At 39.8% G+C, this 72,089-nt stretch overlaps 1 long non-coding RNA gene across 1 annotated transcript; it reads right to left on the reverse strand.

Moving 5' to 3' along the window:
- Positions 1–19,434: 19,434 nt before the first annotated feature.
- Positions 19,435–33,137, reverse strand: LOC122458946. Its single transcript, XR_006279312.1, has 3 exons — positions 33,125–33,137; positions 23,967–23,971; positions 19,435–19,745 (listed from the first exon to the last, which is right to left on the reverse strand). It is a non-coding gene; the product is annotated as an uncharacterized LOC122458946 (long non-coding RNA).
- Positions 33,138–72,089: the final 38,952 nt, after the last annotated feature.

The raw sequence follows: 72,089 nt of genomic DNA on the forward strand, positions 1-72,089 counted from the left end.
TTTGAAGCTTAATGTTTCTTTGCCAGCTTTATTGACTCCCACTCAGACTAGTTACCTCCATGTCTGAGTGGGCGATACAGACTGCTCTCCTGCAGCATGCTCTCTGTGTCCCTCTGAGTCTCTCTTTTTCCCATATGCCAGGGACCCACCTTTTATCCAGTTCAAACATTTGTTCCTTATTTCCAAGACTCCACTCTCCAAGTCCCGTGGTTTGCTTTTGGTCTGGGCAGAACTGGTTTATTCCTCTGCCTTAGAGGGATTTTCCATGACCCCTGGGGTTGTCTGCCAGACTTCAGCTGGAGGTGAACTTCAAAAGAATTCACATGTGTATTGTATTTACAATATAATGATTGGTCTTATCTAAGCTCATTGTCTGCACTTCCTGCATATGGCGAGACCCAGTTCGGGTCTGATTTAACCCTTTAAGTGTGGATAGATAGCTGTACAAAATTGAGCAGGTAAACTGAGGCACATATAATAGCTATAATATTTTATATTATTAACTCCCTCATTCTCCATATAGGGCAAAGAAGGAAGTGTTTTACTTGCTATAGTATTGTGCAATCAGGTGTCTTAAGCATTCATTATTAGCTAATGTCAGAAATACACTATTTGTTGACAGGTTTCATAGTAGCAGCCGTGTTAGTCTGTATTCACAAAAAGAAAAGGAGTACTTGTGGCACCTTAGAGACTAACAAATTTATTATAAATTTGTTAGTCTCTAAGGTGCCACAAATACTCCTTTTCTTTTTACTATTTGTTGACTTGTTCTGACATAGCCAATTCTATGGTTTTATGTTCTTAAGTTGTCTTCTCAATGCAAATATCTTTTCCATGATTCATCTGCCATATAAAAATCTTTGCATCCAGTGTATTGGTTTTGAACATCCATCTCCATTTAAATAATGTCCTTTCCCAATAAACAAATGAGACAAAATTGCCTAATTTAAATAAATATCATATAGCCTTAATTCCTTTTTTCCCTTTCTTTCTAAGGAAACCTCTCCTTCAGGAATTCATTTTAATTTAATTTTATCCAAACTTGACCTGTTCACATTAAACTTTTTGAAATCTGAACAGCTCTGCTCTCTAGAATGCTTTTCCTTTCTTATGATTGAGGTTTTTGTTAATTTATGGTGCATTCTTTTTGTTGTTGTGGTTGACAGCTTTAAAAACATCCTTGATTTTTGGTTTATGCTGAAAAGCATTTAATAAATATATATTTGATGTAACTAATACAGTGTAAAGTACATGTTTTCTTCAACAATAGAAGCCACAAACTTCTAAATCTGAGAGTTTTTCTATGCAAATGGATTACATAATGTTTTTGCATAAACTGAAGCAAACAGTTCTATAAATGAGCAGAGACCACAGGAAGATAGCTGACTGTGTTACAGAGATAAATCTACGTGAGGTTTAGCCACCTTAGACTTTGCATGTGAAACAGCACACACACACTGAAAAATCAGCCCACATTTCAGAAGTATGGAACTGCTCATCTTGAGGATGCATAAAATCAGTGGGTTGACTGGGTTTATGGTATGAAGAGCAGGGAATGATGAACCTATGTAGATAACATGTCTGAAATCCTTGCCCAAAATGAAAAGTGAACCTGAACCAAAAAATTTTGAGGTTCAAAAAATATATGCCAATCTTTTAAAATTAAACTTTTAATTTCATATAGCTTTTCTTAGATGTGGTCAGGATTGGAAGTGGAAGCAAGGCTGTTCTTGTAATATGTCTGACTTGAACAGAAGCAGGAACTACTTGCAGTCTAGTTAGAATGCCTGTTCCCATACAGATTTCAATCCAGTTTTGTAGATCCAAGAGGTTTATGCAGATTGAATGAAGTTTACAGAAACGCCTTAGCTCCTGAGTGTTTAACTGAACAGCAGAATTTTCTGAGAAGCATCTGTCACTATTATTTCCTAATTTTGGATAGCATCATAAAAATTAGAAATGTAAACACAAAATAAATAATCTGGTCCATTCCATATCTGTGCAAGATTCTCCCTACAGTATATATTTGAGAAGATTATAAAATATGGGGAAAATTCACCTCTGATTTAATTCCACTCAGTTCAATTTAAACACTGAACTCAGTGACTTTACTGAAGGCATGAATTTGGTCCACAATCTTCAGTCTCATCTTTCAATATGTGGAAGTTGCATATACTTGTTGGTTGCATTCAAAATATTTTTAATGCATTTAATTATAGTGACACTAGTAGTCAAATATTCTTTAAACATTTGACAGAAAAAGTTAAGAATTTCTGAAATCTAGACCGCGATTAGTAAGAAGACAGGATCTGTGTAAAATTGTTTAAACCTATTTAGTTCAAGTATCTGACAAATATTTGTTAGAAAAGTGCTGCCAAAGTACCAAACACCCTTCAGTTGATGGCAGAGAATTCTCCCCCTGCCCGTGCTCTCGTCCTCCAATCAGTCCTTCAGCAAAAAGAGGATGGCAAGATTGAGTAAGGTAAATAAAAAAGCCAGAAAAATGTAAAAACAAATAAACAAACTTCCATAATGAATAAAACATCAGCAAAGGAAGGAACAAAAGTATTTTTCTTCCTTTGTAATTCACCATTAAAGCAACTCTCTGAGCCATCTCCGCTTGAGATACATGTTCTCTCCATAGAAGCTGCAGGTGTGCTGTAAAAACGTATAGGTTTTAGGATCCTTCAGGACCTCCAATATTTTCTGGATGTTTATCTTCATTTAAAATTAAATAACAAAGAAAATATAAAAGTTAAACATTTTACCTACTATTTTTTGCCAAAAATTAACATTAGAGGGAGTAATGATATGAGGAAGTGAAACTCTGTTGTTGAAATAATACATAGCTTAGTGCCATCTCTGCCAGTTTTCCAGTCTGTCTTGTAAATATCCATATTTATACACACATCAGTTAATACTGTTAATATTTTCTTTCATAGCAGCTGTTCATAAAGTCTTTTACGTCAAGAAAAATACCAGTATCAGAAATCATTCAAAATATTCTTTAATTAAAATTGTTAGCTATTACTATTTTGGAATTATTTAACAATTGTATAAAGTATTTCTCTCCCTTAGATGTAGAATTTCCTCCATCCCCATTTACATTTATGTGGCTACTGTGAGACTCAGATTCTTTCAAAAACAATTTTAAAAGCAGATATGCAAGTTATCTGACCCAGGCTGTACAACATATGGCTGAAGTGAAGAACATCTCCTTTGTTCAACAGATGATTTCTCTCCCCCTCCCCCCAAGTCTTCTACTTTCCTAGTCCTCAAATAAGGCTAATTACAAAAGAAAAAAAAAGTTGGAACTGCTGGAGAGAGATCCTTTAAAGCCATTCCTTTTGCAGAATGGAACAAAGGAAAGTACCAAGGGCATGGATAGGCCTTGAAAAAAAGAAAAGAGAAAAACCATCTAATGAGGATGTTGAGATAAGTGCTTGTGAAGAAAACTGGCAAAAAAGAGCTTTTAGTCTAAAATCCATAAATAAGTAGGCATCAGAGGGGTACTAGAACATTTTAACAAGAGAGCCACCAAACTGTATCCTCCTATTCAAGCGCTAAAACCCTAAAAAAAAATTTTTTTCTTAGCAGGATTCTTTTTCAAAATTAATATCTGAAAGAAAAAAGTAATACTTGAAAATTAAGGAGTTTTATTCATGTGTCTGAATCCTTTATAGAAGGGGACATCATCAGACCTGCTTTAGATGTAATTATGAATGCTGCAGACTTTCTAAAGGTCAAAGATCTCAAGCAGTATGAAGAAATTGTGTGCTAGCTCAGACAGGATTTGTCCTTTGATCTCTCATTGGATCTTAAAAGCTGGGGGAAAGAAGCAGCATGTACAGCATCAGGCAGATAGGAGTTCAAGAGTCAAATCATTTGCTCCTCCTCCAACCCTTCCCCTGAATACTCCTGAGTAATTGGGTACTTTGGTCTGGTTGGTACCCAGAGATGTGCAGGGCAGGTGTTTGAGACTCAGTCTAATTATCTGAGAATGACTGTCAGCTAAGCATTGTCTGATTCAGCAGTCACTACTGCTCTTGTAAGAAATAAAGGAGGAAAAAAAGCAAATCTGAAAGGGAGAGAAGATAAAAGGATAGAAGAAAAATATAGGGCCTGATCCAAAGCCTATAGAAATCAATGAAAATAGTCTTGTTAACTTTCATAGAATCATAGATGATTAGGGTTGGAAGAGACCTCAGGAAGTCATCTAGTCCAATCCCCTGCTCAAAGCAGGACCAACCCCAACTAAATCATCCCAGCCAGGGCTTTGTCAAGCCGGGCCTTAAAAACCTCTAAGGATGGAAAGTCCACCACCTCCCTAGGTAATCCATTCTAGTGCTTCACCACTTTCCTAATGAAATAGTTTTTTCTAATAGCCAATCTAGACCTCCCCCACGGCAACTTGAAATTATTGCTTCTTGTTCTGTCAAACTTTGATAAGCTTGAATCAAGTTTCTAGTTCTTAACCATGTGAATTTTCTCTCCTACCATATTTTGGATCCCCTACCTCACCCACTATTTGTCAAGAAATTGGTATGTAGTACAGATGACTCTGCTATGGGACTTATGTGCAGATAGCTTAGTTCACATGTCTAATATGTGATGCCTAGACTCTAGTTCAACTTCTTCTGTGACAGAGAAATTGAGTTTCGTAAAGTTTACTCAAAAAGAAAAGGAGTACTTGTGGCACCTTAGAGACTAACAAATTTATTTGAGCATAAGCTTTCGTGAGCTACAGCTCATTTCATCAGATGCATTCAGTGGAAAATACAGAGGGGAGATTTATATACACAGAGAACATGAAACAATGGGTGTTACCATACACACTGTAACGAGAGTGATCAGGTAAGGTGAGCTATTACAGCAGGAGAGCGGGGGCCGGGTGGGAGAACCTTTTGTAGTGATAATCAAGGTGGGCCATTTTCCAGAAATTGACAAGAACGTCTGAGGAACAGTGGGCGGGGGGGAATAAACATGGGGAAATAGTTTTACTTTGTGTAATGACCCATCCACTCCCAGTCTTTATTCAAGCCTAAGTTAATTGTATCCAGTTTGCAAATTAATTCCAATTTAGCAGTCTCTCGTTGGAGTCTGTTTTTGAAGTTTTTTTGTTGAAGGATAGCTACTCTCAGGTCTGTAATCGTGTGACCGGAGAAATTGAAGTGTTCTCCAATTGGTTTTTGAATGTTATAATTCTTGATGTCTGATTTGTGTTCATTTATTCTTTTATGTAGAGACTGTCCAGTTTGGCCAATGTACATGGCAGAGGGGCATTGCTGGCACATGATGGCATATATCACATTGGTAGATGTGCAGGTGAACGAGCCTCTGATAGTGTGGCTGATGTGATTAGGCCCTATGATGGTGTCCCCTGAATAGATATGTGGACACAGTTGGCAATGGGCTTTGTTGCAAGGATAGGTTCCTGGGTTAGTGGTTCTGTTGTGTGGTGTGTGGTTGCTGGTGAGTATTTGCTTCAGGTTGGGGGGCTGTCTGTAAGCAAGGACTGGCCTGTCTCCCAAGATCTGTGAGAGTGATGGGTCATCCTTCAGGATAGGCTGTAGATCCTTGATGATGCATTGGAGAGATTTTAGTTGGGGGCTGAAGGTGATGGCTAGTGGCGTTCTATTATTTTCTTTGTTGGGCCTGCCCTAATGCCCCTACTCACACTACATTGACGACATCTTCATCATCTGGACCCATGGAAAAGAAGCCCTTGAGGAATTCCACCATGACTTCAACAATTTCCATCCCATCATCAACCTCAGCGTGGACCAATCCACACAAGAGATCCACTTCCTGGACACTACGGTGCTAATAAGCGATGGTCACATAAACACCACCCTATACCAGAAACCTACTTACCTCTATGCCTACTTACATGCCTCCAGCTTTCATCCAGACCACACCACATGATGCATTGTCTATAGCCAAGCTCTACGATACAACCGCATTTGCTCCAACCCCTCAGACAGAGACAAACACCTACAAGATCTCTATTAAGTGTTCTTACAACTACAATGCCCACCAGCTGAAGTGAAGAAACAGATTGACAGAGTCAGAAGAATACCCAGAAGTTACCTATTACTGGATAGGCCCAACAAAGAAAATAACAGAATGCCACTAGCCATCACCTTCAGCCTCCAACTAAAACCTCTCCAATACATCATCAAGGATCTACAGCCTATCTTGATGGACAACCCATCACAAGGTGCCACAAGTACTCCTTTTCTATCAGAGGCTCATTCACCTGCACATCTACCAACGTGATATATGCCATCATGTGCCAGCAATGCCCCTCTGCCATGTACATTGGCCAAATTGGACAGTCTCTACGTAAAAGAATAAATGTACACAAATCAGACGTCAAGAATTATAACATTCAAAAACCAGTCGGAGAACTTCAGTCTGTTTGGTCACTCGATTACAGACCTAAAAGTGGCAATTCTTCAACAAAAAAACTTCAAAAACAGACTCTGGAGAGATGACAAAATGCAATATATGTAGCTATGTTATGGCTATGAAGATTTTTTGCATACAGTGCTTTTAAATTTCTAGGAGTCTGCTAGAGGCAGCTGCCATTTTGTGTTCTGTTTGGATACACTCTGTTATAGAGTGTTATCTCATTACCTTTGTTTGTTTTCGGCTTGTTTCCTCTGAATCTAAAAGAAATCATTCAGACTGAAAGTTTGTGGTGTCCTCCTTGCATATGAATCAACATTTTAGCCTACATAATTGCACATTGTTACATATTGTTATGCTTTCATTCAACACCAGTGTCTTGTTCTGATTCTGATGTCGCCCTTCTGTGAGTAGTTTGACAGATGTCTGGGGCTTTTCAAGTCAGCTTCCCAGTCAGGGTTGCCATGTGTCCGGTTTTCGACTGGAACACTCGGTTGAAAAGGGATCCGGGTGGCTCTGGTCAGCCCCACTGATCAGGCCATTAAAAGTCTGGTTGGCGCGGGCCTGGTAGGCTCCCTACCAGGCTCCACACAGCTCCCCGGAAGCAGTGACATGTCCCTTGGCTCCTAGGCATAGGTGCAGCCAGGGGGCTCCACGTGCTATCCCCGCCCTGAGCACCAGCTCCGCAGCTCCCATTGGCCAGGAACTGTGGCCAGTGGGAGCTGTGGGGGCACCACCTTTGGGTGGAGGCAGTGCACAAAGTTGCCTGGCTGCCCCTATGCCTATGTCTAGGAGCCGAGGGACCTGTTGCCGCTTCCAGGGAGCTGCCCGAGGTAAGTGCCATCCAGAGCCTGCAACCCAAATCCCCTCCTGCACCCCAACCCTCTGCCCCAATCCTGAGCCCTCTCCCACACCGAAAGTCCCTCCTGGAGCCTACACCCCAAACACCCTCCAGAACCCCAAAGCCCTGCCCCAGCCCTGAGCCCCCTCCTACACTCTGAACTCCTCATCCCTGGCCCCGCCCCAGAGCCCACACCTGCAGCCAGAGCCTTCACCTTCTCTCCTCACACCTCAATCCCCTGCCCATCCTTGTGCCCCCTCACACACTTTGAACCCCTCATTTCTGGACCCACCTGAAGCCCACACCCCCAGCCAGAGCCCTCTCCGCTTCCCTCACCTCAACCCTGCCCCAGCCTGATGAAAATGAGCAAGCAAGTGAGAGTTGGCGAGAGTAAGCACAGAGGGAAGGGGGATGCAGTGAGTGGGGGAGTGAAGCCTTGGGGAAGAGGCAGGGCAAGGGTGTTCGGTTTTGTGCCATTAGAAAATTGGCAACCCAGTGGAGGAGAAATCAAAGTTTTGGCATTTGGGTATATTCTAAATATAACTTGCTTTATTTACACATGTACACCAATCCTGGAACAAGGTGTTCAAACAGCATGGAAAGCAGTCCCTTCTTTCAGGAATCTCAGCTCAACACCAGTGTTGGATTCCCACAGAAAAACTCTGCCTCAGGAACTAATGAGAGACCAAGGCAGAGAACAAACTCTCCTGCTCCTCACCCAGCTTCTCCTACATAATAACTAATATCAACAGTATATCTTCCAAGTATAAAAATATGTTCACATGCTAAGAACTTGAAATGCTGGGTGTAACATCAGGACTTGGTGCCACTTGCCTAACAATATTTTTGTTGCTTGTAATGCTCTTGCTAGAGGTGTGGTGGCTGAGTGGTTAAGGTGTTTGATTATAATAACCAAGGTTGTGGGTTTGAGTGTTGTGTGATCTCACATTAAAAATCACCTCTAGTTTACTCCACTGCACAATGGGTACCTAATCCATTGGGTTAGGGCAGTCAAAGGTGGTCAGACTTGATGCTGGGCACAGCACTCCCTTGTATACTATTGGCTATGAAACTGATGTCCTTAACTGTGTCACCCAGATGACCCACTAGCTTTGGGGAACTTTGATGCTATTACTGCTTCTTTTGCTGTTGTAGCTGCAATTGATTGCAGGCAACCAACAATAAAATAACATCAAAGACCTATGAGAAATATATAATGCTTTATGCATTTGTCTGACCTGCTCTGTGGAGCTGGAAAAAAGAAGGCAGTGAATGGTATTAACAACTACATTGTCACGACCCACAGGTCTCAAACATGGAGCTTTAGGGTTTCTAGAAGCAGCCATACTCCAGCCCTCTATTTGGCTCACCTAGTAACCATGAAGCCCAGCCTCAATTTGAGGCTCTGCCCCTCCAGTCTAATTGGTGGTCTCCTGACTCTGACCCCCTGGTATCCTGACCTGGCCTGACTCGTGGTTATTAGCCATAGTTTGTCTCCTGCTTCTGTCTTGCTAGTATGTTGTCTCCTGACAGGGGCTCTGACTACTAGGTCTGGCTGCCCACAACCTGGTCATGACATACATGAGCTACATCATTTCACTAATGAAGAGTCTTTGTAGTGCTACTGTGTATGTCCAGAATTAGCCATATTCAGTGAATTTTCAGTATCCCTGCTCTCTTGAGTTATGTCACATCTAAATTAATTTAATCAGTGTATCATCAGCGCTGTGTATAATAATGGTGCTTTTTCTCTCTATGTATGATATATTGGCATCATTGTCTTATTAAAATAAAACAGAGGACTCAGAGAAATGGCTCTAAGCCACTCTCCACTGTAACTGTTTCCACATCAAATGGAGATCCTTTTCCACAGAGTACTGTATGTATCCTGATTTTAGAGCTAGGCATGGTAGGAATATCAAACTGGCAGATAATCCAGCAGGCTGTAATGGACATGTAATTTACTACTAACTGCTAATTCATTATGTATGGTAATTTGAAGACCTCTTCTTCCCTTACATGAGACTGTATGATCTTTCATAGATTTTTAAATCTCTGTGCCATAATTTGACTCTATCTAAAGACCAGTTCATTTTGGCTGGAATAAGACAGGTAACAAAATGCTCGATACATCTCTTTGAAAACATGTTTCCTAAATGTAGTGTACACTTAGTTTCTTTTCTATTCACCTTAAGTAAAGAAGCTGGCATATGATGCATACTGCAGATGGACCAGCAAAATACACATATCTAGTGCTCAGATGTTTTAACTTGACTTCCAACTAGCCAGCAGCTTTCATTGTGTTTGAAGATTCGTCCACAGGTGTCCCACAGACAGGAGAGTATTCTCTTGGCACTAATTTTTCATAACTGTCTCCATGCTTGGTCTGCAGCCACTACTCTAGTTTCCTTGGCCCTTTTATCTCACTGACTACAAGATTTTTTACCTTTATTGTCACTAAGATGACCCAATATGGTACCACAACACTGAATAGCTTAATGTAGCTCCTCCAAGTAATTAAGTTGGTTGTTCTCTATGTGACAGGGTGCACTCACTGCTTGCAGCACCTTCTGCCAGTCATCCTGGGGATTAATACTGCCAGCTTTTATACCTAGACAGCTTTTTACACAGCTTTTTACCTAGACATCCTCTGGTGATGTCTTTCCCCAACCTTTCTCAGTCTGCAGCCCTGCTCACTCCCAGATCTGCAGTCTCCCCATCATGGCTTGGCTCTCCAGACAGGTGACTAAAGTCGTCCCTTTCCAGGGACTGCTGTATGTCTGGTGTTTCCAACGCCTTTTGTCATTCTCCAGTGGCTGGTAGGGGAACGCAGGCCCGTCTTTACACGCCAGCTTAGAGACCCTATAACAAGCAGCCATAGTCCCTGTGCAGACCTATACCTTGCTGCTGTTTCCGTGGGCTTCTTCCTGTATCACTGACTCCCAACTTCTCTGGGTTTGCCAGCCTCCAAGTCCCTCCACTCAGGAAATGACTGCAACCTACCTCCTTGCAGCCTTTCCCAGCAGCAGCCCTTAAACACTCCTCTCTCTTCCCAGGAAGCGACTTTCCTATTTCAGCAACAGCCACCCCATCTGTAACCAGCTACCTGACTTTATATAGGCCCCCATCAGTTTCTGTACAGGTGACCCTGTGCCTCTAAGTAGGCCTTTCTTTCTAGCCTCCTATCTGCTAAGTTAATTGGCCCATCTGGCCTCCATTTACCTCTTCTAGTCCTGTGTGTAGTGGACACTCCTTCACACTATACTATAATTTTTTGTTCTTTAACTGTACAATCAGTTTTCAGAGTAGCAGCCGTGTTAGTCTGTATTCGCAAAAAGAAAAGGAGTACTTGTGGCACCTTAGAGACTAACAAATTTATTAGAGCATAAGCTTTCGTGAGAAATGCATCCAATGAAGTGAGCTGTAGCTCACGAAAGCTTATGCTCTAATAAATTTGTTAGTCTCTAAGGTGCCACAAGTACTCCTTTTCTTTGTACAATCAGTGAATTTGGAGGATTAAGGTCATTGGTGGTTTTCACTAGTATCACTGGTTTTCTCAGGCTGGGTCATCAACACTGACATTTTCAAAGATTCCAAGGCCAAATGGACCTGTGATCATCTAGTCTGACCTCCTGTATAACAGAAGCCATATAACTTCCCCAAAATAATTCTGCTTGAACTACAGCATATCTTTCTTTAAAAAAGAATCCAACCTTGATTTAAAAATTGGCAATGATGGAGAATCCTCTACACCCCTTGATAACTTATCCCACTGCTTAATCATCCTCACTGTAACTAGATAATTTCATGGAGGATAGGTCCATCAATGGCTATTAGCCAGGATGGGCAGGGATGGTGTCCCTAGCCTCTGTTTGCTGGAAGCTGGGAATGGGCGACAAGGGATGGATCACTTGATGATTACCTGTTCTGTTCATTCCCTCTGAAGCATCTGGCATTGGCCATTGTTGGAAGACAGGATATTGGGCTAGATGGACTTTTGGTCTGACCCAGTATGACCGTTCTTATGTTTGTTCTACTTGTGTCCTTTTGCTTCCTTTATCAATTTTCTACAATTCCTAGCTTCTGACTTATAAGCATTTTACTGGTTTTCAAGTGCATTTTATTTTATTGACAATTGCTGGACACAGTTGAAATCATCTCCAGTTGCAGCAGGGGTTAGAGTAATCTCTATCATGCTTATCTAACACAGGTTACACAATCTGCCTTTCCTGTGAGACAGACAGGTTTTTTGCTCAATGTAATTCATACAATATTAACGAGGCATCAGTCATAATCTAAGTTATCGCTAAGCTGTGCAGCTGCCTATTAAGCCCCGTGTAGCAGTTCAGGGCTGGGGCGTGGGAGAAATGCCTCTTCCCCAGCATGGATCTGCTGCGGCGGGGAGAGGCACCCTTCCCCACCAGCCCCAGGATGGATCTGCTGTGGCTGGGGGAGAGGAGCCTCTCCCCATGCCTCCCAGCTTGGGTGCTGTTGCAGAGAAAGAGAGCTGGGGGGGAGTCCTCTCTCCCCACCATAGCCCCCAGGCAGCCTGCACCCCAAACCCCTCATCCCCAGCCCCACACCAGAGCCTGGACCCCAACCCTCTGCCCTAGCCGTCAGCCCCCTCACACACCCCAAACCCCTTATCCACGGCCCCACTGCGGAGCCTGTATCCTCAGCTGGAACCCCACACACTCCAGTCTCTCTGCCCCAGCCCTGAGCCCTCATCCCCAGCCCCACTCCAGAGTCCTTACCCCCCACCCTACACCCCAATTCTCTGCCCCAGTCCTAAGCCCCCGCATGCCAAATCCCTCAGCCCCACTCCACCACATGAATTTTGTTATGTGCACCAATATGGAGGTGATGTGTCATATCCATATTGGTTCACATAATAAAATTAATTCTGAACATGCATGGCAAAAATTAGCGGGAACAGTGACCATAACTCCTTAAAGCTGTGTTGCGATTTACACTTAAAGCAGGACTATAATCCCTATTTAATAATTTAATAATTGAGTTTAGTCTCCAAATTTGGCACAATAACTCATCAAATGCTAACTGAATTTTCTTTGTAACTTAAGAAAAATATTTAGCAACTCTAGCAGAGAAAACATGTAAAAATACTTCTTTTTTGATTTTTTGCCCTTTTTCCTCACATATCTTTGACTTTCTCTAGCTAAACAATCACAGTTTGCAAAGACTTCAGACTTTGCACACTTACCCAAACTCTAAGAACATTTTGGCCATAGGACCCTTTTTGAACTTTTAAAACTATAAACACCGTTATCTCCCTTATCCATCATAACCTAATCAAGTTTTGCCAAGATTAGCAAATGAAACTGCTCGGCTTTATTAGCTACTTCTGTTTTCTGTGAAAAATGCTGTTTCCATTTTTAATGAGAATTTTGTATTCATAGAAGTTTAATTCATAGAAGCTCTGTTCCCCACTCATCAGCTGCATATGTATGTGTACTGGGGTATTATATTTACCTGCATGTTGGTTATTCAGGATGAGGGAGAAGATATCTGTGCTGTAGGTGGTACAAAGGAGGTGGTTGAGTAGCGAAATTGATGAGAAGAGTATAGATGGCACATTAAATATATTGAAAGCTTATTCCTTTGCTTTTTATGTTTTGTGTTGGCGAGACAGCCTTAAATCAAAGCTAGCAAAAAAAATTGTACAAACTATACTACAACTTTTCTTTTGTTGAAATGCAATGCTCTTTGTCCTAGTTAGATTTCTTGGAGTAAAGATTGGCAAATATTATAGGAGGCTGTGCTGGAATAATTTTTCAATCCCTTTTCTCCCCACGGAGGGAACAATAATTCATTTTACATCATTCTATTCCCTTTTCTACTTTTGCCAGTGCATAGTCTCTTAATCAGGGACATATTTTAGTGTATCAATAATGTGGAATGCAACTGTTAGGTACAGTTAGAAGCTGTCTTCTGAGTCATGCAGTGAAGAAATTCTAAAATACAAGTGTAGTCTGTTACTGATAAAATCCTCAGTCAGTTTGAAACTTGCTTTTTCAGCAGCTACATCTTGTTAAATTGGGTATTTAATTGTGATGTACCCCATTGCAAGCTGTGTTTTATGTTTTATGCTACATTGTAGTATGTTTTCTGTCACATCATATCTTGTTCCCTTCCTTCATCTTAGCTGACATGGTGGCTGTCATAAATATAAAGGGAAGGGTAACCACCTTTCTGTATACAGTGCTATAAAATCTCTCCTGGCCAGAGGCAAAACCCTTTCACCGGTAAAGGGTTAAGAAGCTAAAGTAACCTCGCTGGCACCTGACCCAAAATGACCAATGAGGGGACAAGATACTTTCAAATCTGGAGGGGGGAACAAAGGGTTTGTCTGTCTGTGTGATGCTTTTGCCGGGAACAGATCAGGAATGCAGCTTTACAACTCCTGTTAAGTTAGCAAGTAATCTAGTTAGAAAATGCATTAGATTTTCTTTGGTTTAATGGCTGGTAAAATAAGCTGTGCTGGAGGCAATGTATATTCCTGTTTTTATGTCTTTTTGTAATTTAAGGTTTTGCCTAGAGGGATTCTCTATGTTTTGAACCTGATTGCCCTGTAAGGTATTTACCATCCTGATTTTACAGAGGTGATTCTTTTACCTTTTCTTTAAATAAAATTCTTCTTTTAAGAACCTGATTGATTTTTCATTGTTCTTAAGATCAAAGGTTTGGGTCTGTGTTCACCTGTACCAGTTGGTAAGGATTATTATCAAGCCTTCCCCAGGAAAGCAGTTGTAGGGCTTGGGGGGGGGACATTTTGGGGAAGACATCTCCAAGTGATCTCTTTCCCTGTTCTTTGTTTAAATCGCTTAGTGGTGGCAGCATACTGTTCAAGGACAAGGCAAAGTTTGTACCATGGGGAAGTTTTTAACCTAAGCTGGTAAGAATAAGCTTAGGGGGTCCTTCATGGAGGTCTCCACATCTGTACCTTAGAGTTCAGAGTGGGGAAGGAACCTTGACAGTGGTGTAATGCAGCATGGTACCTCACACATCAAAGGAATAATGATTCACTCCATCTTTAAAGGTTTTTAAGGCCCAGCTTGACAAGCCCTGGTTGGGATGATTTAGTTGTTGGTCCTGCTTTGAGCAGGCGATTGGACTAGATGACCTCCTGAGGTCTCTTCAAACCCTAATCTTCTATGATTCTATGATTTCAGTTTAAATACCTGCTGTCAATAAAGAGATGAGAATCCATTCTGATGTGGAAAGTGGAACTGTATTAATGGAGGAAACTGATAAATTTGGTTCTCAAGCCTGTTTAACTTATTTGCTGTTTCTATTGTAAGCTAAAAAAGAATGTCCAATGATCATTTTCATCCTGGACTATGTATGATCATTTGTTTCTGTAAAATAAATGAAAATGAGTGATAGTTATAGAAACATCCCATTGTTTCTGCTTGGATTTTAACTGAACTTGGACTGGAATAAATGCAAGTCAAGAATTACTAACTTTGCTCTGATTTTGAAGAATGGGCTTTCTTTCTTTTTTTGATTTTTTCATTTAATTTTTTTAATTAAAAATTACATTGAGAGTGTGTAATCAGTTGATTACTTTAATTCTTTTCCCAATTTAGCAATTTATCTGAGACAGTAATATTTTGCAAAAAAAGAATAGGTTGCCACTGTATAGTATGGCCATAGCCCTGCTGAGTTTCCAGTAAAGCCCTTCCTTTGTCGACTGTAGAAGAGAATTCCCAAAACAGTTAGAAATTGCCTACTTTTTTTCCAGTGAAACAATGCCATTAATATTCTGTACAGTACTATTAAAATTCAGCTACCATGCCCTGTCCATTGTGTATTCATTTGGAATTTCACCCAAAGAAGACAAAACACAAGTCATTCTGCAGAGATAGAATGTGATTTCTAACTGTGTGTGAACAGCAGAGACAGACTGTGTGTGAACATCTTAGATAGTGCTGCTTCTTTTCCTTCTAACTGGAATCAGTTTTCTTTAAGGTCTCTTGTTGGAGAGTATGCTCCTTTTGGTCTGTTGGATGGTATTCTGCTGGCTAATACAGAATCCAGAGAAGCACTTCCATTAGCTTCCACAATGGCTGGGAGTGTCTCTTGGAAATGCTGAACTTTTGTCTCAGTGTTTTGTGAGGCTTCACTCTCCCTAGGTTTGTTCAATGATGAGTCTACTGCATTGGCAAATCCAGTTTCACTTATTAAAAATAATCTAAACTGTCTAGCACACATTGTCACCTGTAAGATATCTTCAGATAGATAATTTTACCTAGCTGGTGCTCAAAGTATGAACTAGGTTTTCACTTCCTGAATTTAGACTCTTCTAATGGTGCCAAGGGCTTGCAATAAGGTTTGTTTCATCAGTGTTCAGAACCAGCGGTAAAGGGTCAGTAAGGTAACAAAAATGAAGAAACAAAAACAAAAGAGAAGGGAGCAGATAAAAATGATTCTGAGAGCTCTCTAATGGATTTATCTCCCAACACACCTGAGAAGGAGCAACTGGGAAGCAACTGAGCTTTATTTTCTAACTAACCATCAAGTAGACAGATTTATCCTTGTAGTAGAGGGAGGTGGTCATCCACAGTTATTTCACAAAGAGAGAGGGAGACTTTTCCATGTCTTTAGCATTAATTATAATCAACCTGCAGAGTAGACTCAGTGCTTGAGCTTGAACCATAATTTTCACCCCTCTCGCAATGATTTTTAGTCAGATTCTCTTCTCCACTGCTGAGTAGAAAATTATTTTTGCATTGGTATTAGATAGGCACAAGTAGTGCCAGCCGTTGTTAGTAGTTCTACAGTATCTCTGGGTCCTGATCTTTTAACCATTAGTTAAGTGGAGGAGGAAGAGGCAGAGGGTCTGTGGTGGAATGAAAACCTATCACAGGTTGGAAAAAGGTTAATTACCTAATTACAGCACTGGTGCAAACGAGGTACCTAATCAGGTGTTTCTCAGCTGGAAGGGAAGGATGGCGAGGCATAAGGGGATAACTTAATGGACACCTTGGTCTCGTGAAAGGACAGGAGAGTTCAGTCTGAAAGGGAGAACCATAGGGAGCAGAGGGACTCCTGTGTGTGCAGGAGAGCGAACACCTCAGACAGACTCATGCTGAGGGGCTAGTGCTCCATGCCCAAGGTGGGAGAAGACTCCAGAGTAGCTGACGAAGGAAGTTAAAGACAGAGCCCAGAGAAGGGTAGATTTGTTGAGAGACTCTGATTACTAGTTTTGAGCTTTTGTTGCCCTGAAAGAGGTTGGACTCTAGGTCTGGCCTATACTTAAATCTTAAATTGACATAGCTATGGCACCAAGAGGAGTGAAAAATCCACACCCCTGAGTGCCATAACTATGCTGACCTAATCCCTGTTGTAGATGCAGCTAGATCAACATATTAATGCTTCCATCATCCCAGCTACCGTTGCTTGGAAAGATGGGGTTCCAACAGTAATAAAAACCCTTTCCATTGCTGTAGTCTGTGTTGACACTACAGGTTTACAGTAGTATGTCTATGGCACTGTAGCTATGATATTCTAGTCCCTGTAGTATAGATGTGGCCTGAAACACATCTCAGCTGGAGGGCTGAATTGCACACAGACTACTTGCAGTTGGTGCTAGAGACACTGATTCCTGCAACATCACACCCCAATGCAAGGTGGAGCTCTAATGGTGTTCAAACAGACTATGGGCCCAACTCTGAAAATAGTTAAGTATGTGTGTTAATCTCACTTACAAGAGTAGCCCTGTATATTAAACACAATGCTGCTGGACAGAAGGTGTTATTCTGATGGGCTGTTTTCTGCAACTTAGGTTTGGTTGATGACTCCATCTGACCTAGCTCCTATGAAAAATAGGAGCATTAAATTAATAATAATAATAATAATGTATCTTAGGTGCATATTGTGCCATCCCTGCCTAAGGATACTATAGTGATTTACAAAAATGCGACAGATTTTCAGACTGTTCCATGAACAAATTTGCAAAAATGTGCATGCATTTGAATGCTTTAAATGAGTATGCATTTACTACAACTACTTGTTCAATTGATTGTGTAGGTTGGTAATTGTGAATTGCACATCCACCTGACTGAATATATTTGCAATTTAGAGAAGCAAATTCAGCTGCATTTCACATTCATATTTGTGCATCCAGTAGTTTGAAAATCTCACTTTCTATGTACAAGAAACATTTCAGGTATCACTGAAATGCAGCTACTTTAGGGATGACACAATTCACATCAACATTACAAAACAGAGTAGGATAGGAAGCAAAGGAGAATGGCCTGTCCAATGGCTACGGGGAGCTTTCTTCTCCGTAATTTTCCATGTTTTAATTATGTATGACATATCCGGGAATAAGATTTGTTTGTAGCCTATGGCAATGAGTTGGTAAAATGAGACATAGCTGAGACACAAAACAAAAATGTGTCAGCATATCAAATTACACAGCTATTGGTAGTTATTTTAGCTTAGGTGTATATGCTAGTTCAGAGAGGTAGGTTTGGTGTAATAAACTTAAATACTTGCCCACTGACTTTAGACACCAACACCACATTTAAAAATAACAATGAAGAAAGATGAGGATAAAATCTGGTCTTGTAGAATTGCTACAAAAAGTAGTGAAATATATAAAACAAATTTCCTTGTCCCAAGCTATCCTCTGCACAGAGCTAACACAGTGCGATGAAATGCTACACTACTGATTACACTGTAGTGAATCTCAAAAAGCAAGGAATCTTAGAACTTTCCTTCTCATTCAATAACAAAATGAGCCCATTGTGGTTTTAAGCTGCTGTTAATGTATTTTCATTTTTCACTCCCTTTTCCTTCTTTTGGAAGAGCTTCTCTTCAACCCAGCAGAATTTGGGAAAACACTTTTCCCACAACCCCCAATCCCTTTATCAAAATAAATTGGTTAATTTTACGTTATGGTTTTACCAATTGTTTATTGTTGTGATGTGTTGGTGGTTCTTTTTTTACCTGATACCCTATTAGAAAAGTTGCCTTTCTCACAGCCAGAGACCATCTGAAATGGCTGCCAGCAGAGTTGTGAGATATTTTTAACACCACAGTGCTGGAAGTGGTTAAGCCAGTGGGAAATCTTTAACATTCCTACTCTGTTAGTTTGGGTGCTAGCCTCGCTCCTCCTGAGGTGTGAAGTTTCTGAATATTAAGATACCCACCTTACCAATAACCCAATTCCTTCTATCACCACTAATACTCAGAGGACTTACTATTTCCCCCAACACCCACTTTAAGGGTTCACATTGATGTAATCTTTGTCTATTGAGGGCTGTATGGAACTCACATCAGAACCCATCAGTAGCTCAGCCAAGCGATCACTGCAAAGATGATCCCTCTCATCAGGGGCTGTGCAGACCTCCTCTGAAATACTCCCCTGCCTGAGTGGTGCTCCTGTTTTAGGAATTATGCAATCCAACGGATCATCTCAAAATGAAATTCTCTGAGGACTGTTTTATTTTTAATGTAGTCAACATCCCAATCCACACAATACACAAGAAACAATCTAGTTAGATTAACAAAGTGAAGGATTATGGTAGGCATCATAGTTCTTAGAATACACATGAAGTGTGATTACCAACCTGAACTCATGTCTGTACATAAATATTCTGCATGTTTTACAGTATGTGCTGTCATTGGTACTTCTGTGTGGAGTAACCTAAACTGTGTCTTTTCACATTCAGTGTTGCTTTCAGGAGGCCTGCTTAAAGTTTACATTCTCTGTTCTCAGAATAGCAGCCATGTTAGTCTGTATCCGCAAAAAGAAAAGGCGGCCTTGTGGCACCTTAGAGACTAACAAATTTATTTGAGCATACGCTTTTGTGAGCTTCCGATGAAGTGAGCTGTAGCTCACGAAAGCGTATGCTCAAATAAATATGTTAGTCTCTAAGGTGCCACAAGTCCTCCTTTTCTTTATATTCTGTTCTTTTAAAAAAAGAAAAGGAGTACTTGTGGCACCTTAGAGACTAACAAATTTATTAGAGCATAAGCTTTCGTGAGCTACAGCATCCGATGAAGTGCGCTGTAGCTCACGAAAGCTTATGCTCTAATAAATTTGTTAGTCTCTAAGGTGCCACAAGTACTCCTTTTCTTTTTGCGAATACAGACTAACACGGCTGCTACTCTGAAATCTGTTCTTTTAGTAAGAGTCCTTGGAATCCATGGGGTGACACTAATAATTTCCTCCTTATTGCCTCAGTTTTGTAGCTTTTTCTAATTAGGCTCCACCTTTGCACAATCTTCTCCAGGTTGACATTTCTCTTTCATTTTTAAATGTAAATCGGGAAAATTCATCATTACTGCTGATTTTAATTTTTTTTTTTTTACGTTTCTAAAGTGCTTCACCTCTTTTTCAAATGCAGTGTCTATTGCATTGTGTTGCTTTTAATGGTTATGTGAAAAGTTCACAAGTATTACAGGAACTATCACCACTTTCTATTTCAGTGACTGACTGTGGTTCACATTAATCTGTTCTCTACTGTGCACAACACTGAAGGTTTGAATTTATCTTTTCCTCTGTCTTCACCTTGCACAGTATTAACCCACTTCCAGCTCATTCATAGTGAAAATCTATACTGAAGTAATATATTCTGTTCTACTCTGTTCTGTTGAGGTTTTTGTACTGTGCTCATCACCACAGTATCTGAGCACCTTCCAGTACTGCATTAAGCAATGTGACTAACATCTGTCACATGTTTGTTCTGTCATCCTCTCCCCAGGGGAAGAAATGTGTGCAGTGGAATGTTTTATATATATAATTAACATGTCTGTGTATATATTTGTTAGAGAAGGCAAGGTCAAAGAAACGCACCTTGCACTTAGGTGGTGAGGTTTGTGGTGGTCCTTTGTTCCTTAGATATTTGACTTCATTCCACAGTTTTAGGCTGACCTCCAAGAAAGATCCATCTCCTGCACAGACAAACTTTAGCCTTACTGTAGAAAGTCCCATTGTGCCAGAAGAGCAAAGTAGTTGACCTGGAGCTTTATTAAATTTTCAGAGATCTTGAATCCATGCTGTTTGAGTGCCTTGAAGATAAGAACCAAGATTCTGAACTTGATTCAAAGTCAGTGTAGGGAGTGGAGGACAGATTTGATGTGATCACAGTCAGTGCCAGATTAATCTTTTGTGGGCCTGGTGCCCAGACTGGGGCTCCACCCGCACCCTGCCCCAACTCCGCCCTCTCCCCCCTGCCATCCCCCGCTCGGCCTCTTCCCCCCAAGGCCCTACCTGCCACTCACACAGGAGGGAGAGGGTGGAGAAGAAGGTAGGGCCTTGGGGAAAAGAGGCCAAGTGGGGTCGAGGCCTTGGGGCAGAATGCAGGCAGAATGGGGGGGCGGGGCCACAGTCTGGGCACCATTGGCACCATTGTAAATCCAGTATGGCTCACAGTACCCAGCATTACTGAAGAGACATGCTGCCGTATTATGTGCTAGTTGGAGTTACCTAAGTGCTGAAGACTTTGTGCCTAGGCACATTGCATTGCTATAAACCAGCAAAGGGTAATAAAGACATGAATAACTGAAGCCAGGTCATTGTTCATCAGAATGGGATGGAGTCTCCTCGCTAGCATGAGATGATAGAAAGCATTACTCTCGGATACTGCTGTGGGAGAGCTTACTGTCATGAGGAATCCAGAAGCATGCCTAGGTAAGAACTGAATTGCCCAGTTGTGGATTTGTACCTTCAACCAAAGCAGCCTGCACCATGACTGCAAACACTTCAAAAAATAGAATGAAATTCCTGAATGGTTTAATTGTACAAATTGCAATTCCCATTATTGTGGAACTCTGCTTATGAGTAATATTTTCTCAGGAAAAAATGAATTGAATGTATAAATTCCACTGGATTAATCAAATGTATCGATTTTAACAGGAGGAACTGTGTTTAATGAGGAAGGTACTACTCAACAGGAGCAAGAGTGGCAGAATCTGGTCCTTAATCGTGAAATCTAGCACAGGAGCTAGGTGAGGTAAGAACAGCTTTTGGGCATCTTGCTGAAACTGCAAGAATTTAGGAGTTTGGTAAAATTTTGCTGTTAAAAATTCAAACAGTTTCAAATACTGTATGTGCTATATAATTGTTTTAAAATACCGATGTATCTTTAAATCAATGTGAAATGAAAGAAAAATTGGGTAAGTATGACAAGCATCAAGGCATTTGGCAAGAGGAGATGATTTCTCTCTCTCTCTCTGAATTTATACTGTGCTTGTCAATGTGATGTAAAGCACCAGAATAGAGGATTAACGTGGTCTGTATTCCATATAACAAATTCGAAAATGGAGCACGTTTTTGTTATGGGCATGTGGGATACAAAGACTATGCTTCTCCATAGCAGAGCTGGGAAAGTGGTTTTTGCTTACTCACTCTTTCTCATCCTTTGTGCCCCCAAGAGGGACACACTATTTCACTCTTGTTCTCATGTAGCCTTCCTCCTCTGTTACTGTAAATGTCTTCTGGTGGTCTTATCCTGCTGTGACTGAGCATTGCAAGATGTTTCACCTCTCCATGCGTAAGTCCATGAACCAATTAGCGCTCAAAGTAAATGATACATTTAGTTTGCAGGGCATTGGGTTCAGACCCAGGTCAGCATGCTCAGAGCTTTCAGTCAATACGAAAAAAATATAGGCCTGCATTATCAGCCATATTGATTGGGAGAGAGGGCTTTTCATTGTTATTTCCTTTTTAAACTTACTTCCTGCTGTGATCACCATTGTCACTAACTTGGTATCCCTGTTCACTGCCGACTTTCTCAGTAAAACAAAGGCTGGCTTTAAATAAGCACTTGAAATGTTTAAAAGCCTGCATCGCCTATTGACTCTTTATGGAATTTTTTTTCTGTACATATGTGCATATCTGTTTTTAATGAACTTGAGTAAAGTATTCAGTAGATGAATCTAGTCAGCTTCTATTTTCTCCTAAAGTAATTGCAGTACTTTGTTGTAATTTTCTGACATTGTTGGCCAAATTGTGCCGTTGCTGACACCCAGTGAAGGCTGTGAGGCTATACAGATTTACTGAGGGCAGTGTGTGTGAGTGTAGGTGTATTTATATCTATTTATACTGGTTGAAAAAAATTGAATTACTTTTCTCCAGGAATGTATGTCCTTTTCTTCTCCCTATTTTCTGTTGAAACAATTTTTGATTCCTCCCCCCCACTTTTTTTTTTTTTAGTTGCTGTAATCTAATCTATATTGTGCAATATGCAAACAACTCACTTGGTCATGTTTCTTCCTCCTTATTACCCAAATAATCCAATTGAAACCAATGTAAGGGTGGCAAAATGTGGCCCTGTACAAAGAGTGGGTCACATTCATCTCTGTTGCACTGGCTCAACCGTATTGACTTGGACAAAGAGACTATCCATAAGAATAAGTCATATGATGGATATTTGAACGTGTAGTGGGATTAAAAAGTCAGCACTCTGTTAAGATCCTATGAATTCCCATTTGTTTTATATGATGATGATTTACATTATACTATTTGTTTGTGAGCCATCTCTCTCTCTCTCTCACTCACACACACGCATACACACACAAAAAGAAAAGGAGTACTTGTGGCACCTTAGAGACAACAAATTTATTAGAGCATAAGCTTTCGTGAGCTACAGCATCCGATGAAGTGAGCTGTAGCTCACGAAAGCTTATGCTCTAATAAATTTGTTAGTCTCTAAGGTGCCACAAGTACTCCTTTTCTTTTTGCGAATACAGACTAACACGGCTGCTACTCTGAAACCTGTGATTATACACACACACATTACCTTGATACTTTCTTTTTCTCATATGCAATCTCAGTATTATTGTTTGTTTATGACCACAGTAAAAAAAATTGCACAAATGTAAGTGAAAGGAGCATTTATCCCAGACTTATTGATATATAACTATATTAATTTTTAAGTGTTAAAATCAGCAAATAGGATCCCATTTGCTACTATTACAACAGTGCAAATCCTAAATAGCTCCAGTGAAGCAGATTTATGCCAGATTTATGTTGTTGTTGTCTTGTCTCGCAATTATCATATCAGGCCATGGAGTTCAAGAATGAATTCGGCAGTCCGTGCTGAGGCCTCTGCAAGAGCTTGATACAAGGTGTCCAATCTGAAAAGCTTCCCTTTCCTTATGATATTACATTCAAAAGCATAGGCAAGTGTTAAAGCCTGCTCCTGACACATCTTGCAGAGTGGATACATCTTGGACTTCTCTCTGATGATTTTAATTCCTGCAGTGTGCCCCATTTATAATCTCATGATAGCAGATGTTATTTTCTGAGATGCTTTGATATCAGTCAAAGGCTCTTTCATCTTTTGACCATTTATTTCAGCTAATATTTCCCTTAATAGGGTGTCAATATCCTCAATTGTTGTGAAAAAATTCATAGGCAGGAGTTGTTGACCAAGCTGGATGAGCAAGCATCTCAGAGAGATGATTCAGAAAAAAGCAGAAAGCCTACAAGGAGTGGAAGATGGGAGGGATCAGCAAGGAAAGCTACCTTATTGAGGTCAGAACATGTAGGGATAAAGTGAGAAAGGCAAAAAGCCATGTAGAGTTGGACCTTGCAAAGGGAATTAAAACCAATAGTAAAAGGTTCTATAGCCATATAAATAAGAAGAAAACAAAGAAAGAAGAAGTGGGACTGCTAAACACTGAGGATGGAGTGGAGGTTAAGGATAATCTAGGCATGGCCCGATATCTAAACAAATACTTTGCCTCAGTCTTTAATGAGGATAATGGCAGGATGACAAACGGGATAATGGCAGGATAACAAATAGGAATGAGGATATGGAGGTAGATATTACCACATCCGAAGTAGAAGCCAAACTCAAACAGCTTAATGGGACTAAATCGGGGGGCCCAGATAATCTTCATCCAAGAATATTAAAGGAATTGGCACATGAAATTGCAAGCCCATTAGCAAGAATTTTTAATGAATCTGTAAACTCAGGGGTTGTACCGTATGACTGGAGAATTGCTAACATATTTCCTATTTTTAAGAAAGGGGAAAAAATTGACCCAGGTAACTACAGGCCTGTTAGTTTGACATCTGTAGTATGCAAGGTCTTGGAAAAAATTTTGAAGGAGAAAGTAGTTAAGGACATTGAGGTCAATGGTAATTGGGACAAAATACAACATGGCTTTACAAAAGGTAGATCATGTCAAACCGACCTGATCTCCTTCTTTGAGAAGGTAACAGTTTTTTTAGACAAAGGAGATGCAGTGGATCTAATTTACCTCAATTTCAGTAAGGCATTTGATACGGTTCAACATGGGGAATTATTAGTTAAATTGGAAAAGATGGGGATCAATATGAAAATTGAAAGGTGGATAAGGAACTGGTTAAAGGGGAGACTACAACGGATCATACTGAAAGGTGAACTGTCAAGCTGGAGGGAGGTTACTAGTGGAGTTCCTCAGGGATCAGTTTCGGGACCAATCTTATTTAATCTTTTTATTACAGACCTTGGCACAAAAAGTGGTGTGTTAATAAAGTTTGCGGATGAAGCTGGGAGGTATTACCAATACAGAGAAGGACCAGTATATCATACAGGAAGATCTGGATGACCTTGTAAACTGGAGTAATAGTAATAGGATGAAATTTAATAGTGAAAAGTGTAAGGTCATGCAGATTAATAGGGATTAATAACAAGAATTTTTGTTATAAACTGGGGACTCGTCAGCTGAAAGTAACAGAAGAGAAGAAGGACCTTGGATCACAGGATGACTATGAGTCACCAACGAGATATGGCCGTGAAAAAAGCTAATGCGGTCTTGGGATGCATCAGGCGAGTAGGATAAGGAGGTTTTAGTACCATTATACAAGGCACTGGGGAGACCTCATCTGGAAAACTGTGTGCAGTTCTGGTCTCCCATGTTTAAGAAGAATGAATTCAAACTGGAACAGGTACAGAAAAGGGCTACTAGGATGATCTGAGGAATGGAAATCCTGTCTTATGAAAGGAGACTCAAAGAGCTTGGCATGTTTAGCCTAACCGAAAGAAGGCTGAGGGGAGATATGATAGCTCTCTATGAATATATCAGAGGGATAAATACCAGGAAGGGAGAGGAATTATTTAAACTCAGTACCAATGTGGACACAAGAACAAATGGATATAAACTGGCCATCAGGAAGTTTAGACTTGAAATTAGATGAAGGTTTCTAACCATCAGAGGAGTGAAGTTCTGGAACAGCCTTCCAAGAAGAGCAGTGGGGGCAAAAGACATATCTGGCTTCAAGACTAAGCTTTATAAGTTTGTGGAGGGGATGGTATGATGGGATAGCCTAATTTTGGCAATAAATTGATCTTTGACTATTAGCGGTAAATACACCCAATGGCCTATGATGGGATGTTAAATGGGATGGGATCTGAGTTACTACAGAGAATTCTTTCCTGGGTGTCTAGCTGGTGAGTCTTGCCCACATGTTCAGGTATGGTGGGATCAGGAAGAAATTTTCCTCCAGGGTAGATTGGCAGAAGCCCTGGGGGTTTTTCGCCTTCCTCTGCAGCGTGGGGCATGGGTCACTTGCTGGAGGAGTCTCTGCACCTTGAAGTCTTTAAACCATGATTTGAGGACTTCAGTAGCTCAGATATAGGTTAGGGGTTTTTTCAGGAGAGGGTGGGTGAGATTCTGTGGCCTGTGTAGTGCAGGAGGTCAGACTAGATGATCATAATGGTCCCGTCTGACCTTAAAGTCTATGAGTCTATCCACAAGGGATGAAATCTTAGCCCCAATGAAGCACTGCAGTGACACCAGGATTTTACCTTAGGGTGGGAAACTTAAAAAATCTGTAAAAAAATTTTATTATTATTATTATTATGGTGGTTGGTTTTGTTGTTGTTGTTTGTTCAGGCTGAGAGTGATTATCTTTTGAATTTTCAGCATGTGGACCCAAGGAAAATATTTCCTCTTTAAACTGCATGAAATATCTGGGAGCAGAATTATTACACAGTGTCTAATATCAATTAATCTAATGTAATAATACCTGTCTGCCACAAGCTGCCAACATTTCACATGGAAGTTAAAATCCTCCATCGTGTGTCCCAAATCCGTGTAATATTATTGATTGCAAATGTTTGCAGTGGGATATCTCCATTAAGAGAGAGAGAGGCTTACACATATATTTATTTGTTGCTTTTCATAATTAACTTTAAAAACATGAGTGGTTCCCCTGGTTTCAGTGGGTCTATAGAGGGATTTCAATGATGCTTGGTTTCAATGGGACTATTCGTGTGCTTCAGATTAGGCACATATCTAAGTACTCAACTGAATCAGAACCTTACTTTGGACCAGACTTAGAAAGTGTCATAAGAAGACTGGCCAGCAGTGATGTTTTCCACATGTTACAGCCCCTGCCCTTGTTACTCCATTCTTCAACTTAAGCTTCTACCAGCCTGAGAGCCAGAGTATACTATGCACAAATCTGGACATCTATGATGGCACTGTACTAGGCCTCAATCATCCAAGGAGCTCTGTACAGTGGACTCCTGCATGCATGCACAGCCCCACTGATGTTAATGCCTACAAACTGCTCCTGGAAGGACTGGGGTAATCTGTAATTTAAAAGACCCATTTATATATAATATACTTAAGTCTATCCTTTTTTTATAATATTTCTGAGAACAATTATTTAAAAATGAAGATCTTGCCTACATATGTAAATAGGCATTAAATTCAGTTCTTCCAGGTTTATCAAATCATCAGAACATTTTGATGATTTTAATCTATTTTGAAATTGTTAGAGAAGATATCAATAAGTTTTTTTGAGAATGAAGAATAATATGAATCTGTTAAAATAGTGTAAATGATATTTACTGTGTATGAATTGCCTGCCCTCCCCTAAGCCCATCAAGGAAGTAAGGTGAGGTGAGGTGTTATATCTCATAAGATTCTCTTCCTGTGCCAAAGTCTTAAATAAATAAAATCTGAATAGAATCCAGCACATCATTTGAAAAGAACCTCAGGCCCCATGCATAACCATACTTTTATAGCAGTCAATTGGTAAAGATGCCTTTAGACAAAAAAAGCCCAGACAGTAGTAAATCATAGTGTAGCATAAATCAGGGGACAGCTTGTCTAGTTAGAATTAAAAGTGAGCATCATGGTCAGATAAACAGCTAACAAGTCAAAATATTTCTGGAAATACTTTTTCAACTGCAATTGCATCCACTCATCATCAAATATTAGACTGTTATTGTATTAATTAGTAACTGCAGTGCAAACAGATAAGAGTTGGAAAAAATATAGCCTATAAATAAATCATAGACTTTCAGGCTATACACAAGAAGCCCAAATAAGAACTACACCCATAAATCTTAAAGAAAAATACATCCCACAACTTCCCAAGTCCCGAGCAACATTATCCAGATCATAAGTCCATCAACCTCTCCAACCAGATGCCATCTCTCCTTTCCACCTTCTTTGAAGGAGACTGAGATGTTATAAATGAATATAATAAGCCCAGTGAATGTCCTGAAATAGAGATCACCCTGTTTAAATACCTCTGATACTACCTGAAAAATCCATAATTTCCTTTAGTTTATTTTAGTTTAATAAGGATCATCCACTAGTTTGGGAGAATGGAGGTTAGTAAAATGTATTCTTTCTTTAAAGCTCTTTGGCCAAGATTTTCAAAAAATGGATGCCTAGGGTTGGGTCTTAAATCCATATTTAGGCACCTAAATAAATTACCTGATTTTCAGAAGTGCTGACCACCCAGCAGCCTCCACTGAAGTAAATGGTAGCTGCTGGTTGCTGAGTACTTTTGAAAATCAGATCACTTACTTAGATGTCTTCAGACAAACTTAGAAGTTTACCTTTAGACACCTCTTTTTAAATAACAATCTCTATCCCCCAAATCTCCGTTGATTTCCAATTCCAGTAAAAGTAGATTGTTGTAACTCTCGCACCCTTTTGAATATAAAAAGCCTTTTCATTCTGTGTATATCTTCATTGATTTCCTGGAATGACACAAAGGATAAATTTGGCCCAGTCTCTTTAAAATCATGCCTATAATTTTGAGCTGCTGAAGGCAGCTTTATGGGAAAGGTGGGCTACAAAAGGTTGGGGAGGGTTTTGTATTTCTTCTTTTTTCTTGGTTTACTTTAATTGAACTATTGACCTCACAAAAACATCCAGCTTTCCATGAGTTTAAAAGTGGCTCTTGGTGACTGAGCTTCGAAACATATATGGTAGAACCCCAGTTTATCTTGGAGGCTGTTCGTTTTTTTTTAACTCACTGTGCTGGAAAACACACCAATCTTGGGAAATCAAGCTAATGTCTCCCAGCTGTGCAGAGAAAGTGTGAACAGCTCTGTCAAATGAGCTACCCCCATCTTTTTTTTTCAGACAGCATCTTATACTAGAGCAGTCACTTCACATTTGCCATTTGAGCAGTTGCGATATAACTGCTGTTTTATTGCCTATAGGAGAGTTTCTGTGAGGAATCAGACACTGGTCTTTCAGCTACCGTGGCCAAAAAAGGTTTTAGTCACAGGACTCTATTACTGGTGAATGAGTAAGGAATGCTGACAGGATAACAACAGAATATGCACATAAATTTGTGGCCTAAAGGTTGCTAATTGACCAAGTGGTAATACGAGGGGAAGTATTTTCTAGCCTTGAAACTCTTTACCCAGATAAGTACAATAAATGCCATCAGTTAACCCTTTGAGTCCAATGACCCAGTGCTGCCAGGGACATGTCTGGTAATATAGACCCTCATGCTTCCTAATTGGTGGTGATATATAGAGTACAGTCATATGTGCAGAAAAGTGTTCCTTTGTTGGATGCAAAAGATGTCTCTGGGTATTTAAAGGTTAAACACAACATTTTAAGTGCATAACTATAACCACTTAAAACATTTGAAAAATAAGACCTTTTATAATACAAAAGCAAAAGAGCAGTCAAGGAAGAGATTAGAACAATTTAAACTGAAATAAGTACATGTTTTAATATTAGTGACATCATAGCAGAATTTTTGGAAGTCTTCACCATAAATTGCTAACTTTGAGCACTCAGCAGTGACATTCCAGTGGTCTGCTGCATACCATCCATCCATCTCTTTTGTGGTTGTCCGATATTACAATTAGTTTCTACCATTCCCTCCATAATAACATTCTCAAGGTTATGTCCATTTCTACACTTATGGAACCAAAGTATGTAAATTAGTATCTTTTGATTTCGGACATCAGGGTCTGTTTCTCTCCAATAATACTTCCAATATAAGCATGTCTTTTTTTCCATCCTGGAGATGCACAACAAAGGTCTTTGACAGCACCACATTTCAGAAGCTTAATTTTTCTTCTTGTCAGCAGCTTTAACTTCCCACAAATAGAGGAATAAAATTCCAGAAGATTAGAGGAATGTACTTTAACAGTAAATATTTCTCATGTTTTATCTAGTTCTTTTCACTATTTCTATATTGTCACAAAACCTCAAAATATATATTCTGAGACAACTCCCACATCGTACGTAATCCCATACCTACTCTCAGATCATGGCACTTACCAGATTTAAAAGAAAGATCTAAAAACCATGAGACCAAGTAGGGATACATATTTAAATAATAAGATAGGAAAGGTGAGGAAATACAAGCTATCATCAGACTTAAAGCATTTTCTGTACTTTTTTCTGAGTATCCATTAGTTCAGTTTGTTTTGTGATACCTGGTTTCTTACATTTTAACTTCCAGGCAGGATATTTCTGCTATTGGGATTCTATCTTTTGTTGGGGTTCCCCAAAAACCTCTTCCACTTGATTCCCTAAGAACTCAGTTCAACTCCAGTCTCATCTTTTAGGTTCCTTTATTTGGCATACAGCAAAGCTATTCTGAATTGATCAAAGTCAAACATCAGCAATGGCTATAGAGTGTACCCCACATCCAAAGTTACATGGCAAAATTTTTCCTTGTATACATTTTTACCAACACTAAGAATATGTGCATTCCTAACTATGTATTATATAACACACTTCATTTTTGGCTTGGTTATTTTTCAGGAACCAATCCCTGTACGGCATGCTCTGTCCATGTGCTGTTCATATTTCAAGTTTATCTTGTTCATTATCCCTACTGTCAGAGTGTTCCCCCTTATCTCAGTGCAGACATTCTATCTCTAGCCTATTGATTCATGTACCTTCCCAAACATGCCCACTAAAACATGAGGCAAATCACTTATGACAAGTTACTCATGCCTAGGCCTATATCGCTAATTTTCTAAATCTAAGAAATAAGATATCTGCACCAATGTGTACAGAGAAGAACATATGATCATCATGTGTTCTTTGTTTCCTGTTGTCTTGGAAAAGGCTGTCAAAAGACCAGCCAGCCACTGGAGTGTTACCACTCAAGTGTATCAAGGCCAGATGCTGCTACCCTTACTTACACTGACCAGTACATTATTCTGTCATCAAATTCCACTGAAATAATGGGATTACTCATCTAGTAAGGTACTAAGCACATATAGTAAGAAAGGCAGAATGTAGTCTTATGAAAGTTGTGATTAATTTACAAAGTCTTTGTCTTCACTGACCCAAAGGTACTGGGGAGGAGGGGGTGCGTTTTAATAGTGAGATAACTAATTCTGGTGTTTAGAAGCAAAGTCTTAGGAACAATATATATTAGGCTATTGTGAAGCCAGCTCAATAGCCCTAGTGCACCCATTACCATAGTATTTATGGATAAAAAGTGAAAAATTCTCCTGCTCCCAATGAAAATCTCAGAAAATGACATTTATTACAATGCTATAGTGTAAAAGGGGATTGCCCCTATTGAAAATTATTGCAATTGAAATAGATCACAAATTTTAAGGAGAAACCATCATTTTAAAACTACAACTTAAATTTTAAAGGTCTTTCTATTGAAGCACCAAGTCTGGTAACCTTAAAAGCCAGCATTACCTTACATTGCATTAGATTACATTGCTGACTTTCAGATGTCTGTTACCCATATGTTCATCCAACACCGTGATACTTCTCTATTTGAATTGTTTTATAGGGTCAAATCCTGGTCACCTGTGCAAAGCTAAAGAGAAAAGGTGGTCATGAGTAAAAGAATTCTCTTACCAACCTAAATGTAGGGCATGAGACATCATACACTTGGATATAGGTACTAATAGCCTGTGGGCAAGAGTGACCACTATGGCCCTCTTTATCCTTGTCCCACAGGCTTGGCTATGCATGAGTTCTGCTGCGGCACACCCACAACACTCTCTCCGTAGTCATTCATAGAGCCATTCTGTCACATGGGGGTTATTGTGTGTGTCCCATGCAGAGGAAGCATTGTGCTTTTATTGCATTTTGGGCATTGCCCAAATATCATACTCTGTAGATATAGTCTAATGCCATTTATAATATGTTTCCCTATCATATTGTTATTTGCTTTGGATTGCTTGTATTCATATATTATTAATCCAAATAAATTATATTATTATCCACTTCATCTATACTTCTTAGGTTTGGATATCTTACACATCTTTAAAATGAAGGCAGTTAATGTGCATATAAGCTTCTGCCTTTGCCTTTATTTGTAACTTTATTTGTAACTTTGCATGTAATAAATATAAAATTGGCAGGGCTGTTATTTCTCGAAAAGAGTATTAATTATCCCTCTTTTGAAATACTGCTATTATGTTTAAACAGGACAAAATATAACTTTGACTTACACATTCCTAATATTATTAGGTTTATATCAGTTCTCCTGAGCTGATGGGCCTTCTGCAGTGCCTGTACACATTTAACTTGGGTCCTTTTCTTTCACCAGGGCTCCAGAACTGGTCAGTCGGAAATTATACTTCTTATATTTGGTTTAATTGGTTTTGGTTTCTACATTATAATAAATTTAATCAGATTATGGTCACTTGACTCCCCCAGAGGCTCAACTCTAATTTGCTCCTACTGCCTGGTTATTGGTTAACAAGATCTAGACATGAACCATTCCTGGCAGAGTTCCCTACACATTAGTTTAAGAAGCCATCATTTGTTATATCCATCACCTCTGTCTTCATTCAGTCACACCTCCAAGGTTTCCTAATTATACAGGAGGCAGAAATTCCCTGTATCAAATTCCCCTTATCCATGTGTGCCATCTTTATCCCATCATATATTGCACATCACTCTCCATCCCTCATTTATCCTAGGGGGAAGGGAGGTCAGTAACATACTATACTCAGTATAGTTTGCTTGCTATGTACTGTACATCACCCTAGTTATAAACCTGTTCAATCACTATCTGATATTTATTTACATAAACTCACAAAACTTACACTCAGATAACTTTAAGAGTATGGCAAATAGGCAAATTAATAAATCAGAGTTGTTTCTGATATGTCTTTTTATTTTTAAATATTGCTGTGCTTCACTATTGCAAAAGAAGATATATGTAAAATCGATCAGGAGTTCTAGTCCTACTTCTGCCACAGCCATCTTGTGTGATGTAGAGCAAGCTCTTTAATTGTGGCTTAAAAAGGGAAGAAATTTGTCTTTCCTGCTTGCTTTTAGACCTTTTTTTCTCCTGGAAAACATACTGTACTCCATGATTGGTCACTCCAGCTCCCAGGATCCTTCAAGGAGATGACCAGCAAAAACAGGGAAGAGATAAACAAAAGTATTACTAAAGTTAAAAAAGTTAAAAATTCAATAACAAAAAACTCTACATATGAAAAAAACACAGAGGTGGTAACATGGAAGGCTAGTTGACATAGATATGTTTGAGCAGGCTGTAAATGTAGGAATAAGGAGGTCAGCATTCAAGAATATAAGTATCCGCAAGGGTAAATATCAAAATATTGATTCAAAATGGTAAATGAACAATTTAAAATGAGTGATTTTTCATATGAAGTGAAAACCTGACTTCTCTGAATTCTTCACATATTCTGTGTGCTTCTCCCCCTCTCATTCTGGAAAACACATTTTCTAATGTTAAACATTCTTCTTTTTTTTTTTTAAGATGTCTCTGCCTTGCTAATCATATACAGTACTAGGCTTTTGTAGATTTCATTCCTACTCCTTAGCTCCTTAAAATTATCTTTCCTCCATCACTGAGCACAATTTTTTTTGTTTTTCCAGGTTTCATTAAATATAATTCCAGACAAACAGTGGTGGTGCTCATCAGCTGGTATTTGTATATGAAATACTGTATTCTCACCATCATTTACAATTGTTAAACTAATTCTGTCTCCTTTCAGTAGATTAAGCATCATAAATACAGCTATCCTAATATATAAAGCAAAGCAAATCTTCACAACAAAAAATCAAAAAACAACTGGATCACCCTCTGCATGTAGAAGAGCCAGAGCTGCACAAGCTTCAGCTCTGGCAAGGAAACATGGAATAACGGAAACATGGAATGATTTTAGGACATCCTTCCTCCACTAAAGCCCTTAACAGCCTTGTCTGTGGGTTTCATGGGGTGTAGTTGAAGCAGAGGGGGATGATGGCAGCGAATGGTCATTCTTCATAGTATTCTCTTGTGTGCAAACCTGTTGCATGACCATCTGTTCTCGGGGGATTTGGAGGTGACTGTGGGGATCCCATGACAACACAGTTTATAAGGGAGCAGTGCTAAAAGGGAAGGAGGTCAATGGAATATTCTTTCTCTATCCCCTCATCTGTGCAGCTCAGGGTGTGTGGAAGTTTCCTATGTAATGGAGAGCACTTCCCCTGTCTTTAACATAGCCTTTTGAGGTGATAGATCTGCTTTGTTCCCCCGAGGGAATTCTACTAAATCCCTTCTACCCCAGAAAGGATAATCAGTGAGCAGTTCATAAATTGAAATTCAGAATTTTCAAATTTCCTGTTTTGTTTTTTTAATCCACGCAGGTAAATTAGATGCAACAGAATTCCAACATGAAAAGTTTTATTAAGGTGGAGGTAAAGTTGCAGGCAAACAGTGCTGTCTAGGCATCACTATGCTCTTTCTGAATGTGAGTTTCAAATCCCAAACTCAGCAGTTGGAAAACAGTGAAATGCAGAGTTCAGGTGATACTTGTTACACATAGAGACCTTAACTCGATCCAATTTGGAGCAAGTGTAATACAGTGACAGCTTCTCTTGGACTTTATATTGTTTGGGACATTTTTGGTTTTTACATCTGTTTGTATCTTGGTGCAAACCCAACACTATTTTATGTACAGTTTCCTCTCACTGACAGGTGTAACTGGGTTGGGAGTATTTTAGCAATCTTAATACCCTGCCAAGTTTAAAAAGCTCCATAGTTTCTTTGTACCCTCATGACTTTTCCATTAAATTATATAATAAAGGCTAAATTTGGTGTTGCAAGTCATGTACCTCAATCTTTACTTCCATTTGAAGAAGCTGGCTTCACTCAGTAGACAATGAAGTCATCATCTAATTTAGTTCTTCAAACAAGTTCTGGCAATCTAACACTCATTTATTCCTTGTTTTTTTGTTGTTGTTGGGGTGGTAGTGTTGGACTGAGTAACTGCAAGGGAATCCTTGAGGATATCATGGGCTGTTTAAAGTCACAAGACCCAAAATTGCAAATCATCGTTTATGCCTCAATCACAGACATGCAGGTAATCCCATCTAGTTTAATATTTTCAGAATCAAGCATAAAACTGTTTCTGAAACACACTTCTGCAATAACCCTGATTTTTAAAAATTGCATTGAGTGCATTAAAATTGTGTTGCTCTTCTTTGAGGTTTATCAACCATCATTGTATATTATAGTTTTGAGAAAGTGCTAGAAAAAGTGAAGACAGAACTGACCTCTTCTAGCATTTCTGTAACCATGGGGCTCACACAAGCAGCTTAGCATCTGCCGGCACATCTTTAGCAAGTTGGCAGCGCCAGTGCCCTTTGCAGGTTGCAATCAAACCTGCCTTCTACAGCAGCCTCTTTCTGGCTGATTAACTTTAATGTAATTTTAATTAAAAACCACAGTGTCAAAGGGTTTAGCTGCTCGAGAAATGAGCACAGATTGTGGCACAGTGGCAGCAGTCACTTGGAAAATGGAAATGCATCCTGACAATATTGTATAGGGGCCAGATAAACAAAGCTGCAGCTACTGTACCTTGCAAAAAGCTGGGAGAGACCATCATAGGAAGGAGTCTTATTTACAAATAAAGTATTCAGCTGTTCTATGACTTGCCTGTTAGCATTTTGAAATACTTTAAATCATTGTTTTAGATATCTAAAAGAGAAATAATTGTCAAGAATTGATTTCAACCTTTTCCTTCCCAATTGTATTATTTGTTCAGTGAGATTAAATATACACATGTAAATTATATTTAGCAACCATTTTTTTTACACAAAGTATTTGCCTCACAGTCTAAACTAATAGAACTTTTCTCCTTAGGCTATAAAGAAAAAAAAATCTAAGACGAAGTTTTTCTCAAGGCTGAAAGTAGGTCTTATTTTAGGGAGTGTTTTGCTTTTATTTGCTTCTTGTCCCTTGAAGCAAATCACAAACATATTTTGCTACTTTAAATTCTTCAGATCTTGATGTACATTTTGAGAATGGAAAAAAAAGTCCTTTCTTTAGCAGCAGGCTGCATGAGATATTAGAGAATTTCATCCCACTGATCCCAAGTATAGATATATTTGTTCAAAGTGATTTTACACTGAAGTGTCTGTGAAGCATGTTTATTTCCTAGATGTGCCATGCTCTTGAGTAAACAAAAATGTTCTAGAGTTATTAAATGTCTCCATCTTGGGAGAAGGTTCTCAATTTTTAAATCTGTCCTCTGAAAACTTCTCTCCTGTTCAGATATAATGAGGGCCTGATGCAAAGTCCATTGAGTCAATGGAAAGATTCCCACTGACTTATATGGACTTTCGATCAGGCCCCAAGTGACTACATTGTGCAAGGGAGCAAACAGGTAAATTTCTGGTAACATTATTAACAGGAATTGCTTTCAGTGAGATGTCTCTTATTTTTCTTACATGCTACTGATTCTCCAGGGCAAAAACCCCAGGAGAATTCCATCTAGTGATGTCAATTCTATAGAGAGAATTTCCTCTGTCCCCTTTTAGGTTTGCAGGATGTTTTAGAACAGATGGAGCCTATATAGGTGGGATAGGTTCCATCTGAACAGAAGGGTCACAAATGTACTGACTGAGCGGATAGACAGAGCTATGGGGGAGAGTTTAAAGGAGTAGATGGGGGATGGGAACTTTATCCATCAGAGAGGAAGAATCAGCTAAAATAAGCAGATGGGTAGACAGGAAAATAATATTAAGTACTGAAACATGCATCACACTTACAGAAAAAGAAGAATGTAAAGGAAAAAACTCATGAGATAAGGCTAGAGCCACAAATAATTGGAAGGTCACATGCAGGGAATGTTTTTAAAATGCCAGTTAAGAAGTATGACAAAGAAAATAGAAAAAGGAAATGCACATTATATAATAATATACACAGAGGAGAACTCATAGACTTCTCATAATGAATACAAATATTTAAGTGTATTTAGATAGATTCAAAGTGCTTAGCAATGTGGGGTGTAGGAAAGGGGAAGCTCAGTGAAGCTGACCCTCCAAGAGATAACGAGGATACATTTAATGACAGATGAACTTTAATAAAACTGTCATGAATTCTTTGCCTCTGTGTTTACAAATGAAGATTGTTAGAAACAGACATACATCTTCAGGGAGGAAAAGGGAAGAAGAAAGAAAATCAAAATCCTGTCAAAACAATGGATCTAAAATTGAAACCATCTCAGGACCGACAAATTTGAAGGCTAGACAGAATCCATCCATTGCTGATCCATGAAGTGTTAAAAGACAGAAATCTTAATAGATAATTAAAAACTTAATGTAATCTAAGTGCATAGGAAGCATCCAGCTAACCACAAACCAGGACATTGGACTTCATCAATGGAAGTATGTTGAATAAGGGAACTTGTGGGTCCTGGATACATTGGCTAAAGATCAAGACAAGAACGGGGTTTTTAAGCCTGGCTTTATCTCAACTTGGTCTATCTACAAAAGCTAGTAAGTGTTAGAAACTGGTTTAGCTAAAGCTGTCTCCCTATCCTCTCATTCTGAGCACAACTAAAATTTTTAAAAAATAAATCTGCTTGCATTTCCCTATGTTTAATACATTCTGTTATGGTCATAATAGATATGATGATATCCTCTTACTAATAGATGTTAGATGATGATGACTGACAATAAATAGTTTTGTCAAACACTACATTTCCCCCACAAAACAACAACAAACTCTGTGTTCCAAATTTACAAGCATGACTATGCATTACACCACCCATTACTATTTTTAAAATAAATATAGCCTTTTGTTTTCATAGCTAAATGCATTCGTTTTCCTCAAAAGCACATATAACTCTTAAATAGAGATGAGCCTGAATCAAAATCCTTGCTCTGAAGACACCCAACTCTTTGAGGCTTTACAATTCAAACACAGAGCCACATGTGAATTTTATGGCTGGCCTTAATACTTATTATGGGCCACACTGAAACCCTAGATCTGAGCATTGTCTAGCCTTGAAGAGTAGTTAGATGTTCCCCTTTATTTACAACACAGTTCTTTGTATGCAAAGAACATGGCCCTCATGATTATGAGTATTATCTCAGAAATCCTTTGGGCACTAGAACCACTCAGCTTTGCTTCTCAGTTCTCTCTGAGCTTTTTGAACAAAGTTCTAAGGCTATTTCATATGGAAACATGCTAATAGTGCTTTTATGATCACCAAGGGATGATGTTTTCCTGAAGCCTTTATGTTTTCAGGATAAATTTGAGCATCTGCCTCAAGCCTGTTCAAATCATATATGCAATTCACCTCCATAACAAAGTTTCACTATAAATTTAGAGGAAAATGCCCAAGGGTTTATGCCACACAATAGAGAATACACAGCATTTCATCAGGCCTTAGGTATTTAGCATAATGGTATAAGTATCTAATTGCATACAGTGAAACAGTGCATTAATATGTCACCAATAAGAGATATTTAAGGACTTATAAAAATCAGCTACATAAAAGTGAAATAAAGTATGACATTTAAAATTTACTTAAGAGAAGTACTATTTTTAAATGTGCCCTATATTGCTGAAATTTCTAGATATACAATAGGTGGGTAGCTTAAAGTATATCACTATTCCTTTCTGTCTGTCTCTGATGCCTAAATAGATATCATGCAAGTGTAGACAGAAAGACTATTTATATAGATTGACACCAATGGACCAGTGTTGATTAAGCACATAATAAATTGCATATTGTGTTAGGTTCCTTATTTTTGTCTGAATTAATACAGATACTTAGCATTTAACTTTGCATTTCAAAAGTGCTGTACAAACTAATTATCCCTTATAATATCCCTGTGGCCTAGGAAAAATTAATTCTCCCCATTTTGCTGTTTGAGTAATTGAGGCAAAGGGATTTTAAGTGAAGTTAAGTGAGTGGTCATTTGAACACCGAGAAGTTATTTAACCCCATATTAATTACATGGAGTGGGAGACCCACAGCAAAACCAATTTATGTTGGCAGTCCAGTTCTGCATAAGGGTTCCTTTAAACATATGTGGTAAGATTTAAAGTAGTACAAATCTTTTGAGAAGAGTTTTTAAAAAACCCAACAATTAGGTTTGGCACAAATCTCACGCTGTACTAATTTTAATACATATGTAGAGTGTATGATCATATAAGCAAAATAATCCATGGTGTGAAAACATGACACAACATCTTTTTGTGAAGGAATACTTGAAAATTTGTTCCTAATGTTCTGCAGCCCAAACATTTAGCTTTAGTGCATTATTGTTGCATAGATGGAAGCTAAAAGGATTTGTGCCCTCTCAGTGGTGCCAAGTTCAAGCACAGTAATAACTAAAAATAGCAAAGGTTGGCTGAAACAGCTGGCTTCCTGAAAGCTTCTACATTGATTGGGACTTCTGTGGAATCCCAAAATTCTGTACTGTGGTTTTAGTTGTCAAGTGTAATAAAAGCACACATAATTAGTGAAGAAGATTAAATCAAAGATTATTTTTGTTGTTTTCTTTTTCTTTCACGGGTGTATTGAGAAACAATTTCTGTTTTGGGTAGGCATCAAAAATATATGGTCAAGGGTCCTTCTCTAAACTGAGGAGATTAAGTCTGCCTTGTCTGTATTATTATATATTTGTGTGTATGCATTTTATAAAACTATTGTGCTCAGATTCTCTTAGATCCATTATCCAGTGTCCATTTTGCCTCATTATGATGACAGTAACAACAACTGGTTGAAAATCTGGAAGAAGTATATACTCTATACAATTTCATCAGCCCTTCTAAATTAAATTCCGCCCAACATAGCAAGAGAGCCTCAGGCATAATTCTACATCACTACTAATTTGCAGTATTAAATATTCAATATTTTTCATTCTAAAAGCATAATGTTACAATTGTAATAAATTTTCATGCTCAGGTCTTCAATTAGACCTTAGCCTAATTTGACCTTGTTTTTTCCAGGTGTCAACACCAAGCTTTTCATACTCATCAGTCTTTCAGGTATATGAGAGGGCAAGCAGATTGATGGAATTTTTCTGGTTTCTTTATATATTAAACTTTTACTCAAGAGCTTTTCCAACGTAAACCTGCTATGTGAAAAAAATGAGCAAATGGGTAAATTGGCTCAGGCAGCTGCTATAGCCCCATGTACCCAGGAACCATTAGTCATTCTACCAAGGGCCATTAGCTGTTTACCTGGTTTTACATTTTATGATCTATGTAGACAGACATTCCTCTCAAGTCTGTGAAATAAAGGTCAGAAATTAATCAGATTTATATCACAGTCAAACACAGATACATAGAAATATAATAAAAATACAATTATATGTTACAATTTGTACTCTTATTTATGAGTCAAATTCTGCCCTAATGTAGGTGCACAATTCCTATGAATATCAGTCAGACTGTAGGAACAGAATTTGGACCTAAATTTCTATTTGATGTATTTATCTCTGAAGGTACAGTGGGATTTTTAGAGGCAGTGTAGTACTATCTGAGATATGCATTTATTACTGTTATCTTTAAAATGAAGGACACAGAGATATAAACTCAGTTATAAACTCAAATGTATGTATTGTGTAAGACTGGAGTATACACTGTGCAGATCGAATGTTCAGAGATTTTATCTGCAAGCCTCTAACATGATGTGCATGCATTGCTGCTGATTCTCAAAGGGTTATAACTATTCCAAATCTGGGTGAATTTGGTTCTGACTCCAGGGTTTATCCCCCTGCCAAATTTCAATTTCCAAATCCAAAGTTAGTAGGCAAAATAATAATTTTTTTAAAAGTTGGATTTTTTGAATGTTTGCAAAGCTGCCTATTTTTCACTAGTATTGTTCTCATAAACAGGCAGAGTGTATCAGTCAATATTGCCCAGAGTTTGGAAATGGACCCACTGCATTAGAAATTGAATTTTCTAATCTCCTAATCAATTTGTTTTACTTTGGCATATATTTTTGACATTTTTAAGTGACTCGGGCCCTGACCCTGCAATAGGACATGCAAGATAGTGAAGTTAAGTACATGTGTACATGTGTGCAGGATTGGGTCCTAAATTGAGTTTGGTTGGATCATGTGATAAAGACTATTATAACAATAGGTATCTGGCTGGATCCTTTTCTGTTCATTCCCAGACTTTTAATGTTTGGATTTGTAATGGAGCAGGATGCTTTTAAAGACAGTAATTTTTGAGGTGTCTGCTGGACTCTGTTGAAACGAACTTTCAGCTCTTCAATACTTTTTTGTTTGGTAGTTCTGTGTTTCTCCCAGCTCTGTAAGATATATAAGATGCATAGCAGGGAGCCATGTTCCATTCAGTCTTCAGAGGCCCACCAACGCAGGGCTTGCCTTGTGCAGACTTTCACAGGGCCATAGAAGATGTGTGTGGGTGATATGTCTTGGAGGGATATGAGTATAGTGTGTCTAGAAGGAGAATGGAATGGGGAATGGTTTCTATCCACACTGAAAATTTTAAGTCCAGAGGCTTGCTCATTACTCCACTTTTATGCTGGAGCAACTTCTTGTATTTCACAAAGAGGGGAATGTTGCCAGCATATGGAGCTTGTTAGTCTGTTCTTTTTTTGAAAGGGGCCATCGTATTGCCACCTTATTCCTTGGCATCAGTTGGCCGTGGAAAGAAGGTATCTTGGCTTACAGTCTCACTTGAAAGACATTATCTTTAAAAGTGTAATATACTCCCTACCCCAAAAACTGTCAACACTGTGTATTAGTCCAGATGTTAGGGTAGGTCTTGAACCAATAATCTTCTACTCCATAGGCATGAGGTCTATTAACTATCTGCCTTGTTCCATACTAGGAAAAGCCAAATATAATACATATGTATTCTAAGACAAAGAAAATGCATTGAAATCTAGTTATAGTTGAGAACATGTATCAGTGACTTACTGGTACAAAATATTATAGGGATGTTACAAGTATCCCAAAACTTAGAATATTAAACCTAGGAAATTCAGAGGTATTCCTGGAGTGATTTCTCACATGGATTCCACTTTTGGTACATATGTGGGCCTTGTGCACGAGATCAGATTCTTTTTGCTCAGCAAGGTCCATTTGGGCTGTGTCTGTGCCGTAGATGTCCTTGCATCCCATCCCTTCCTCCCTCCCCACCCCTTGGCGGCATAACAGGCAGAGCAGGCCCACCCAAACATCCTTCAATTCCTTCTTCTCGCCTATGTCTGCGAGACAGAACCTCTGCAGTGTCTGCTCACTGTGTGTGCACGGTGCAAGCTCTTCTTAAGATAGTTAGTAGTAGTAGTTAATATAATTAGTGAGGTTAGTATAGATAGTCCACTGGCAAACAAACTAACCAACTTTTTAATAGGTTGGGGATGTCCCCACTACCAGCACCCAAGCCCCTTTGGCTGAATCTATGTCCCCAGGATTTAAAACTTGCTCCTTTTGTTAGGCTGGTAGCGGCTCAGTGATGATCACTCCAGGTGCCTTTTTGCTTTGATGAGGGGCACATCCCTGACAAATGCTTGATCTGTTGCTCCATCTCCAAGAGGACATAGAAAGCTCTTCTGGAGTGCTCAATAAGGGCTTCTTCAGAGCCCAAGACAAAAGATCCTGCCAAGCCTGAACTATCACTTTTGGCTAGTGCTCCAGTAAGCAGTGGTCCTATTCCAAACTCATTCTTCATGAATCCTTTGACTTCTGAGTCAGGCAGAGCACTCAAGATCTCTTCCACCCAGTAATCAGAAGGGGGTAGGAAGAAGCATTGTTCCCAGGATGAGCTTATGCATAAGCCACCCTCTCCAATGTTTAGTAAAATGAGTCAAAAGTTTCATCATGCCTCTGTATCAGCTTATGTGCCTCAGCTGAAAGGTAGGCTATGGCCCAGATTTGGTCCCTGTGGTGCCTCGGACTGGCTGGTCACTGGCCAGTGGTATTGCCTGAAACTGCAGTCTGTACTTCCCCTGGTACTGACTTCTTGGTGCTTTGTCAGCGTCGGCGCACTTGGTGCAGATAACTTTGGTGCCCATGACTCCAATACTGACATCCATGGTGCAGACATTTGTGGCACCAAGTTTCTTGGTACTCAAGAAATTCTCAGTACTGAGTGATCTCACAGTTACCGCACAACCAGTGTCACCCTAGCTCTCCTCGTCTGTTGCTAGAGGTGCTTCTGCCTCAGTACCAATGAGCTCTTTGCTCAAGTGTATATGGGATTTGACAGTGCCCTAGCTCAGCGGTTCTCAAACTGTGGGTCAGGACCCCAAAGGGGTTTGCAACCCCGTTTTAATGGGGTCGCCAGGGCTGGCGTTAGACTTGCTGGGGCCCAGGGCCAAAGCTGAAGCCTGAGCCCCACCACCCGGGACCAAAGCTGAAGCCCCATGGCTTCAGCCCTGGGCAGAGAGGCTCAGGTTAAAGGCTCCCCACCTGGGCTGAAGTCCTTCGGCTTTGCCTTTGACCCTTCCCTCCCGCAGGGCAGTGAGGCTCAGGCTTTGGCTTTGGTCCCCTCTCCTGGGGTTGTGTAGTAATTTTTGTTGTCAGAAGGGAATCGCAGTATAATGAAGTCTGAGACTGCTTCCTTGGCTCAATAGACAGGGTAGTTCCCATGTTGGATGAAGTATATTCTTTTTTTTTCCTTCTATGCTGAACATAGCAGCATTCCCCATCCATTCCCTCACTCTTACTCCCGTGAGCAATAGAAGTCTGATAGTGCCCTCGTGGCTTAAGCCCGTTACCTTAACAAGATAAAATCTTGGCTTATTGGGTGACCTGGGGTATGCAACCACCTAGAAAACTTTCTCTACTGCCCCCTCACCCTTGAATTATATCCCCTTTCCTACAAGACATCATAGATATCATGTGCATGTTCAAAAGGGTCAGCGTCTAGAGTCTCTGAGCCTGCACCTGCAAGAGCATGATGGCAAGAATGTCCATCTGCAGGAAAGGGAAGATTGATTTATTCCAGCAGCAGTCTCTTCCTGCTGACCCAACAAGGAATCATCCCTTCTGCTTCTAGCCAGCAGGATGATTGTAGGATTTTCCTTTTATGTTGCATGACAGATACCTTGGAAGTTCCAATGGAGATAAGTGTGGTGAGCCTACAAGGATATTTCTTGAACTATCAATGAGAAGTTGTTTGAACTGGTTAAAATTCTGTGGCAGACTCCAGCGTCTGTTGCATCCACATCTAAGAAAGCGAATAGACAATATTCAAATTCCCTTAAAGGGATTTGAATATTTCTACACCCAATCACTCCAAGAATTACCAGTGGTGGCAGAAGGGCATGAAAGATCAAAATAACAAGGACCTCCAAAGATAGTGCCAATGGAGAAGAACCCTAAAAAGCTTGACTTATTTGGCAGAAATATTTATTTGTCTGAGAGTCTCCAGATGCGCATTTCAAATTATCAGGTGCTTCTGCTGAAATATGACTATCTCCGCTGAGATAAGGTGTCATAATGTATAGAAAAGCTCTCACAGGAACTTAGCGAAAACCTATAGTATCTGAAAGACAGTTAGTAGCCTGAATATCGCTACAGACTGCTTTAGGAGCCAACTTAAGAGGACACAACATTGAAGTATATCCAACTGCCTGCTCCAAGCGAAATCTCCTCAACAGATGACCAGCTTGATTCAAGTGATCTACAGCTTTTTACACCACTGGGATTCAAGATCAACAGAGAAAAAAATCCAGACTTCTGCCATTTCTGAATATAGGATTCATAGCAGCTGTGTTAGATTCAAGGTCAATAAGGTCTTATCTACCACAGAAGAGGTTCCAGGCCATAATGAGTCTCATCAGTCATCTGCAAGTTCATCCGGAGATGTCTCATGTCTCAGATTCTTGGATCACATGGCCTACTGCACCTATGTCACTCAGCATGTCAGACTTCACCTGTGCTCCATGCGAGGGTGTTGAAATCAGTATATCACCAAGCAAGACAAGAAGATGAAGGACCTTCAAGAAGTCCTCTCCTCATTAGATTGGTGGAAGAACCCACTTCATATGTGCAGTGAACTACTTTTTGCTGTACCTCTACCTACCAAGACACTGGTGATGGATGCTCCACACTCAAATGGGGAGTTCATTGTCACCACTTTCAAATACAAGGCCTTTGGTCCCCCCAGAAAGCTCAACTTCACATATGCCATGGAGTTCAAAGCTATAACTGTAACATGCACAACATTTCTATCCAAGCACAGGAGAATCCTCTACCATTGTAGTGCCTGTTCTGTGTCACCTTATGTTGGCTCCTCTGATGTAGTGAGTATTCTTTTATACTGGTGGCTGAACCATCACAGAGAATTGGAGGGGCAGAAAAATGGTTTGCCACACCTCTCCCCAAGTTTTGTTCTGAGCACAACTTGAATGGACCTGAGGAATGAGTAATGGAATCCACCACAAAATAGTGAAGTGATGTGGTTAGTTGTCATTGTTGTTCCTGGTTAAATATTTGGTCAACAAAGCACAGTTACTGCTGATGGCATCCTGCAAGCATCCCAAGAGCTGACTGAGATGGAAAGTAAGAGATCAAGTAAATATTGTCAAATTTTACCAAAGGAGAATCTACAACTATACTAAGAACAATGTCTCATCCTTGAATAATTTTATATCGCTATTACATGACACCGATGGCTTATAGGACAAATGGCATGGTCAGAACAGGGCAACATATTTTCTTTGTTGAATGCTCTAGATGGATTTCAATTCCCAACTTGCTGAATTATGCTGAGCCATCCATTTGAGTTTTCTAGTGAAAGACCAAATGTGTCTGCTAAATTTTCACCCCAGAAGTCAAAATTAGCAACAGCAAACTTTTTGGATAAGCTCTTAAAACAGAGGGCAAAAAAACACCAATAGTACTGCTGGAGTTGGTACTCATTTAATGAAAAATGAAATTCCTTTGGAAGCACATTGTTTCTACTGATGGGACCAATGCAGTTGTCAACACAGAGGAAGAAAAATGAGTAAAACCACATTCCAGAACACATGCTGTGGGTAGTGTTTTATCAAGCTGAGCATGCCATTTGGCTCAAGATGCAGCAACTGGTACAAGTGACTCAAAACCTTGTTGGAATTTCTGAGGGAAACTTTATTCTAAACTTCTTTGTCTGGTTAATAAAGACACACATATGGGAAAGAGCAGATCATCCATTAACTAGTATAGGATGAATGCCAAAGAAAATGCTCATCAGCATCTTGGAAGCTAAATCTTAAAGCCCGCCCATCTAAATGTTCCACTAACTTACATACACGAAGAAAAATCAAATGAATGTTCTTGTAGTGAGGTGGAGTGGCTTCCCACTGAGCCAGAGGGGGAGGGACCACGCTGCGAACCCTGGTGGGCAGAGCCAGTCTGTGCTTGCCCCTCCCACTGGAAGTCAGGGGAAGAACAGGAAGTATAAAGGGTGGGGCGTGGAGTTCAGTTGGGCTGCAGCCGCTGAAGGAGACAGATGCCTCCTGCCTACTCCCAAGCTGGGAGGCTACAGCGGACTCCCACCGAGTTGAGAACTGGCCAGAGCTGCTGGAGCCACCCGCTGACAAAGGCATCAAGGAGTAGCTGGGACTACCACTGGCTTTCTACCCAGATGAACTGAAGGACCCCTATGGATCCAGGTACAACCTGAGGGGAAGGTATGAAGTGGCTCAGGGGCAACTGACCTTAGTCTGGCTGTGTCGCTGCCGGAGACCCGGTCAGTGTGTTGTGGCTGGATTCTCCACTGACCCAGTTGTGCAATACTTCACCGCTGTTAGGGCCCTGGGCTGGGACATGGTGAAGTTGGGAGGGCCCACATCCCCCTACCACTGCCACCCCACCTGTGGGGTGGCAGTCCCCCCTCTCTAGGCCATGGAGCCAGCATTTGTCGGCCATCCACCAGAGCTAGGATGCGCGACCCTCTTGCTGCTTGGCCCTGAATATAGGCCTGAGCCATAGCCTCTCTACTGTCCCACCCTGACCAAGGGCTTGGCTTAATAACTGTTTGTTTGCTGCTTGGCCCTGAGTACAGGCCTGGGCCACAGACTCTTTACAGCCCCACCCTGACTGCGGGCCTGGACCCATAATTGTCTGCTCCACTGCCCTGAATGCAGGCTAGAGCCCCTAGCTAACTACTGCTCTGCCCGACTGTTGGCCAAAGCCACAGGCTGTGTGTTGCTCAGCTAATACCCAAACTGTGGGTGACACCCAGTGACGTGGTGAGACGGAGTGGCCTCCCACTGACCCAGAGGGGGAGGGACCACCACTAACTCACTACTCTTCTCTTTTGTGGGAACCATATGGCCAACCTTCACATCATCTAAAGTACTAGCTACCAATTTATTTGTTGTGTTTGGCTTGCAGTTACTGCACACACTGTGAGGGAAGAAATAAACTTTTAATTTCTGTCAGAATTTTGTTTTTGGTTGCAAAAACTCTTCCACTGGAGGAAAGTCCTTTGTGATCATTATATATGTGACAAATCAGTGACAAATTTTCCCTTTGTGAGGAGAAAACTCTGTCTAAGTTTATTTATGCTAAAATGTTGGTGTCAACTGATGAGATATGCTCAAATGAATGGATTCCAGTTGGCCTCCTAAGGTGCCAACGTTTTTAACTTCAGAAAAGTTTCCAGTTGTCTTGTACTTTTGGCTGATGCTGTAGATGATTTGCCTCTGGCTTTTTTATTTTTTCCTCCTGTCTGACCCTTAGTACATGTCATCTGAGCTTCCACATTCCACCAACCCAACTAGTTGACATCATTGACAGATTAATTATTTTTTCTTTTGGACCTCATCACATTAGGCACTGTAGAGACAGTAAGTTCCAGTTTTTAAATAGTCCCATATCACCAGCTCCAATGGACCTCACTGATCATGGGATTCAGGGTCACTCAGTTAACACTTTTTAAATTTTCCTTGTCACATTTTATGATACCCCCACTAAGATGGTGTATCTTTTCTTATTCTGGGCTAGCAGTAGAGCTTGCTTCTTAATTTTTAGATGATACTGAATAAGCGTGGTGCTGTATGTTTCTTGGGATCCTCAGCACTTTATCATGCCTAGGTTATTTAGGCCACTTTTGATTTTTGGCTCTCTTTTTTGGTTGAGCAGTTTAATTCTGCCTTCAATTCTCAATTGCTGACCTCCAGAATTTGAAGGGGTGCTCCACATTTACCTGTTGATTGATTGGTATTCTTCTTTCCTGCAAAACAGTCCCATATTTGTGATGGCAGATCTCCAAAGAGGGCAGTGAATAGATTAAAAGTAGTAAGATTTAGCAAAATTAATACATTCATATTCTACTGATTGGGGAAGACACAATAGATTTGTTTTGAAGCCAATATAGTTAGTATAAATTACAGCCAGTCTGCGCCACAATAACTTGTGCATGTGATCCTGCATTGTGTGGCCAATAAAAAGCTGTCTAAGTACAATTATTATAAATCATTGACTTTTCACCTGTCTGAAGTGGTAAGTGTGAAATCCGCTAATAGTTTCTCCAATTTCTCTTTGATGCAACTTGAAAACATCAGGATCATGGCAAGAGGTGGATGAATTGAACTGGATAAAATAAGAATCAGTCCAAAAGCTTGAAATTCAGACTAATTGTAATTTCCTTGGGAGAAGGACTAGCTTAGTTTTGAAAATCACCCCTGTTGCTCAATAAATAATAATATAATACTTTGTACTTCCAAATTAAGCCTCACATCATCCCTGTTAGGTATCTATGAATTACTGCCATTTTACAGATGTGGAAATTGAGTCAGAGAGATTGAGTTGCTAGCCTAAGGTCTATGGCACAGCTCAGGTAGAGAAAGGGAAGATCTCTTAAGTCCCAGGCCTGTTTTTTGTTTTGCCTGTGTTGTAACCTCAAGTCCATCCTTCCCCTAACACAAAATAATTTTTTCTGTAAATTCAACTTTCATTTTCACTTTTATTTTTTTCTGTCCTTCCTGTGAAGTATCAGTACTGCAATTGCATAAGAGCCATTCTCATGGGATTGGTGGCCAGAATGGAACCAGGAAATACTAGAAATCTCAAAGAAAAGCCTTTTTCCATAAGATTTCTTAGCACAATTTCCATACCAAAGAGCTTGAAAAATTCATGTAAGCTCTGGAGAATTACTGAAACTAAACCAGTTTAAGTCTCTAAAAGGTTCCAACATTTATTCATCACTGACAGTGCTCATAACCTTCAACTTTGTTCAAGAGCTCTCACTGTTTCGAAATGCATCCGATGAAGTGAGCTGTAGCTCACGAAAGCTTATGCTCTAATAAATTTGTTAGTCTCTAAGGTGCCACAAGTACTCCTTTTCTTTTTGCGAATACAGACTAACACGGCTGCTACTCTGAAACCTGTTTCAAAATGAGGGCTCAGCATATAAACGGTTGGATCCTCTGAATGTAAGGTCCTCAGGACAGGTAGCTGTCTTTGTTTGCTACTGATCCAGGAAGACCTGAGCAGCGCCCTCAATTCCTGAAGATGCATAGTCCCTAGAAGAATCAGGCCTTTTGTTTGTAAAGTGCCATGCAAAGCCATGGCACTTCAAAATTAATAATACTAGCTTTATATAGAAGCACAGATATTTCCTTAAGGACATTCTTGAATTAACTTTGATGAGTTTTCTATAGATAACAAAATAAAGAAATTAATGAAAAAATTTGGGCCAGATTATGCGTCATTTTACACCCAGTGCAATCCCAGTGAAATCAATGGAGTTGAACTGGAGGTAAATCAGAGCAGAATTTGACCCTGTACATTTAAAGAACCTTATAATTATAAGACAAATTCAAAAGTCAACACAATTGGACAAAAACCCTCTATATCCATTTGCAGTGGGATGTCACTTTAACATTCACAGCTTTCAGCTACACACTAGGTGTAATGGTGATGGTTATATTTAAATGCATTCCCTTTGTTTTAATGGGTTTGTGTCACAACTATCACTTTTTCAGCTTGGTTTTGTTGGATGAGCTTTTATTTGCACAGAAAGACTTTTCTTCCCAGAACAAAACAGGTGTCAAAAGTATCCAGCCATATTTGGCCTGTCCAAAGTGACAAGAGAATGGAGAATTCAGTGTTTGAGTTTCCATCTATTTAGTTGGGATTGTCACTGAAATGCTACAGACCAGTAGGAGGAGATCAGAAACACATCTCTCACACAAACACACACCCCTGAAATGCTACAGACCAGTAGGAGGAGATCAGAAACACATCTCTCTCTCTCTCACACACACACATACCTGAAATGCTACAGACCAGTAGGAGGAGATCAGAAACACATTCTCTCTCTCTCTCTCTCTCTCTCTCTCTCACACACACACACACACACACACACACACACACACACACACACATCTGAAATGCTACAGACCAGTAGGAGGAGATCAGAAACACATCTCTCTCTCTCTCTCACACACACACACACACCTGAAATGCTACAGACCAGTAGGAGGAGATCAGAAACACATCTCTCACACACACACACACACACACACACACACACACCTGAAATGCTACAGAGCAGTAGGAGGAGATCAGAAACACATCTCTCTCACACACACAGACACACACACAGACACACAAACCCCAAACAAACAAAAAAACAAAAAGCAGTGGTTCTCAACCTTTCCAGGCTACTATATCCCTTTCAGGAATCTGATTTGTCTTGTGTACTCCCCGTTTCACCTCACTTAAAAACTACTTGCTTACAAAATCAGACATAAAAATACAAAAGTGTCACAGCACACTATTACTGAAAAATTGTTTACTTTCTTCTTTTTACCATATAATTATAACATTAATCAATTGGAATATAAATATTGTACTTAAATTTCACTTGTGAGCCTTGTCTGAAGCCCAAGCCCCACCATCTGGGTCTGAAGCATGTAACTTAGCTTTGCTGGGCCCCTGTGACATGTGGCCCCTGACAGTTGTCCTGCTTGCCACACCCTAATGGCAGCCCTCCACTTGTGATCCCTCCTAAACTCATCCCGCAGCCTGGCCGGGGTTGCAACCCCCATGTTGAGAAACACTGATCTAGATGAGTTGCTCTACCCCCTGGAAGACCTCTGCATGCATACCCCCAGGGGTATGTGTACCCCTGGTTGAGAACCACTGTCCTAAAGCATACAGTCAAAAGCTGACTCTGGCATCCATCCAGGTGACATCTAGACACAAAGTAAGTGTAGCATATTCAGTGAAATAGGGAAGATTGCAGCTTCTCTTTTTTTCTTCCATATGTCCTATTACCTGATCTATGATTTTAGGATTACCTTCCAAGAAATCAAACATTGTGGCCTCCCAAATGGATAGGAAAGGCTTTGCTGACAGTGGCCAACAGGTAAAATGTGCCTTCAAAATTGCTGGTCATAGCAGTAACTGATGCTGTTTTATGGATAAATCAGCACGCTACTGTTTTGAACTCAAGTCCACACAATAAGAGACACCTGCTGAAGCTAGATGTGTGGAGGGGAGGAAAGTGTATTTTTAAGATGTTCAACTCAGATAACTAATTATCCATATGAAGAAAATCCAACTTTTTTTAAAGATATCTTAGATTATTGTAGGTTTCAGAGTAGCAGCCGTGTTAGTCTGTATTCGCAAAAAGAAAAGGAGTACTGGTGGCACCTTAGAGACTAACAAATTTATTAGAGCATAAGCTTTCGTGAGCTGTAGCTCACGAAAGCTTATGCTCTAATAAATTTGTTAGTCTCTAAGGTGCCACCAGTACTCCTTTTCTTTTTTAGATTATTGTAGGTAGACCAGAATTAAAGCTTCCCTTTCCTTGACTGTTAATTCTTACAAGCTAAACCTTACCAACTTTCGTGCTATCATCCTTGTCAAAGGCTAGGCCTAGATAGGTATGTTCACCTACAGGGAAAGGACAGGTTTCAGAAACAGTAAGCTGTGCTATTGCTCCAATTGATTCTTGTAACTTGGAAAAATACAAGGATATAGGAGAGGAAAGGAATAAAATGAAAGTGATAGATTTTTCCAACCTCTCACCAATTCATATACCTAAAAGCAGATTAAAGGTATTTTCTTTTAGCTATCTATGTGGTAGCATTGTATTTAATAGGCAAAAAGAGCAAAAGAACAGGACAAATTTGCATATACATTTCCATCAGAATTATGGATATTTAAACCCATGTTGCCTGTGTCTATAGACTAAAGAATGCACCATTATGGACAAGGTTGCATATCACTGCACTTGACAAGGCTTGGTTTTGTACTCGGCATATAATATTTTGAGAGCCATTTTTTTTTTCAAGCATAGAGTAATAGGCTTTAACTTTGCTAAGCTTTTCTGCCAGACCCCCAGTGCCCTGCTGTTCTATTATATTGAACTTGTAAGCAGGACGCTCTGCCAGGCTCACCCAGATTACTGCTGCAATAAGGGCCCTGCTGAGTGACTAGTGTCATGATAAGTGCTAGGGAGGGAGCTCACCATCTTGGCATACTGTTCTCATCTTATTAAATTCAGCTTTGTGGAAGCAGGGAGTCTGCCGCTCAGCCTCACTGGCTCTGGCTCAGTCCAACTGCTACTGTCAGACAATATGAAAATAGGAACCACCACAGCTAATGGCAGGTGCTGCACCACAGCTGAGGAAAAAGAGGGATCTTTTTGTTTTTGTTTTCGAGGCACTTGACTAGACTGATTCAAACCTTCAGCTTTTAAATGTTGTTATAGCCTTCATACGCAAAAACACTTCATGAGCCTCTGTGCCATTAAAGATGTCTACCTTTTGCAGCAGCATTTATCACGGTTTAGCTATAATTGGAAAGTAGCAAGTAGTAAAAAAGACCTTTGAACAAGTCTGATACACCTTGGATTTAAGTAAGGCTGAAACATTAAAGGCCCAGTCCTGCAGTCCTTACTGAGGCAAAACTCCCAATGAGATTAACAGGAGTATTTTCAGAGTAAGGATTTTAGGATTTGGCCTGGAGGCTGAGATTTTCAGAGGAGATAAGGGACTTAGATGCTCACGTCCTATTGAATTCCAGTGAGACTTAGGTGCTCACGTCTTATTGAATTCCAGTGAGACTTGGGTGACTAACTCCCTTAGGCTCCTTTAAAAATCTCCCCATTAGTCCCAGAGTGAAGGGATCAGAAAGATGATTTTTTTTTTTCGTTTTACAGAACGAGGAGTAATGGTCTCAAGTTGCAATGGGGGAGGTTTAGATTGGATATTAGGAAAAACTTTTTCACTAAGAGGGTGGTGAAACACTGGAATGCGTTGCCTAGGGAGGTGGTAGAATCTCCTTCCTTGGAGGTTTTTAAGGTCTGGCTTGACAAAGCCCTGGCTAGGATGATTTAACTGGGACTTGGTCCTGCTTTGAGCAGGGGGTTGGACTAGATGACCTTCTGGGGTCCCTTCCAACCCTGATATTCTATGATTCTATGATTCTATGATTTGCCATACAGATGACTAGCTGTATTGTGGGCAGAAGTTCCATAGCTGAAGTGCAACATTCACAGAGAGGAGGGAGAATAGGGGATCCACAAGGAACAAAACAGGTGGGCCAGAATGAAAGACACTGGGTGAAAACCATTTCTAACAGCTTATTGTCTTGGATCATTAGGGCTGAGAGATGTTGGCCACTTTTTCAGGGTTGCATAAGGTTACAAGGAGTCCCTGTGCAGATGAAGGGAAAAAAATCACTCCTTTTGTAGTATTAATTTTCAGAATATTAAATCATGGTTTTTGTAAATATCAGTCACCAAAAATGGAGGAATTAGGCAGAAATGTGACCTTTTGAGCATAAGGCACTGGCCCCGGGAATGAAAATGTTATTCAAAAGCTGTTGTAGAAAGATAGATAAATGGCTTCCACCTTTACTTGTACCTCAGCACTTTCAGAGCTGCCTTGACATCAGCAAATGCATCACTTACCATTGATAGCAATAAAGTTTCAAATAATTCACATATTGTCATGTCAACATGTCTGTAAATTTTATATGATCTCCTCAGCAGGGTAACCTTTCTCCGTGAAGTATTGATGCAGTGCAGCTACAGAAGTCCTTGTGTAGCAAAGCCAAATTGGGATCAATACAAAATCCAAATTTCCAAATGCTTTTCTGGTAGGAATTGCTAAGTCTCAATGTCTAGTTGGCAAGTGGTATCAAGCGGAGTGCCCCAGGGGTTGGTCCTAGGGCCGGTTTTGTTCAACATCTTTATTACTGATCTGGACGATGGGATAGATTTCACCCTCAGCAAGTTTGCGGATGAAACCAAGCTGAGGGGAGAGGTAGATATGCTGGAGGGTAGGGATAGGGTCCAGAGTGACTTAGACAAATTGGAGGATTGGGGCAAAAGAAATATGATGAGGTTCAACAAGTGCAGAGTCCTGCACTTAGGATGGAAAAATTCCATTCACCGCTACAAGCTGGGGACCGACTGGCTAAGCAGCAGTTCTGCAGAAAAGGATCTGGGGATTACAGTGGATGAGAAGCTGGATATGAGTCAGCAGTGTGCCCTTATTGCCAAGAAGGCTAATGGTATATTGGGCTGCCTTAGTAGGAGCATTGCCAGCAGATGGAGGGAAGTGATTATTCCCCTTTATTTGGCACTGGTTAGGCCACATCTGGAGTACTGCATCCAATTTTGGGGCCCCCACTACAGAAAGGATGTGGACAAATTGGAGAGAGTCCAGCAGAGGGCTGTGGCACATGATATATGAGGAGAGGTTGGGGGAATTGGGCTTGTTTAGTCTGCAGAAGAGAAGACTGAAGGGGGATTTGATAGCAGCATTGAACTACTTGAAGGGGGGTTCAAAAGAGGATGGAGCTTGGCTGTTGTCAGTGGTGGCAGATGACAGAACAAGGAGCAATGCTCTCAAGTTGCAGTAGGGGAGGTCTAGTTTGGATATTAGGAAACACTATTTCACTAGGAGTGTGGTGAAGCACTGGAACGGGTTAGCTAGGGAGGTCGTGGAATCTCCATCCTTAGAGTTTTTTAAGCTTGACAAAGCCCTGGCTGGGATGATTTAGTTGGTGTTGGTCCTGCTTTAAGGAGGGGGTTGGACTAGATGACTTCCTGAGGTCTCTTCCAATCCTAATCTTCTATGATTCTATAAAGTCTCACCGGTTACAGTTCAGTGGCACACTTGTTGGCCATGTCAGTCTTCATAAGATTGACAGGCTTGATTAGTCTGTCTTTGAGAGTGACTGATGTAAAAATTCAGATAAAATGTGACCTTTCTGCCAATTTGTCATATCACATTCACAATCCATTCCAGACTCAAAGTTACAGAATAAAGGATTTAACTTTATTAATAAAGGATTCATTTTAATCCTATGTGAGAAAACGAATAAGAAAATTATGTCTCCAACAAGTGTGACATCTTTATACTTGAAAAATAAGAATGGAGAACTACTGTTGAAGATGACTCTCATGTATATTGTATCACAGCCACGTCAAATGACAGGCAGTTTGCATGTAAGGGAATGCTTGACAAAATTAGAGGACAAATAAAAAGGAAAATAAAAACAACAAATCTATCTGGTCGGGCTTCTATGGTGGACAAACCCCATTTGCTTATACATATTCTCAATTTTTTCATATGAAAAATGTCTCAGGTTTTATGACTTTTATCTGATTTCCCTCCAAACCTCACCATTTCTCTATTTTTCTGCAAGACCTTTAACGCTTTCATTCTGATTTGCTGATTTTTTTCTTTGTTCCTGAGCTATTTTCTTTCTGAGCTCTTTCTTTCTCTGCTCAGCTCTCCTAGCGGCATCATCAAAATACTTCTATAATAACCTGTTTCTGCAATTTTCCCTTCTTGCCATTCACCAGTGTTATTTCAAAACAAAATTTCTCACAAAGAATATTACCCAGCACCATCACTGCTTGCTAACTATCTTCATCCTTATCTTCTCTCATCCATTTTCTCTCATTCTTTGACTTCCTGATGCATCTTGTTCATGTGCCGCACTTTGGTTAGCAGAGGGCAAATTGCTAAGAATTTAGAAAAGGAGAGGTGATGTGGAGATAATTGTTTTAACACTCTTCTTTTTTTGAACTACCCTTTCAGCAAATAGTGAACATTTTATCTGCCCTGGAATATCAGAAGAAACACAGAAAGTGAGCACTAGTGGGAGTGGTGGCCTAGAATGTGGGAATCCACTGCTAGGAGCAATCGCCACCAAGAGGTAAGGAAATTTAGCAGCCTTGGCTGAAGTTGTTCCTTATTTGTTGGATGTTTGCTGGAAGAAGAAATATGGATCTCAGGACTGGAGCTAAGGCATCTTTGTCATTCAGATCTGAAGACTATTAGATTTGTAGATCTGACTTGGAGCCAATAAATAGGTTGTTTATATTAGCTCTCTCTAAAGCCCTCTAACTAGAGAATTACCTAGGATTTACTCAGACCTGCAGATTACACTGAGCCCTAGGTCAGTTCTTTCTCTAGTACCTACAAATATCCCCTCAATGGAACAAATGAGGTGTCCGTTCCAAGGGCTCTGGTGGTGCAAACCAAACTTTTATTCTTGGTGTTGAAGCGCTAATCTGAGTGTTCCAATACTGAGGATGCCCCTACTGTCAAATACTGAGAGACCAAATCGCCTTGGGATATACCCAGCTCCAGATCTCTCTGTTACGAATTGAAAGCAGTCCCATATATCTTAAGTTAGAAGACTATTTCCATACCTTAGAACTCAATTGCTTCAGATCTTTCTTCCTTTTAAATACAGAAGAAAGAAGCATCAAGGATTCCCAGAATTCTAACCAGATCATGCAGATGAATCTAACTTCTTCAAAGGTGAAACTAAATCATACAATCCAACCTCAATGTCATCTTCGATTACTTTGAACTTTGATGCTTGTAAATTTAGAGAGTCAAGTGGACAAGACTTTCTATGTGAGGATGACCTATAAAAAATATACACACTTGTCCCTAGCCTACAGCATAAAAGTAGCATCAACTGCATTACCCAGAGTTGAGTGCTCCTTACCAAGGTATTTCAGGTTTCAGAGTAGCAGCCGTGTTAGTCTGTATTCACAAAAAAGAAAAAGTGGCACTTTAGAGACTAACAAATTTATTTGAGTATAAGCTTTCGTGAGCTAGAGCTCACTTCATCGGATGCATTCAGTTTTTTTTGTTAAAGGATAGCCACTCTCAGGTCTGTAATCGTGTAATCTCTCCGGTCACACGATTACAGACCTGAGGGTGGCTATCCTTCAACAAAAAAACTTCAAAAACAGACTCCAAGGAGAGACTGCTGAATTGGAATTAATTTGCAAACTGGATACAATTAACTTAGGCTTGAATAGAGACTGGGAATGGATGAGTCATTACATAAAGTAAAACTATTTCCCCATGTTATTTCTCCCCCCACCCCACCCCCCACTGTTCCTCAGACGTTCTTGTTAACTGCTGGAAATGGCCCACCTTGATTATCACTACAAAAGGTTTTCCTCCTTCCCCCCTCCTTCCTGCTGGTAATAGCTCATCTTAAGTGATCACTCTCCTTACAGTGTGTATGATAAAACCCATTGTTTCATGTTCGCTGTGTGTGTATATAAATCTCCCCACTGTATTTTCCACTGAATGCATCCGATGAAGTGAGCTGTAGCTCACGAAAGCTTATGCTCAAATAAATTTGTTAGTCTCTAAGGTGCCACCTTTTCTTTTTTGCAAGGTATTTCAGGCACCTTTTATGCTAGCTGGTGATCAATATCTTTTTACTGCAAGGTGCACATTTGTCAAACTTAACAGGGTTCATTCTCAGCAAAGTAAAGTCCAGGGTATGACAGTGATATGGCCAAGGGAGTAATTCACATGTGAAATTGTGAGCATGGAATAATTATTCAATAATTTTTATAAGGTCAAGTTATTTAGGTTTTATTTTTTTAAAAAATAAGTAATTTTAAATAATGTTTCAGTGAAAACAGTGACTAGGGATGGGAGGGTTGGATGTAAATGGTCCCCAGCAATGCTTGCCACAGAAATGCTGCATCCTTGGGCTAGCGCATGAGAGCTAAACAGACTAATCTAGTTTCACTGTCCAACTTGAGTGAAATGTGAAAAATAAACAAACAGCACAGATGGTGAAACAGTTTACATTTTGAATATTTTTTCAGTGCTAATCATTGCCAATGTTTATAGCAACACGATAGCAACGTATATTTTAAAATATGCATAAATGGATCCTTTTAGGTTAAAATAACATATCAGTAGTTTATAATTTTCAGCTAAGTAATATTTAAGCTCTTTTTTGGAAAAAAAATCTTTTAGCTGTTAATCTTATACAATAGACAAATATTGAATATTCTCCAGAAATGCTGTATCTTTGGGAGACTATATCCATCTAGTTTGGATAATATCTCACAACATTTTACAGTTTGTATGCACTTATTTTGTGGCTTATTCATTTGCAAAGTCCAAAAATGTAAGCGTAGACAGGCAAACCTAGAGTTATCATAAAATTTCTTCGTCACTTTTCATAGTCTCAATAACAGAAAGCAAATCTTGGAGGGATTCCCAAGTGGCAGGTGCTGAGACTAAGTAGGGACAGAAACAGCCTTCCTGTTAGCATATTAGCCACTGATCACCTACCACAGCTCTGTGTACAGAATTCATTGACAGTTAAATCTAAATGAACTATCTGAGAGGTAACCAAGTATCTTTACAAATACTTCAGACAGCTATATCCACATTACTATAAACTAACTACAAACCAAGCAAATAAGCTCTCAAGCACTGTATGTGCCTTAACATGTTGGGTAGCATCCAAGCAACTCTGTGTTTCTTTCAGAACACATTTAAAGTGTTCTTTGCAAAATGTGATGCCCTGGATAGATGAATAAGGAAAATGGAAAGACAGATGGAGGCAAGCAACTGAATTAAGTATTCCTGCTTGTGTAAGGAAGTGGATGAGAAGAGCAAGTAGGTGGAATTGCCTCTTCAGATTCATATTGCTATGCCACAAGAGCCATTATTAGTAATCAAACTATTAGGGAGTACATACACAGAAACCATAGATCCAAATATTTACATGCACAGTTATCAGGAGCTCAGCTCCTCTCCAACTACTATCTTCCATTCCTTGTTTTCAGCCAGCCAAGCAGTCATCACACCAGCTCTGTTTATTGCTCTGTTTATAATTTACCACATTATGAAAAGAAGAGAAAATTAAAGAAAAGCAGTTAAACAGTTGAAAGAGGTTAAACAGTGTTTTTAACAACTTGTCAGAGTAGCTTTGCTGTTGACTAGCAGTAGTCAGTGTTCAGTCGCTGTCACTAAAATGGCAGATACTGAGAAACAGAAAGATTTCAAAAATTACAGTGGCAGGAGCAACAAAAAACTAAAACGTCCATCTTGGGGCCATGTGTTTGGTAGCTCCCTTTAAATTGGAAGCAACAAGAACTATTTTAAGGCCTATTGCTCTTCTACTCCACAAAGAGGCCAGATTGAAATTCCTCACACTGTGAACTGGCTAAATGGGGAGGAGGGGAAATGAAAAGTTCTGATAAAACTTTTGTCGACATTTTTTATTAAAAGCAATTGTTCATTTTTGAAACGTGTGGAATGAAAATGACTTTGAAGATTTTAATGAAAAGGATTTTCCACTTTTCAGTTGGCTCTTGCAGAAAGGAAAAGGGTCCTGTTTCGTGCACTGCCTCCACCTCTTCCAACAACTGCATCCTCCCACTACACTGAAAAATTATCCATCTACTGTGCCAGTCGCAGATGTAAACTGGAGAGGAGAGGAGCATCTTGTTCTGTCAGATTCTTACCACGGCACCCACCTTTTTCATTGTTTCCCAGTTACTATTGCCAACATCCAGATCCTGTCTGTACCTGGTGGGATGAATTTGTCTTGCTCACTGATAGGGACAGTTACGAGGGCAGCAACTATAAACAACAGTATTTCTATTCAAAGGACCCCATGAAAGATAGTTTCATCATATTCACCAACTATACTGTCAACTGAAGGGACTTCCTTTTTTCCAGGGATTGGATTTTTATAGTATCCAACTGGATTACAGCTTTGGAGTTACTGGTAAATATGATCCAGGTTTTGCCATTAAGTCGATATTGCAGAGCTGCTTTTCCCCAGTGGGAGTTCCAGAAGGCATCAGTGAGGAAGAATGTCTGTAAACTCTGAAGTTGGGCAGCCACTGTGCCACTCCATTATCCTTCATACTCCTTTTGGAAATGCCAATCCTTGACGGGGGCATAATACTAAACAACCCTTGTTCTGGGGGAGCACAAGTCTGCAACTATGGTTGACCCTTTGACAGAAGGCATAGGGGAGAGAGCTGCTTGTACCTTCCCTAACTTTATGAACATGCACAGAAAGCCAACCACAACCTGGCTCCACTGCCAAGATTTTCAAAATTTGCTAGTGATTGTGAGTGCCTCAGTTTTTGGGTGCTCAGTCTGAGACACCTTTTAAGGGGCCAGTTTTTCAGAAAGGTGACTCAAGTTTGAGAGCCACACACACTAGTCACTTTTGAAAATACTGGTTATATGTTTGACTGTTTCCCTCTTTTAATCGTTTCCCATGTGTAACAATCCCCACCTTTGATCATCACTATGGACTGAACCCAAGACCTCCAGCACTAAAAGCAAGAAACTCTACTACTTAAGTTAAAGGAGTAACTCTACTGTTTAGTAGTTGTATTAGACTCGCATCCTCTGTGGACCAGCCACTAGAGGGGGATGTGTAATATGCATAGAACAGGTTTTAGAGTGGTAGCTGTATTAGTCTGTATCAGCAAAAACAATGAGGAGTCCTTGTGTCACCTTAGATACTAACAAATTTATTTGGGCATAAGCTTTCTTGGGCAAAAACCCACTTCATCAGATGCATGAAGTGGAAAATACAGTAGGCAGGTAAAAATACACAGCACATGAAAAGATGGGAGTTGCCTTACTGAGTGGGGGGTCAGTGCTAATGAGCCAATTCAATTAAGGTGGAAGTGGGCTATTCTCAACAGTTGACAAGAAGGGGTGAATCCCAAGGGAGGAAAAATCACTTTTGTAGTGCTAATGAGACCAATGTAATCAAGGTGGCCCATTTCAAACAGTTGACAAGAAGGTGTGAGTATAAGCAGGGGGAAATTAGTTTTTGTAGTGACCCATCCACTCCCAGCATGGAACAGTATGTTGTATGTGCACTATTTCTTATAATTGTCACTCTTATTGGTAAACCCTCTGATTTTTATTACAAGACCTCATTTAACATGAGGCCCATGACTTATAGAATTGGGAAGTACACATACGGTGACCTAGCCTCTCTTATTTTCTTGGAGGACACTACTTGCAAGGACCTGAATAAGAGCTCTATCTAAGCTCCAAAGCTTGTCTCTCTCACCAACAGGAGTCAGTCCAGTAGAAGATATTACCTCACCCACGTTGTCATTGCTTGCAAGGGTATGTTTTAAAATGTAGCGAGGAGGTATCTTTAAAGGTTGATCAGAAGGGAATATTATGTCACCTGAACTTAACCTTCATTACTCACTGAAACACCTGACAGAAGAGTTACAGTTGCTTACCATTTTCAGTAAACTATGAATAAGGTCTCTTCTCCCCACATCCTGACCCACTCAGAAGGGTTAACGGTACGGTGTGAGTTTGTCCAACAAATAATTTCTAATTGATATGTAGGTAGTAATCATAGGGAACCCAATTTACAACATTGTGATGGGTTATTTTGGAAGCAGCGCTGTACATACTGTAGAAAATTTGCACATGAGGGCAAAATGGAATAGACAATTGCTTTTGGGGACTGTGCAGATTAGTACATCATTGCATACTAACAAAGTGCTAATTGCTCCTTTTGACCACGGGCCCAGTTTACAAAGCTTTTGCGCAAATGTACTCTGTGCACTAAATTACAAAACTAACACTGCATTTTTTCTCAGTACAGCTTGCAGGTTCTTGTAGGACAGTATGCATTAGCATTAATTGGATGCAAAGCAAAAGGACGGCACAGAGATATTCACTTACAATTTAGAAAGAACAGCCCTGGTTCTAATTACTCAAGTTACAGATGTTGCACTTGCTTTGAGACGATGCTAGTAAAAGGAAACAATAAATATATGGGTTTAGAAAACATGATTTTAGAATTATGTTTTAATATAAACTAGTGTATTTAATAGATAACTACATAAGCAATAATTGGTCTCAGCTTGGTACATTAGCTAACAAACCAGGTGTGAACTATTTTCAAGAGGATTGTTGGTACAGATTCCAAAGAAATTTAAAAATAGCAGCTGTGTTAGAAGATCTTCCAATTAGTTAATGACCACTTTTCCATAAATGAGAAGGTAGAACAGAATAACGTGGAATAATGCCTCCTGTTTATTTCCTAATTTTACCATGCTTAGCATCTTACTCAAAAGGATGGGTATTCCAGTTTTGGAAAACAAGATTTCTTCTCCCAACAGCATCTTAGCCCATTTCTTGAACAGGAGCTTTCTAAATGTTCAAAATTGGTTGATGAGCTCTCTACCTGTGTGGAAAATAAATGATGTGACTGCATATGCGTAATAAGTCAATAAGAAGCTTGGATTGTGAGAGGGTAAAATGTCCCTTTTTTCCCCTAGGCTGAAATCCACAGGTGTCATTTTCCCCCTACTCTGAGCAGAACTTATCATAGATCATCCAGACTTGCCCTCTCCTGGGTTTTGGATTTACTGCTAAGTTAAATTACAAGCAAACATAAACTTCAGACTAAATTTGGGATTCCTAGATTTATCCCTATAGAAACTCTCTGGCCGGGATTCTAGTTCCCTTCATTCCTGAGAATGTCTCTGACCCTTTTTATATTCAATTTGGCACTAACTGAATCCACTTGCGAGCATGATTCAGCTATAACTCTACAGTGTCCTCATGCAGGATTCAAGCATCTCAACAGATGACCTTACCCCTAGGATTCAGGACTCCAAGGATTGGCCACTCTGTTATAATAATATTTTAATTTATGGATGGAGCTCTGGAAAAAGAAATCATAAGGAACAAGTCAGCATTGGCAGAAGATTAGGTTAGAAATTTGATAGACTTTTCTCTCTCTAATTGGTATGATACTATGAATATTAAATAACACAAGGTTCACAATCTTGTCGTCTTCTGTAATTACATAATATTAACAAATGGTGTAAATACAGCTTAAAAAGACATGTAGATGTGACCACAAAGGCACTGTGTGTCACACAGTAGCAGTGCTTTGACTCCAACCAAAACAACCTCCCACTCTGGTGCACAGAAGGTAAAGTATGTTGTTATGACTCAGATTTGGGTGATTGGAGTAGGAGTGGGAAAGTGAAAGTGCTATAGTAACTCAAGCACTGAACTAATTGTGAAGGGAGATTAGTGGACTCCCCTTTCATTCCTGCACTTTGTGAAAAAATGTGGAGATGCCTCAGAAAAAATTGACCTTGTCTGCCTAGAAAACTCAACATCATCAGGCTCTTGTGTACCAGACTTGAACAACAATATATGAGCCATTGCTGACTGAGAGACGGATTAGTTTGGACAAAATCTGACCAGACTTGAACATTTGCCCATTGCTGAAACTCGTCTAACCCTTTATAAAGATGGGGAAAGTTTGGTAATTTAAAATATTGATATACTACTTTGTTTCAGTTTATGTCCATAAAAATGTTACCTATCCCAGTTTATGGGTGCCACTGACATAACTTTTTTCAGAGTAGCAGCCGTGTTAGTCTGTATTCGCAGAAAAGAAAAGGAGTACTTGTGGTACCTTAGAGACTAACTTGCATCCGATGAAGTGAGCTGTAGCTCACGAAAGCTTATGCTCAAATAAATTTGTTAGTCTCTAAGGTGCCACAAGTACTCCTTTTCTTTTTGACATAACTTTGAAATCCAAATAAAAGCTAAGCCAGCAGAGGCTTATCTTTGCCTAGTAGCCCATATTAAGGGTCTTTGGAGATTGCTGAGGGTATGCTTCCCATAATGATAAAGAAGTGGAAATGAGTTTCTGTGGGTGTCCAACTGGCTTAGTTCCTGTTAGGATGATTATTGCAATACTGCTGGGATCTCATTATGTTATAATACTTAAGGAAAGTGCAGGGTGCCTAAAGAGATGCATCTTTTTGTCATTTTAAATCTAATTACGTAAATAATATTTAGTAAATTAAAGCAGGCATTTTACAGTGATTGCTCTTTAGAAAAAATTGCTGATTGCCTTGACTTATTAAGGGATAACAGATCAATTAAATCAGCCACCTTTATGTTGAACAGCAGTCATGCAAGTAGCCTCTAGCCCTCATTTGGGCTACTCATCTGAGTAGGTACTATTCAGCATGATTAAGGATTGAAGTGTGAGGCTCTCAGTAAGTGTGTGAAGCTAGGTAACTCCAGAATTTGTTGGAGACATACTATAGGCATTTCCTGTAAGAAGTGTAGGGGAGTACAAGGAAATATAGCGGTAGCCATCTATTTAACTTAGTTAAAACTGACAAGGTTTTAAGGGACATTGTATTCTTCCTAGATGGCTTGTCAGTGGGACAGAATGAGAAGCTGCCAGAGGCAAGTCTCAACAGAAGTCCTTAAAAGGGCTGCAATAGATATTTCTTGCAGAATTTAAGTTATTTTCTTACATAACCTGGTTTGTTTGTCAAGCATCTCTTGTAAAGTAGAGTATGGAGGAATTAAAGGTGGGGTGGGAGGGATCATTCATTATAACCTCCTTCAGGTACTGAATTGCATGCCCTCTTCTAAAGATTTTTCCATTGTTTGAGATGTAGTTTATTGCCATTTGTAAGGGTTCTTATGACTGCTTTTTCTCCTACTGACAGAACACAGAAGAGACTTTCAATATCTATCTCCCCTATGTCTGATGTCAACATCAGATGTCAGTCTTAGCAACAGCAGCAGCCGCCTCTGTGACAGTAAAAGACAAACAATATAAAATCTAGCCAAAATGTTGAGGCCCCTGGTTCCCTCCTCAGGGCTGAAAGGTTATGCAGAGACCTATGTTCTGAGCTTGGGACACAGCTGTTAAAAGCACTTTAGTTTCTCAGAGATCCATGTTAGAAAACTTAATGATTGCAAGTGATTCAGACAAGTCAGGCTTTTTGAAGCAAGGCAAAAACTGAGCTTTGAGAGTATTGAATGGTAACAATAGAATAAGGATTGTAGAATTTGGCATTTCTTATTTCAGATTTTTGAAGGACGTGAATCATTTGTATATTCCTTTAGTGCCGCTTTGTTTTTAATAGTGTGACAATATAAAATTATATAAATGAAATTAAAGGGATGCTCTCAAGGATTTTACACCCCTAAGCTATTTACTAGGGAGCATCCTTCATGTTGTAGGTTAGTCAGGATGTTCTTTTTGTCCTTGCAGCAGTCACATACTTAACCAAATAAAACCTACAACATCTAGGACACTCCAGGCATAATAGTTTATATTTATATAGCACCTTTCATCCTGAAGAATCTCAGGGCATTTTGAAAATTATACACAGTGCACAAAACAAAATTCAGCCACCTCTCATGTGGAACGTAACAGCAGTTAACAGTACACAGCAACACTAGAAAACAGTTTAAAATGACTGTTTCCAAGAATTGAAATGGGCGGGCTGGAAGTCGATTGGCAAACTGGTACTTTTTTTAAGTTTCCGTCTGTGCTCTAGAATTTAAGCTTTCCTTGAAATAAAAGCCAATCCTCAAGGCCTAATTCTCATTTGCAATAAAGTCCCTTTACACTTATAGAATGAAATAAAGAGGCCTTATATTTATAGCTTTTATAGTTGTAAAAGGAACCTTAGAAATTCTTTTTTAAATTGAACAGTAATAAGTCACCAGGACAAGATGGTACTCACCCAAGTGTTCTGAAGGAACTTAGATATGAAATTGCAGAACTACTAACCATGGTATGTAACCTATCACTTAAATCAGCCCCATACCAGGTGACTAATAGATAACTAATGTAATGCTGATTTTAAAAAACATTCCAGAGGCGATCCTGGCAATTACAGGCTGGTAAGCCTAACTTCAGTACTAGGCAAATTGGTTAAAAGTACAGTAAAGAACAGAATTATCAGACACATAAATGAACACGATTTGCTGGGGAAGAGTCAACACAGCTTTTGTAAAGGAAACTCTTGCCTCACCAATCTGAAGCAGAAAGCATACAGGGAGTGGAAGATGGGAGGGATCAGCAAGGAAAGCTACCTAATTGAGGTCAGAAGATGTAGGGATAAAGTGAGAGAGGCTAAAAGTCGAGTAGAGTTGGACCTTGCAAAGGGAATTAAAACCAATAGTAAAAGGTTCTATAGCCATATAAATAAGAAGAAAACTAAGAAGGAAGAAGTGGGGCCGCTTAACACTGAGGATGGAGCGGAGGTTAAAGATAATCTAGGCATGGCCCAATATCTAAACAAATACTTTGCCTCAGTCTTTAATAAGGCTAAAGAGGATCTTGGGGATAATGGTAGCATGACAAATGGGAAGGAGGATATAGAGGTAGATATTACCATATCAGAGGTAGAAGCGAAACTGAAACAGCTTAATGGGACTAAATCGGGGGGCCCAGATAATCTTCATCCAAGAATATTAAAGGAATTGGCACCTGAAATTGCAAGCCCATTAGCAAGAATTTTTAATGAATCTGTAAACTCAGGAATAGTACCGAATGATTGGAGAATTGCTAATATAGTTCCTATTTTTAAGAAAGGAAAAAAAAGTGATCCGGGTAACTACAGGCCAGTTAGTTTGACATCTGTAGTATGCAAGGTCCTGGAAAAAATTTTGAAGGAGAAATTAGTTAAGGACATTGAAGTCAATGGTAAATGGGACAAAATACAACATGGTTTTACAAAAGGTAGATCGTGCCAAACCAATCTAATCTCCTTTTTTGAAAAAGTAACAGATTTTTTAGATAAAGGAAATGCAGTGGATCTAATTTACCTAGATTTCAGTAAGGCATTTGATACCGTGCCACATGGGGAATTATTAGTTAAATTGGAGAAGATGGGGATCAATATGAACATCAGAAGGTGGATAAGGAATTGGTTAAAGGGGAGACTGCAATGGGTCCTACTGAAAGGCGAACTGTCAGGTTGGAGGGAGGTTACCAGTGGAGTTCCTCAGGGATCGGTTTTGGGACCAATCTTATTTAATCTTTTTGTTACTGACCTTGGCACAAAAAGTGGGAGTGTGCTAATAAAGTTTGCAGATGATACAAAGCTGGGAGGTATTGCCAATTCGGAGAAGGATCGGGATATTATACAGGAGGATCTGGATGACCTTGTAAACTGGAGTAATAGTAATAGGATGAAATTTAATAGTGAGAAGTGTAAGGTTATGCATTTAGGGATTAATAACAAGAATTTTAGTTATAAGTTGGTGACGCATCAATTAGAAGTAACGGAAGAGGAGAAGGACCTTGGAGTATTGGTTGATCATAGGATGACTATGAGCTGCCAATGTGATATGGCTGTGAAAAAAGCTAATGCGGTTTTCGGATGCATCAGGAGAGGCATTTCCAGTAGGGATAAGGAGGTTTTAGTACCGTTATACAAGGCACTGGTGAGACCTCACCTAGAATACTGTGTGCAGTTCTGGTCTCCCATGTTTAAAAAGGATGAATTCAAACTGGAGCAGGTACAGAGAAGGGCTACTAGGATGATCCGAGGAATGGAAAACTTGTCTTATGAAAGGAGACTTAAGGAGCTGGGCTTGTTTAGCCTAACTAAAAGAAGGTTGAGGGGAGATATGATTGCTCTCTATAAATATATCAGAGGGATAAATATAGGAGAGGGAGAGGAATTATTTAAGCTCAGCACCAATGTGGACACAAGAACAAATGGGTATAAACTGGCTACCAGGAAGTTTAGACTTGAAATCAGACGAAGGTTTTTAACCATCAGAGGAGTGAAGTTTTGGAATAACCTTCCAAGGGAAGCAGTGGGGGCAAAAGATCTATCTGGTTTTAAGATTCTACTCGATAAGTTTATGGAGGAGATGGTATGATGGGATAATGGGATTTTGGTAAGTAATTGATCTTTAAATATTCAGGGTAAATAGGCCAAATCCCCTGAGATGGGATATTAGATGGATGGGATCTGATTTACTATAGAAAACTCTTTCCTGGGTATCTGGCTGGTGAATCTTGCCCATGTGCTCAGGGTTTGGCTGATTGCCATGTTTGGGGTCGGGAGGGAGTTTTCCTCCAGGGCAGATTGGAGAGGCCCTGGAGGTTTTTTTGCCTTCCTCTGTAGCATGGGGCATGGTTGACTGGAGGGAGGCTTCTCTGCTCCTTGAAGTTTTGAACCATGATTTGAGGACTTCAATAGCTCAGACATGGGTGAGGTTTTTCATAGGAGTGGGTGGGTGACATTCTGTGGCCTGCGCTGTGCAGGAGGTTGGACTAGATGATCAGAGTGGTCCCTTCTGACCTTAGTATCTATGAATCTATGAATCAATCTGTTAGAATTGTTTGAGGGGATCAACAAACATGTGGACAAGGATGATCTAGTGGTTATAGTATACTTGAACTTTCAGAAAGCCTTTGACAAGGTCCTTCACGAAAGACTCATAAGCAAAGTAAGCAGTCATGGGATAAGAGGAAAGGTCTTCTCATGGATCAGTAACTGGTTAAAAGATAAGAAACAATGGGTAGGAATAAATGGTCAGTTTTCAGAGTAAAGAGAGGTAAATAGCCAACCCCCAAGGATACGTACTGGGACCACTGCTGTTCAACATACTCATAAGTGATCTGGAAAAAGGGGTAAGCAGTGAGATGGGAAAGTCTGGAGATGATACAAAACTACTCAAGATAGTTAAGACCAAAGCAGACTGTGAAGAGTTACAAAGGGATCTCACAAAACTGGCTGACTGGGCAAGAAAATGGTAGATGAAGTTCGGTGTTGATAAATGCAAAGTAATGCACATTGGAAAACATAATCCCAGGACCTACCAGTATCCACTATCCAATACCACTATCCAAGAAAGAAATCTTGGAGTCATTGTGGATAGTTCTCTGGAAACATCTGCTCAGCGTGTAGCAGCAGTCAAAAAAGCCAGCAATGTTAGGAATCATTAGGAAAGAGAGAGATAATAACACAGAAAATACCATAATGCCACTATATACATCCATGGTACACCCGTACTTTGAATACTGCATGTAGTTCTGGTCTCCCCATCTCAAATAAGATTATATTAGAACTGGAAAAAGTACAGAAAAGGGCAACAGAAATTATTAGGAGTTTGGAACATCTTCCACAAAAGGAGAGATTAAAAAGACTGGGACTGTTCATTTTAGAAAAGAGATGACTAAGGGGTGTGTGATGGGGTGACTACCCCCATTCACACTGCAGGGTTTAATGCAAGCCAGATGGGCCAATTACCCCATTAGGCAGCTGATTAAGGAGGCTCAGCTGGGCAAGAATAGGTGGGGACTATAAAGCACAGGAGCTGCAAGGAAAAGGGGTGGCTGGGAATAGGCAGACATTCCCAGGAGACAGGGAGGAGTGAGTGGAGACTGCAGCCGCTTCCTGGAAAGAGGGAGGAGGCTTTAGGAACTGGTAGGTCCTGGAAGAAAAGGGGAACTAGTGGTAGGAAGAAGCCTAGGGATAAAGCAGTGACGCCAGAGAGAGAAGGCCCAGACTGCTGAGCTGAGGGTCCCTGGGCTGGAACCCGGAGAAGAGGGTGGATCCGGGTTCCCCTACCAGCCACTGGATGAGTGGCACAGGGACAGTGAGTGGGAAGGCTGCCTAGGACTATTGAGGAGTTAAACATCTGTTGGAAGAGGGGAACACAGACAGTGACACGGCTGGAGGACCAAGCCACGCAGAGGATGCTGCGGTTCCTGAGGCTGTGAGCGGGCCTGCAGGTAGACAGCAGAGACAGAATGATGGTGTGCAAACGGTGACCATGGGGGGCGTTGGCCTCAAGCTAAACCCCAAGAGATGGCACCAGTCTAATGTGAAGTGGTGTGACCCATGACTGGGGGATATGACTGAGATCTATTAAAATCATGAATGGTGTGTAGAAAGTGAACAAGGAAGTGTTATTTGTCCATTTACATAACACATGAATGAGGGATCACCCAATGAAATTAATAGACAACAGGTTTAAAATAAACATAAGGAAGTGCTTTTTACACAACATACAGTCAACCTGTGGAACTCATTGCCAGGGTGAAGGCCGAAAGCAGAATTGGGTTTAAAAAAAAATTGTATAAGTTCATGGAGGATAGGTTCATCAGTGGTTGTTAGCCAACATGGTCAGGAACATAATCCCATGCTTTGGATGCCCTTAAACATCTGACTGCCAGATGCTGGGACTGGATGACAGGAGGTGGATCACTCAATAAATTGCCCTGTTCTGTTCATTCCCTCTGAAATGTCTGGCACTGGCCAGTGTTGGAAGACAGGATACTGGGCTAAATGGATAGTTGGTCTGACCCAAATGGCAGTTAGTTTATGTTCTTATTCAGGTTCTTGTGTGACCCTCATCAACATAGTTTCTGAGAACCTTCCAGAAGAGTATTGACTAGCATCTGTGTATTGACTACACAACTAGCATCTGTGAACCGAAATATAAACCAAATATCAGCCACTGCATTGATGTTACTCTGAGTCTGTTGAGAGCCTGAAACAACAGCTCTGAGAGGTGAGTTGTCTCTGTTAATCTCAGTGTAGTGTTAACTCTGAAGTCTAATGACAATAACTTCAATGTCAACATTATTCACTATTTCATTGTTGATCAAAGCACATAGGATTAAGTGGGTATTGATCAACATGTCACTATATGCAGGTACTGCAAGAAACTGAAGGATGCCCATACTATAAAAGTCTGTGAAACTTACTGTGGGTGATACCTTGTTTTGGTGTCATTAAAGCAAACCTTGTTTTGTGGGCAGACGTTACAAAAGTATCACTATTTTTTCCATCCCCCAGTTTAACGTGTGTTTGTGTGTATCTGTTTGAAGCTGCAGAGAATTTAGGTAGGCACAAGGTACCTGAATCAGTGTTACTATTAGCATCAATAATTGCTCTGGGATCCCCAAGTGGTCAGGATGTTGGTTTTCTATCTCATATGAAAGATGATACACAGATGGAGCCCCCAGCAGCACAGCTCCAGTTCATTACTGAGGCCTACCTAGAGCTTGTCAAAGTATTTTACATTAAAAGTTTTTTCATTTTTCATTCAAATTGCCTTTTTTGTGTAAAGTAATTTTTCACAATGATTTTTTGACATTATTGACTTTTTCATTTTCCCCATTTTGATCAGTACTTTATGAACTTTTTATCAATCATTTTCAAAATAATTATTAAACTGTTTCATGTATTGAAACCCCAGTTTTCAGTAAGAAAACATGTTTTATTTTGTAAACTAAATATTTCAGTAAAGACTTCAAAAATATGATAAAAATATTGTGAAAAATGGGGAAAATAGAATCCATTCCAAGCCCTAATGAAAATATCTTTGAAATTTTGAAGTTTTTGAGAGATCATTTCCCCCGCTTTCCTTTTTTTTTTTTTTTTAACCAGTGCCATCTTTTGAATCACCAAAATAACTTACTGCTGCAATCTAGGTTTTCCTTTGGGTTTTCCTTTCCTTCCAAGTACTCACCAGCCATGACCCTGTTTAACTTGTGAAAAATCTGATGCTCATGCAGCCCAAATTAATGTTTGCATAGCACTTTCAAAATATAAAGCATTGTATAATTGCTGAGTGCAATGTAATTCTTTATTATTATTATTTATTATTTATTATGTGGATTCACACTACATAAAAACAGCAGTGTGCTCACACAAGAGATCACAAGATTTAAAAAAATATATATATTCCATGTTCTTGACACAGGGACACCAAAAAGATGCTGACAACATAACTTGAAAAAGTGATCCTGCTAACATAAAGTATTCTATATAAATAAAGTTCTAAAATCATTGAGTGTCCTATTAAGATAAAATTAATATCAGTAAACTGAATATTTGGATTCACCTTGCAAATGGAAAAAGAACCTCATATTTCTCTGACTGCATTACCTTGTTGCCTTGTTGTAGTGCAAGTTCCAAAGACATAAATTAAAATGAAAGGATATAGGGCAATTTTATATTTAGAAAACAGTGCAGTGAAGATTAATTTTTCTTTTGCTAATGCAATACAGAATGAAGCAGAGCCAGCACATGGGAAAGACGTTTGTGAATAGCACAACCATGGGCTTGACTTGTTGTTTGTGCAATTCACACCTTTTCCAAGTAAATTCCTTAGAAACCTATGTAATTGTTGAGCAATGTTTTATTGAATTGGTCTCTTTAGATTATCTGTGGAACAGAGTGAGAAATTGCAGTGTGCGGCTGCCAACAGCAGCCTCAGCTGCAATTCTTCACAAGACCAGGTCTAACTTATTGCAGAATGGAAACAAAGTTTTCAGAGAGCGAGCTTGGGCCTAAAAACCCCTGCTGTACTTGGATTTCAAC

This window comes from Dermochelys coriacea, chromosome 2 (genome assembly GCF_009764565.3).
Source record: "Dermochelys coriacea isolate rDerCor1 chromosome 2, rDerCor1.pri.v4, whole genome shotgun sequence".
Classification (NCBI taxonomy): domain Eukaryota; kingdom Metazoa; phylum Chordata; order Testudines; family Dermochelyidae; genus Dermochelys; species Dermochelys coriacea.